Source organism: Phyllobates terribilis, unplaced genomic scaffold (assembly GCF_046119375.1).
Source record: "Phyllobates terribilis strain yellow unplaced genomic scaffold, ASM4611937v1 Scaffold_292__1_contigs__length_2399606, whole genome shotgun sequence".
Lineage (NCBI taxonomy): Eukaryota > Metazoa > Chordata > Amphibia > Anura > Dendrobatidae > Phyllobates > Phyllobates terribilis.
The window spans coordinates 1210082-1271029 of record NW_027363052.1 but is presented as its reverse complement, the minus strand read 5'-3'; the positions used below and the strand labels follow the sequence as shown (position 1 = coordinate 1271029).

General features: G+C 45.5%; 1 protein-coding gene across 1 annotated transcript; it reads left to right on the top strand.

Annotated features, from left to right (window-relative positions):
* The first annotated feature begins 5960 nt into the window (after window positions 1-5960).
* LOC141220412 (uncharacterized) lies at window positions 5961-40890 on the top strand. Its single transcript, XM_073666338.1, has 7 exons — window positions 5961-6019; window positions 30617-30766; window positions 30896-31075; window positions 31150-31273; window positions 31357-31454; window positions 31653-31743; window positions 38502-40890. The coding sequence occupies exons 2-7, from the start codon at window positions 30689-30691 to the stop codon at window positions 40037-40039; spliced, it is 2109 nt and encodes a 702-aa protein (XP_073522439.1). The 5' UTR covers window positions 5961-6019; window positions 30617-30688; the 3' UTR covers window positions 40040-40890.
* The last annotated feature ends 20058 nt before the right edge of the window (window positions 40891-60948 follow it).

The following is a 60948-nucleotide window of genomic DNA, read 5'->3' as shown; positions in this document are numbered from 1 at the left end:
TAGTTGTAGATGTAATTAATTGTTGGAATCTTGAATGGCTGCTGTGTACGGATTATATCGCCCCCTACAGCTTATTGTCCTGCTCTCCTTGTGGAACTAAGGCACATGCTAACTGACCCATTGATCATTGTTAGTTTCCTGTCTACCTATTGTATTAGTGCATTCAAGGTTGTTCTCATGCAAATATTGAAGGACTGGCTATGAACACTTGGACAATGAGAGACGACCTTCTCCCAATCCTGTTGGAAAATACCTGAATACGAGGTGTGACCTAGAAAACTAGGATCTGCCTCTTTTTCCACACACTCTACAGCAAGCCACCGACCAGCTGGAAGAACACAGATCTGCTCCACTGACCATCACTGAACCCTCAAAGACGCTGGAGAATCCAGGTTGGGACAATCAGGTCACCTGGCCACATACCTCACTGCACTCACTCAGCTTCCCAAGCTTGCAGCTACGTCCTCCCTGGTTGCCGGCCAGAAGTTGGGGTAGTCGGCCTGGATGCTCCGTAGTCACAGCTGCTCAGAGCCAGTGGAAAGGTGAGACTATGTCATGTGCACCATCTTATGTACTTGCTGGGGCTGTACTGTATGTGACCGGCTGGTGTTGGTGCAATAAATTATTGCCGCACTGTTACCCTCACCCTGTCTGGTCTGAGTAGTGTCCACGGGAAAGGAGAGCGGGCGTTCAGTGGGGTGAGCCCTGGTCCATATGGTTTTCTAAAGATGAGACCACCCACTGACCCTCGTGTCTCCACTCTATCTATTTATTATATTTCAAAATGTTTATGAATTTCTCTATAAAATGCTATATGACAATGATTATATAATGTACATTGTGGACCATTCAACCTCAGATGCAGAGTGTGAACATTGCCAAAAATCTATATTGTACATTTAACTGAAATAAATTATACAATTCATCAGAAATATTAACCATTTAGACGGTTTTCGAAAACTTCCAGATAAATATGAACAAAATGTAAATGTTGATTGATAAGCCGTGAATTCAGCGGGTCGGTCCTGAGGGAATTTACATCCCATGTAGGAATTCAGAGGATCTGGGAAGGGATTTCGCACCATATGAACAACACCGGATGGAATGGGCCCAGATAACGCGGCACCCAGGCTGGAAAAGATCCATACGCTGGTTTTCTTCGATGCCGATATGAAAGAAATAAAAACAAATATTTTCTAACACTTTTCTATTTTTTTTTTTATAATTATTTGATATTAACCCCTTTACCACTTTGGGCTTCTCCATTTTTGCGATTTCGTTTTTTGCACCCCTTTTCTCCAGAGCCATAACTGTTTTATTTTTCCGTCAATATGGCCATGTGAGGGCTTGTTTTTTGCGAGACAAGTTGTACTTTTGAACGACACCATTGGTTTTACCATATTGTGTACTGGAAAACAGGAAAAAAAATCAAAGTGCGGTGAAATTGCAAAAAAAGTGCAATTTCACAATTGTGACTCACCGGCGACTGCACACAAGTTTCCTGCTCCACCTGGCTACACAGACGGCAGGAATTAGAGCGCCGTCCATACAGGGTAAATTGCGCAGGCGTGGGATCCGGCCGGGAACTGCACGTCACAGGCCACTGTGACGTGCCGGGGAGGAGGGGGGATATGGAAAGGAAGCTAATAGGCTGGGATTTCTTCGCATCCCCCAGACGTGAAGCTTGCCAAAACTAATTTAATAAAAAGCTATTACACAGCAAGTGGACCTGTAATATGGGACATACAGGTAAGTATAGATTCATGCTTCTATCACCTGTATCCCCATATTAGAGGTCAGATAGGTCCCAGGGGGGACAGATTCCCTTTAACATATTAACTGCCATGGGAGGATCGCGACTCCACCTGTGGCTGTTAGGGGCATGTGACAGCTGTACAGATCAGCTGTCATGTCCTTGGAAAGGTGCGGTGTCATCGCCGGAGTCCACACGCCTCGCACACATGCGCGGCTCCGCTCCGTACGCCTCGTACACGCGCGGCTCCGCTCCGTACGCCTAGTACACGTGCGGCTCCGCTCCGTGCGCCTCCTACACGTGCGGCTCCGCTCCGTGCGCCTCGTACACGTGCAGCTCCGCTCCGTACGCCTCGTACACATACGGCTCCACTCCGTGCACCTCGTACATGTGCGGCTCCGCTCCGTGCGCCTCGTGCACACGCAGTTCCGCTCCGTACGCTTCGTACACAAGCGGTTCCGCTCCGTACGCCTCGTACACGTGCGGCTCCGCTCCGTGCGCCTCGTACACGTGCGGCTCTGAACACCTCGTACACGTGCGGCTCCGCTCCGTGCGCCTCGTACACGTGCGGCTCTGCACGCCTCGTACACGTGCTGCTCCGCTCCGTGCGCCTCGTACACGTGCGGCTCCGCTCCGTGCGCCTCGTACACGTGCGGCTCCGCTCCGTGCGCCTCGTACACGTGCGGCTCTGCTTCGTGCGCCTCGTACTCGTGCGGCTCCGCTCCGTGCGCCTCGTGCACACGCGGCTCCGCTCCGTACACAAGTGGCTCTGCTCCGTACGCTTCGTACACAAGAGGCTCCGCTCCGTACACCTCGTACACGTGCGACTCCCCTCCGTACACGCGAGGCTCCGCACGCCTCGTACACGTGCGGCTCCACTCCGTACGCCTTGTACACGTGCGGCTCCACTCCGTACGCCTTGTACACGTGCGGCTCCGCTTCGTGCGCCTCGTACACGTGCGGCTCCGCTCCATGCGCCTCGTACACGTGCGGCTCCGCTCCGTGCGCCTCGTGCACACGCGGCTCCGCTCCGTACACTTCGTACACAAGCACCTCTGCTCCGTACACAAGTGGCTCCGCTCCGTACGCCTCGTACACGTGCGGCTCCGCTCCGTACGCCTCGTACACGTGCGGCTTCGCTCCGTGCACCTCGTACACGTGCGGCTCCGCTCCGTGCGCCTCGTACACGTGCGGCTCCGCTCCGTGCGCCTCGTACACGTGCGGCTCCGCTCCGTGCGCCTCGTACACGTGCGGCTCCGCTCCGTACGCCTCGTACACATACGGCTCCACTCCGTGCGCCTCGTACATGTGCGGCTCCGCTCCGTGCGCCTCGTGCACACGCGGTTCCGCTCCGTACGCTTCGTACACAAGCGGTTCCGCTTCGTACGCCTCGTACACGTGCGGCTCTGCTCCGTGCGCCTCGTACACGTGCGGCTCTGCACACCTCGTACACGTGCGGCTCCGCTCCGTGCGCCTCGTACACGTGCGGCTCTGCACGCCTCGTACACGTGCTGCTCCGCTCCGTGCGCCTCGTACACGTGCGGCTCCGCTCCGTGCGCCTCGTACACGTGCGGCTCCGCTCCGTGCGCCTCGTACACGTGCGGCTCTGCTTCGTGCGCCTCGTACTCGTGCGGCTCCGCTCCGTGCGCCTCGTGCACACGCGGCTCCGCTCCGTACACAAGTGGCTCTGCTCCGTACGCTTCGTACACAAGCGGCTCCGCTCCGTACACCTCGTACACGCGCGACTCCCCTCCGTACACGCGAGGCTCCGCACGCCTTGTACACGTGCGGCTCCACTCCGTACGCCTTGTACACGTGCGGCTCCACTCCGTACGCCTTGTACACGTGCGGCTCCGCTTCGTGCGCCTCGTACACGTGCTGCTCCGCTCCGTGCGCCTCGTACACGTGCGGCTCCGCTCCGTGCGCCTCGTGCACACGCGGCTCCGCTCCGTACACAAGCACCTCTGCTCCGTACACAAGTGGCTCCGCTCCGTACGCCTCGTACACGTGCGGCTCCGCTCCGTACACCTCGTACACGTGCGGCTCCGCTCCGTACACCTCGTACACGTGCGGCTCCGCTCCGTGCACCTCGTACACGTGCGGCTCCGCTCCGTGCGCCTCGTACACGTGCGGCTCCGCTCCGTGCGCCTCGTGCACGCGCGGCTCCGCTCCGTATGCTTCGTACACAAGCGGCTCCGCTCCGTACGCCTCGTACACGTGCGGCTCCGCTCCGTACACGTGCGGCTCCGCTCCGTACGCCTCGTACACGTGCGGCTCCGCTCCATACACGTGCGGCTCCGCACGCCTCGTACACGTGTGGCTCCACACGCCTCGTACACGTGCGGATCCGCTCCGTACGCCTCGCACACGTGCGGCTCCGCTCCGTGTGCCTCGTACACGTGCGGCTCCGCGCGCCTCGTGCACACGCGGCTCCGCTCCGTACACCTCGTACACACGCGGCTCTGCTCCTTACACCTCGTACACACGCGGCTCTGCTCCGTACAACTCGTACACGCGGCTCCGCTCCGTACACCTCGTACACACGCGGCTCCGCTCCGTATACCTCGTACACACGCGGCTCTGCTCCGTACACCTTGTACACGCGCGGCTCCGCTCCGTGCGCCTCGTGCACACGCGGCTCCGCTCCGTACACTTCGTACACAAGCACCTCTGCTCCGTACGCTTCGTACACAAGTGGCTCCGCTCCGTACGCCCTCGTACACGTGCGGGTCCGCTCCGTACACCTCGTACACGTGCGGCTCCGCTCCGTGCGCCTCGTACACGTGCGGCTCCGCTCCGTGCGCCTCGTGCACACGCGGCTCCGCTCCGTATGCTTCGTACACAAGCGGCTCCGCTCCGTACGCTTCGTACACGTGCGGCTCCGCTCCGTACACGTGCGGCTCCGCTCCGTACGCCTCGTACACGTGCGGCTCCGCTCCGTACACGTGTGGCTCCACTCCGTACGCCTCGTACACGTGCGGCTCCACACGCCTCGTACACGTGCGGATCCGCTCCGTACGGCTCGCACACGTGCGGCTCCGCTCCGTACGCCTCGCACACGTGCGGCTCCGCTCCGTGCGCCTCGTACACGTGCGGCTCCGCTCCGTGCGCCTCGTGCACACGCGGCTCTGCTCCTTACGCCTCGTACACACGCGGCTCTGCTCCTTACACCTTGTACACACGCGGCTCCGCTCCGTACACGCGGCTCCGTACGCCTCGTACACGCGGCTCCGCTCCGTACGCCTCGTACACGCGCGGCTCCGCACGCCTCGTACACGCGCGGCTCCGCTCCGTACGCCTCGTACACGCGCGGCTCCGCTCCGTACACCTCGTACACACAGGGCTCCGCTCCGTACACCTCGTACACACGCGGCTCCGCTCCGTACACCTCTTACATGCGCGGCTCTGCTCCGTACACCTTGTACACACGCGGCTCTGCTCCGTACACCTCGTACACACACGGCTCCGCTCCGTACACCTCGTACACACGCGGCTCCGCTCCGTACACCTCGTACACACGCGGCTCTGCTCTGTACACCTCGTACACGGGCGGCTCTGCTCCGTACACCTCGTACACATGCGGCTCTGCTCCGTACACCTCGTACACACGCGGCTCTGCTCCGTACACCTCGTACACACGCGGCTCTGCTCCGTACGCCTCGTACACACGCGGCTCCGCTCCGTACACCTCGTACACACGCGGCTCTGCTCCGTACACCTCGTACACACGCGGCTCCGCTCCGTACACCTCGTACACACGCGGCTCCGCTCCGTACACCTCGTACACACGCGGCTCCGCTCCGTACACCTCGTACACACGCGGCTCCGCTCCGTACACCTCGTACACACGCGGCTCTGCTCCGTACACCTCGTACACACGCGGCTCCGCTCCGTACACCTCGTACACACGCGGCTCTGCTCCGTACACCTCGTACACACGGCTCTGCTCCGTACACCTCGTACACACGCGGCTCCGCTCCGTACACCTCGTACACACGCGGCTCTGCTCCGTACACCTCGTACACACGCGGCTCCGCTCCGTACACCTCGTACACACGCGGCTCTGCTACATCCACACTGTAAACCCCTCCTGACCCCACACATAAACTTCAGCTCATCCAGCACCATGACAACCAGCACAGCAGAGTCCTGCATCCACTGAGGCCCCTGATCATGTGACCCCTGACTCCTCCCCTCCTGTGACCTCATCACAGCTCCTGTGCGCACAGAGCAGCCATATATGTGGTGGCGGCTCTGCAGGTGGAGGTATGTGGAGACCCCCCCATTACTGGGCGCAGGGGCATTAACCCCTTCAGCACGGAGACTCTTTTGGGGTCTTGTGTTGCCCCTTTATAAGAATCATAAGGTTTTTGTTCTGTTTCCTGTAATAGATACATACGACCCAACTATGGAGACAGGAAGGGAGGAAACGTATTGTTCTCATAGTACAGGACCCCTTTACTGCCCCACAGTGTAATGCCCCCATTATGCCCCTTATGCAGGATGTATGATGCCCCCACAGTGTAATGTCCCCATTATGCCCCTTATGCAGGATGTATGATGCCCCCACACAGTGTAATACCCCCATTATGCCCCTTATGCAGGATGTATGATGCCCCCACACAGTGTAATACCCCCATTATGCCCCTTATGCAGGATGTATGATGCCCCCACAGTGTAATGCCCCCATTATGCCCCTTATGTAGTATGTATGATGCCCCCACACAGTGTAATGCCCCCATTATGCCCCTTATCTAGTATGTATGATGCCCCCCACAGTGTAATGCCCTCATTATGCCCCTTATGCAGGATGTATGATGCCCCCCACACAGTGTAATACCCCCATTATGCCCCTTATGCAGGATGTATGATGCCCCCACAGTGTAATGCCCCCATTATGCCCCTTATGCAGTATGTATGATGCCCCCACACAGTGTAATGCCCCCATTATGCCCCTTATCTAGTATGTATGATGCCCCCCACAGTGTAATGCCCCCATTATGCCCCTTATGCAGGATGTATGATGCCCCCCACACAGTGTAATACCCCCATTATGCCCCTTATGCAGGATGTATGATGCCCCCACAGTGTAATGCCCCCATTATACCCCTTATGCAAGATGTATGATGCCCCCACACAGTGTAATGCCCCCATTATGCCCCTTATGCAGGATGTATGATGCCCCCACACAGTGTAATGCCCCCATTATGCCCCTTATGCAGCATGTATGATGCCCCCCACACAGTGTAATGCCTCCATTATGCCCCTTATGCAGGATGTATGATGCCCCCCACACAGTGTAATGCCCCCATTATGCCCCTTATGCAGGATGTATGATGCCCCCACACAGTGTAATGCCCCCATTATGCCCCTTATGCAGCATGTATGATGCCCCCACACAGTGTAATGCCCCCATTATGCCCCTTATGCAGCATGTATGATGCCCCCCACACAGTGTAATGCCTCCATTATGCCCCTTATGCAGGATGTATGATGCCCCCCACACAGTGTAATGCCCCCATTATGCCCCTTATGCAGCATGTATGATGCCCCCCACACAGTGTAATGCCCCCATTATGCCCCTTATGCAGGATGTATGATGCCCCCACAGTGTAATGCCCCCATTATGCCCCTTATGCAGGATGTATGATGCCCCCACACAGTGTAATGCCCCAATTATGCCCCTTATGCACTATGTATGATGCCCCACAGTGTAATGCCCCCATTATGCCCCTTAAGCAGCATGTATCATGCCCCCACACAGTGTAATGCCCCTTATGCAGGATGTATGATGCCCCCACATAGTGTAATGCCCCCATTATGCCCCTTATGCAGGATGTATGATGCCCCCACATAGTGTAATGCCCCCATTATGCCCCTTATGCAGGATGTATGATGCCCCCACACAGTGTAATGCCCCCATTATGGCCATTATACAGTATGTATGATGCCCCTCACACAGTGTAATGCCCCCATTATGCCCCTTATGCAGGATGTATGATGCCCCCACACAGTGTAATGCCCCTTATGCAGGATGTATGATGCCCCCACACAGTGTAATGCCTCCATTATGCCCCTTATGCAGGATATATGATGCCCCCATTATGGCCATTATACAGTATGTATGATGCCCCTCACACAGTGTAATGCCCCCATTATGCCCCTTATTCAGGATGTATGATGCCCCCATTATGCCCCTTATGCAGGATGTATGATGTCCCCACACAGTGTAATGCCCCCATTATGCCCCTTATGCAGGATGTATGATGTTCCCACACAGTGTAATGCCCCCATTAAGCCCCTTATGCAGTATGTATGATGCCCCCCACAGTGTAATGCTCTCATTATGCCCCTTATGCAGTAGTTATGATGCCCCCCACACAGTGTAATGCCCCCATTATGCCCCTTATGCAGTATGCATGATGCCCCCCACAGTGTAATGCCTCCGTTATGCCCCTTATGCAGGATGCATGATGCCCCCACACAGTGTAATGCCCCCATTATGCCCCTTATGCAGTATGTATGATACCCTCCACAGTGTAATGCCTCCATTATGCCCCTTATGCAGGATATATGATGCCCCCACACAGTGTAATGCCCCCACTATGCCCCATATGCAGTACTTATGATGTCCCAACACAGGGTAATGCCCCTTATGTAGTATGTATGATGCCCCCACACAGTGTAATGCCCCCATTATGCCCCTTATGCAGTATTTATAATGCCCCCACACAGTTTAATGCCTCTATTATGCCCCTTATGCAGGATGTATGATGCCTCCACACATTGTAATGCCCCCATTATGCTCTTTTTGCAATATGTTTGATGCCCCCCACACAGAGTAATGTTCCTACAGTACCACCTTCCCCCCACATACAGTACAATGTTCCCATAGTATCGCCTGAGGTCCTGCAGTTGGAATAAGTCCTGAGGTTTTATAGTTGAAATAATCCCTCTGGAGTTGGTTTTCCCTCTGCCTGCCATGTATACCCTTGAGCATGTATACATGTATGTAGGGGAGCAGGCCTTACTAGATATCGAGGCTTTGTACAGTAATATACTGCATGAGGATGAGGAGGAGCATGAGATTTACCAATTATCCTTATGGTAGCATGAGACGGACTCTACAACCCACAGAAGTTGATCAGGTAGTGCAGCTCATCCAGGATGGCACATCAATGCGAGCTGTGGCAAGAAGGTTTGCTGTGTCTGTCAGCGTAGTGTCCAGAGGCTGGAGGCACTACCAGGAGATGTGGAGGGGGCCGTATGAGGACAACAACCCAGCAGCAGGCCGCTACCTCTGCCTTTGTGCAAGGAGGAGCGCTGCCAGAGCCCTGCAAAATGACCTCCAGCAGGCCACAAATGTGCATGTGTCTGCACAAACGGTTAGAAACAGACTCCATGAGGGCCCGACGTCCACAGATGGGGGTTGTGCTCACAGCCCAACACCGTGCAGGACACTTGACATTTGCCACAGAAAACCAGGATTGGCAAAGTCGCCACTGGCACCCTGTGCTCTTCACAGATGAAAGCAGGTTCACACTGAGCACATGTGACAGACTAATCTGGAGATGCCGTGGACACACACACACACACACACACACACACACACACACACACACACACACACACACACCCCCCCCCCTCTAAAAATAAAGGGATTCAGGTCTGGGGAACGGGTGGGCCAGTCCATAGCTTCAATGCCTTCATCTTGCAGGAATTGCTGACGCACTCCAGCCACATTAGGTCTGGCATTGTCCTGCATTAGGAGGAACCCAGAGCCAACCGCACCAGCATATGGTCTCACAAGGGGTCTGAGGATCTCATCTCTGTACCTAATGGCAGTCAGGCTACCTCTGGCGAGCACATGGAGGGCTGTGTGGCCCTCCAAAGAAATGCCACCCCACACCATTACTGACCCACTGCCAAACCTGTCATGCTGAGGGATGTTGCAGGCAGCAGATCGCTCTCCACGGCATCTCCAGACTCTGTCATGTCTGTCACATGTGCTCAGTGTGAACCTGCTTTCATCTGTGAAGAGCACAGGGCGCCAGTGGCGACTTTGCCAATCCTGGTGTTCTGTGGCAAATGTCAAGCGTCCTGCACGGTGTTGGGCTGTGAGCACAACCCCCAGCTGTGGACGTCGGGCCCTCATGGAGTCGGTTTCTAACTGTTTGTGCAGACACATGCACATTTGTGGCCTGCTTGAGGTCATTTTGTAGGGCTCTGGCAGTGTTCCTCCTTGCACAAAGGAGAAGGTAACGGTCCTGCTGCTGGGTTGTTGCCCTCCTATGGCTCCCTCCACATCTCCTGGTATCTGCTCCATGCTCTGGAGACTGTGCTGACAGACACAGCTACCCTTCTTGCCACAGCTCGCGCTGATGTGCCATCCTGGATGAACTGCACTACCTGAGCAACTTCTGTGGGTTGTACTGTAGACACCGCCTCATGCTACTGTACCTCTAGGGGTGAGAGCAATGGCAAAATGATAAAGTGACCAAAACAACAGCCAAAAAGGATGAGAACAGAGAGATGGTCTGTGGTCACCACCTGCAGAACCACTCCTTTATAGGGGGTATCTGGCTAGTTGCCTATCATTTCTACCAGTTGTCTGTTCCATTTGCACAACAGCAGGAGAAATTGATTCACAATCAGTGTTGCTTCATAACTGGACAGGTAGATTTCACTGAAGTGTTATTGACTTGGAGTTACATTGTGTTGTTTAAGTGTTCCCTTTATTTTTTAAGCAGTGTGTGTGTGTATATATATATAATATATTTACATATTTTTATTGATCATATTAAAATTGTATATATATATATCGTTCAAGACAAATTTGTTTTGCATCAGGTTGGAGATGACTACGGAATTGCACCCAATTCCACAAATTATATGCTATTATCCAAATGATCAAAGGTTCATTATTATGCCATCAAGTTTAGTTGATTTGATAATCAGAATTATACTATATCAAATAATAAAGGAGATTATTTATGAAAAATTCTAAAGTGACTAGTGCATCAAATAGATAACAATTGATCATATCATATACTGTGTATAAAAATAATAAATAAACGATACAACAAAGATACCACCTATAAAGTACTCTTGTTCAATATTTCGATATGAAATTGATATGACAAGATTGATAGATTATTAATTACTAGAGATGAGCGAATGTTTTGATGTTCCGGTTCGGCGAATAAACCTGTAACATCAAACTTTGGTTTCCCGCGCTGTCATCTGCGTGACATTGTGGGAATCAGGGCCTGTGATTGGCGGTAATATAGCTACCACCGGACACAGCGCTGCAGGGACCATACTGACAGCTGTCAGCGTGATCCCCGCAGCTTTGACAGTGACCCGCGGTAATATAGCTACCGCCGGTCACAGCGCTGCAGGGACCATACTGACTGCTGTCTGCGTGATCCCCGCAACTGTGACCCGGGGTAAAAAAGCTTATTGAGGGTGACAGGCGCCGGCTGATGGGGCTACTACCCCCATCATCCGGCGCCTCCTGTCATTGTAGACGAGCGCCGCTGATAGGAGAATTAACATCTCATCAGCGCGCTTGCGCGGTGATAGTGAAAGTAAAATTAAAAAAAGTTAAAATATTTAAATAAAAATTCTAAACACATATACTCACCTATGACTTACCTGCACCTTGACCCCGATGTTCTCGTCCCCTGTAAAAAATAAAAAAACACCATATACTCTCTTTACAGATAATTCTCGAAGCCCATCATCACCTGCAATAAAGGTAAAATAATAAACCAACCTCAATCTCACCTGTCTGCCACAGTCCATATAGCGAGGGTCCCACGACGATCTCAGTGATAGACCAGCCACATCCCGAGATATTTATACTCCAATCTGCGTTCTTTTTTAAAGCTACATACAAATGTGCTCACCATCTTTTTATACAGATAATCACCAATAACATTTCATAAAAATATCACATGACCCAGAACAAGTTTAGCAGCAAAAGTTGAGCTAGTATGCCAAATTTCAGCATCATAGCCAGTATAGAACTCTAATGGCTATGTGCCAAAGTTTGTAAAATCCTCTTAGCTGAAGCCGCAGGCTTGGTGGAACCTCCAGTGAAAGGTCAACAGTGCCCAATGTATTTGAGATTTGGCCCTAAAAATTTACAGAACCTCTTTTCAAACATACATGTACATCCTTATAAATTTTCAACAAAATCGGAGAAGGTCGAGTGGGGACGATTTTTAAAACTGGTCCACTAGATGTGGAATGACCCCTCTCCTAATTAGTTTATCCCACAAGTAGTGATTTCACTTTCTAGTTTGTCAGCTTTACTGCAGTTACGCTTTATCCTGGTATACTCTCCCACTGGGATTGCTTTTATGGTGTGACACGGATGACTGCTTGCAGCATGCAGTATCGTATTTCCTGAGCGGGGTTTAGAAAATGTTGAAGTAGCTATACTTCCATTTCCCCCCTCCAGTCTGAGGTCCAAGAATGGAATTACAGTGGGGTGAGTATTGTATGTGAATGACAAATTAAAATCATTAAGATACTGTACAAATTCCGGTATGGCAGATATATTGCCCCTCCATATGAAGAGCAAATCATCGATGTATCTGCCATACCAGAACAGACAATTCACATACGGATTCGCAGAAGTATACAAACATTTATGCTCCCAGAAGGACATTATTAAGTTTGCGAGCGACGGGGAGTATTTAGCTCCCATGGAGACCCCCTTGCACTGAAGGAAAAAAACCTGCTTGTACATAAAAAAAATATTAGTTATTAAAAATTGCACCAATAAGACAATATATTCACATAGATCAGAAGAATAAGCGCTGAATTTAAATATATGATACTTTAGTGTTTGGATAACAATATTATAGGGAATGCAAGTATACAATGACACTACATCGCAGCTAAGCCACGTGTAGTTAGGCTGCCATTCCATTTTAGATACCTGATTTAAGACATCCCTGGAGTCCTTTAAAAATCCTGCAGTTCTTTGAACTAATGGCTGCAATAAATTATCCTTCCAATCCCCTATTAATTCAGTAACTGAGTTTATACCCGATACTATGAGTCTCATCGGGGGAGGAATTATATTTTTTTTGTATTTTTGGCAGACCATATAAACCTGGCAACATTGGTTGCTCCACAATTAAATAATCCCTTTCTTTTTCAGTTATAACCTCTAGGGCAAAACCCTCTTGAATAATAGAATGGGTATCTATAACTAGCTTTTGTAATGCACACGCCCGGACTGACTGGCGTGTGTGTGTATATGTAGTGATTCCACTGGACCATACCGGAGAGTGCCAGGAGGGGCGTAACTAAGTATCTGCCTGATCCGACCAAGGTCGCACGACGGCATACGACGCCAGTGCACCAGGGAGGAACCGAGCAGAGGGACCAGGGTCTACTCCAGGTCAGACTCCGGACACGGCGGTTGGCCCACACCGGGGAATACAGGAACTGGAATGTTAGGCTGGCACACAGACTGGGGGTATAGGCGGACACGGCTGGTAAGCACGACTGGTATGCAGGCAGGGAGGTACTGGCAGGTACAACAGGTTGGAGCACAGAGTGGATAGGAGCCAGTACAGACTGGGACTTCCGGAACAGAACCGCAGATGCGGTAGACAAACACAGCAGGGTGAGACCTCCCGGAGCGGAGCGAGACTGCCGGAGCGGCGAGCAAAGGGTCGGAGCGGAGCGAGACTGCCGGAGCGGCGAGCAAAGGGTCGGAGCGGAGCGAGACTGCCGGAGCGGCGAGCAAAGGGTCGGAGCGGAGCGAGACTGCCGGAGCGGCGAGCAAAGGGTCGGAGCGGAGCGAGACTGCCGGAGCGGCGAGCAAAGGGTCGGAGCGGAGCGAGACTGCCGGAGCGGCGAGCAAAGGGTCGGAGCGGAGCGAGACTGCCGGAGCGGCGAGCAAAGGGTCGGAGCGGAGCGAGACTGCCGGAGCGGCGAGCAAAGGGTCGGAGCGGAGCGAGACTGCCGGAGCGGCGAGCAAAGGGTCGGAGCGGAGCGAGACTGCCGGAGCGGCGAGCAAAGGGTCGGAGCGGAGCGAGACTGCCGGAGCGGCGAGCAAAGGGTCGGAGCGGAGCGAGACTGCCGGAGCGGCGAGCAAAGGGTCGGAGCGGAGCGAGACTGCCGGAGCGGCGAGCAAAGGGTCGGAGCGGAGCGAGACTGCCGGAGCGGCGAGCAAAGGGTCGGAGCGGAGCGAGACTGCCGGAGCGGCGAGCAAAGGGTCGGAGCGGAGCGAGACTGCCGGAGCGGCGAGCAAAGGGTCGGAGCGGAGCGAGACTGCCGGAGCGGCGAGCAAGACGGAGCACAGCGGAAACCGCAGGAGCGGTGAGCGAGACGGAGTAGGGCAGAGGAGAAGAGACAGGGCTCTGTTCACACGGAACAGACAGGAAAGGAAAGGCGAACCAGATACACACTAGATACTTACAAAGAAGTAGCGAGTGAGCACTAAACTCACAACGGAAGTACAGCGACAACGAGTGGGAGTTAGGTACAGGTTCAGACAATGCAGGAAAAGGGAAGGGACAGACATAGAGGCAAAACAGGTAAAAGGTAGAGGAGTGTTCAGACAGGAACTGAGTGTTCGGGCAGAGACCGGCACTGCAGCAAGGAACAGGAACGAGTCTGGGAATGCGGCCCCGAGAGAGGCGGGACGAACAGGCAAGGAGCGTGTTCAGACTGGCCTGGAAATGCAGCCTCCAGGAAAGGCGGACAGACGGGCAAGAAAACACAGAAACAGGTCTAGGTATGCAGCCCCTAGAAGGCAGGACGAACAGGCTAGGAGCGTTTTCAGACTGGTCTGGAAATGCAGCCTAAGGAAGGCGACCGACAACAGGCTAGGAGAAAGTTCAGACAGGACCTGGCATATCAGCGGCAAGAAGCCCACTGAAGGAACAAGATGCTCAGGCAGGGTTTCCTGGGAGGAGCTGGGTTAAATACCAGGTGACAGACAGCAATAGGCTGAGGACGCACAAGGGCTGTGCCTGCAGCACCTACAAGAAACAGGAAGTGATCGGGCGCCGCCGTTAGGCAGCAGAAACAGAGGCAAGCAGACGGCATGGAGGGAAGCCAGAGAGACAGTCTGGACTGGAAATCAAATGCGCGCTCTTGCACAGTGGGAGATGGACCACTATGCAAGGACGCCGCCAGGTATGTTACAGCTTTGATGTGGGATTATCTAGGACTTTTTTATATGTTTTATTATCTGACAGCATTTGTAAATCCTACATCTCTGCTTCCATTAACCGCTTCCGACCTCCCACTTGTAAGGCGGCGGTGTTCACACCGTGCAGTAACTGAGGCAGTGACCCAAGCAAGTCCAACATAAGCAGCTTTTATTCAGCACTCACGGGTAAAACAGAAAGTCCTCTTGTTCTCAGCTGGGTTAACATAAGTCCATAACAACGGTTGCTGTGGGCAACAGCTGCGCCGGGCTGCTCAGAGCCTGACTGGTGCAGAGCCTACCCAGGCGTAGGTTCAGCTACACACAGGCCCGCTAAGCGTTCCTGCTATGTCCCTAGCGGGTCCCAACACTGAACAACACTAATCCTTAATTTATGGTTTTTAAAGGACCTGAGGCAAGAGCCACTGGAAAACCCGGGTTGGAGGGAGGAATCCGCCCCACTGCCTTCCTGTAGTCTCCTCCAAGAAATGGAGGCTCTGCCGGGTTTTACTAATCTGCCTTAGCCAGATAGCCTGACCAGGTCAATGCTCACCTTCATTCCTGCATTGCAGCCGCAGCTGTGTCGGTGGCTGCAATGCACTTCAGTGGGTTTAATAGGTCTCTGTACACATTCTGTGGGATATATACCGTCCCTTGTATACGATCCCCTTCACTGCCTCACACACTGTACATAAACGTCGGCGCTGGCTGGGCTCTGTGCAGCGCCCACGTTTATGAACAATCAGCGGCCTCGCAGCGCTCAGGAACCCCAGGGTCCTGCAAGTGCTGCGGTTGCGGTGCAGAGCAACAGCTCTGATAGGTAACATCATCGGGACCTGATTGGATCAGGTCCCAATGATGCTAACCCTTTGCTATCTTCTATGCCGCGATCCATAGCGATTGCGGCATTTAGGAGATGGTGAGAGGAGAGGGGGTCGTCCACTCACCTTTCCGATGGCCTCCGTGATAGGACCTGGCGTTGTCATGGCAGCAGGAGGTAATATGATGACTTCCTGGTCTGCCATGCACGGTGTCCTGCTAGAATCAGCCAGCAGCTGAGTCTAGCAGGAGATCTGACAGTGTAAAACTGTCTGCTCTCATGCAATGCAATACATGTCTATTGCATTGCGTAAGACTAGTGATCAGAAAAATAAAAATTGGAGTTCCATACAGGGACTAAGTAAAAATGTAAAAAAAAAAAAAAAGTATAAAAAAAATGTTTTCAAACTGTTAAAAAAAAAAAATATATATATATATATATCTCACAAAATAAAATTAAATAAATACGGTAAATAAACCAATAAATCAATATATTTATGCAAAAACAAAAAAAGTACATATATTTGGTATCGCCGCATCTGGAACAACCCTATAAAACTGTTACACTAATTAACCCCTTCTGTAAACACCATAAAAAATAAAAAACGGAGCAAAAAGCTATGCTTTTACATGATACTGCCAAACAAAAAGTGGAATAAAATACAATCAAAAAGCTAAATGGAAATAAAAATGTTACCGCTAAAAACGTCATCTTGTCCTGCAAAAAAAAAGCCGCCATGCAGCTCCATCAGCTGAAAGATAAAAAAGTTGTAGCTCTTTTGTAATTCTTTTGTCTATAAAATAGTTTTTATTGTGTAAAAGCGCCAAAACATAAAAAAACTATGTGTGGTATTACTGTAAACATGCTGACCCGAAGAATAACGCTGCCTTATCAATTTTACACTTGTGGAACGGTATTAAAAAAAACCTCAAAAAAACAAATCCTGAATTGCTGTTTTTTGTTCATTCTACCTCCCAAAAAACAGAATAGGAAACGATCAAAAAATGTCACATGCCCAAAAATGGTACCAATAATAACGTCAACTCGACCCGCAAAAAACAAGCCCTCACATGACTTTGTCGGCCAAAATATGGAAAAATTATAGCTCTCAAAATACGGCGATGCAAAAACTAGATTTTGCGAAAGAAAGCGTCTTTTAGTGTATGACAGCTGTCAATCATAAATACCCTATATAAATCTGGTATCACTGTAATCGCAACGACCCGAAGAATATAGTTGTCTAATCACTTATACCGCATGAGGAACGGCGTAAAAAATAAATAAAAACAATTTTTCACCTGCTGCTAATTTGTTCATTCTGCTTCCCAAAACAATGCAGTATGGCGCGTCTCACGTTTATTCTGCGCTAAGCGCTTACACCGGGGTTTCCGTGTAAATCTCTGAAATACATGATTCAGACGGAACACCCGACGGAAGATTCCCTGTAATGAGGCAGATGGAGGCACCATGGACACCGTCTAGCCTATCATCCCACAGTGTCAGGTTTTTTTAGACATGCGTAAAAGTGTGATTGGCCACAATTTTGTGCACCTCTGGAAAAAAAGGACACCGCTAAACAGAGCCAAGACTGAGTCCTGAGTAACTCTGCTGCCTCACTATAGTGAATGGATCCCTCGGGGGTTTCATCTGAATTACATCACTTGGAGATTTAGATGGAAACTCCGATGTAAGTGCTCAGCGTAGAGAGCCGGATAAACGTTATGTAAAATGTTCCCAATAAAAGCTTCAACTCAATCCACAAAAAAAGCAAGTCCCCACTCAGGTCTGTCATCTAACGAAAATATAAGGGACTTTCAAGTTACTGGTAGCACAAAGGCTCTGGAAAAGCGAAATGGCCCTTGCCCCCCAAAAGAAATTCAGCAAATCCTGTGCTCCCAAGTCCAAATGCTCCCCTCCCTTCTGAGCCCCACAATGTGCCTAAACTATATTTAGGGTCCACATGTCTGGCATTCCTGTAGCGATGAGAGCCCGCCTAATTTACAGGTGCATGTCTACAGAAGCATGAGCTGGCCACAACGTACTGGTCACTACAACGGCAGTTTGAAATTTTCACTCAGCAACATCCACTGCAGGATGTTTCTGGAAAACACGCATGAAGTGAAAATTGTCACTACACCTGTATGTAAATTTCCAAAGGGGTATAATTTCCAAAATGGGGTCCCTTGAGGGGGGATTCTGCTCTTCTAGCACTTAGGGGCTCTGTATGGAGTCCTCAAACTACCGTATATTCCGGCGTATAAGACGACTTTTGAAGACTGAAAAATCTGTCTAGTCTGGGGTCGTCTTATACGCCGGTAATGTTTTTGAACTTTCAGAAATTGACATGCGGGGATACTCTGGGGGTGTTAATAAGCTGCCGTGGCCGTATCCCTGCCATGTGGGAGTTAATATAAGGTGGAGGGAGTTAAAATACGGCGGCGGTAGGTCCAGACAGTCAGCGCTTCTGTGCTGAAACTGACACATCGCTGCGCTGTGTCTTCTCAGGCCTGGGACACAGCGCAGCGTATTCCCAGCAGCGGAGACAGACAGAACCTAGCGAACTTTTCTGACACATCGCAGTGTCTTCCCAGGTCCGGACACAGCGCAGGGCTTCTGTGCCGACAGCTTTCACTTGTCACAGAAGCGCTGCGCTGTGTCCGGAGCTGGGAAGTTCGCATCGCTTCTGTGACAAGTAGTGTTGAGCATTCCGATACTGTAATATCGGGTATCGGCCGATATTCGCGGTATCGGAATTCCGATACTTGATTCCGATACTTTTACAATATCGAATACCGGAATCGGAAGTTCCCATAATGCCTGTGCTCTGCAGTGTCTCTGAAGGATGACAAGCTGGATGGCAGAGCTCAGCTGAGATCCAGCCTGTCATCAGAATGCCATCCCAGCGTGGGAGAATTCTCCTGATTGTTTAAAAGCCGGCGGGCGGTAAAAAGCCGCCTGCTTTTAAACAATCACACAGCCCCATACTGCTTCCCCGCAGCCTTCCACCCCGATCCTCCGCTCCCCTCGCCACCTCCCATCCCGATCGTAAGTTAGGACCGGGCGGGGAGTGCAGCACAAAGGAGCGGGGAGCGAAGGACCCGGGCGGGGAAGCCGGCAGTGAAAAGACTTCACCGCCGGCTTTCCCGTTCTGTGCTGCTCTTTCCCGCCGGTTATTTCAAATGAACAGCTGAGGTATCAGGTGATGCCGATCAGCTGTTCATTTGAAGTCGCCGCGGTGCCCTCAGAGGGTTCATGTGAGTTCATGCTTGACTGCATTGCATGAACTCACATGAACTTTCCCACGGTCTCACAGGTCAGCCTCACCTCCCAGACCCGTCATGATTGGTGTGTGCGGGTGTCTGCGAGTGTGTGTGGGGTGTCTGTGCGATGTCTGCGGGTGTGTGCGGTGTCTGTGAGATGTCTGCGAGTGTGTGCGGGTGTGCGCGGTGTCTGTGCGATGTGTCTGTGCGATGTCTGCGAGTGTGTGCGGGTGTGCGCGGTGTCTGTGCGATGTCTGTGCGATGTGTGCGGTGTCTGTGCGGTGTCTGTGCGATGTCTGCGGGTGTGTGCGGTGTCTGTGCGATGTGTGCGGGTGTGTGCGTGCAGGCAGACATAGGCCGATGTGACACTACTACTCCCATCGGACTATGTCTGTCCCCCGTCCACTCCTGCCAGCAGGATCAGCTCGATGGGAGCAGTAGTTCCCATCAGCCTGATCCTGCTATATAAATTGCCCTACTGTGTCCCCAATAAATGTTAAATACATGTCATTGGTGGCCAGTGGTTACCTACAATAAATTAGTTCATACATTACCAGTCCCCGCCGATCGCCACCTAAAATAAAGTAAAAAATAAAAAACTACACCTATACTCACCTAGACACCTAATTCCCCGAAGCCATCGATCTCCTGTAATAAAATATAAAATAATAAACCACAACCTTATCCTTACCCCTCCGTAGTAGTCCACGAGTGTCCCACGAAGATCTCCAGTTCAGAGCAGCCACATAGAATGTGACCGCTCTCAACCGCTGCCGCCGCTAGAATGACGGGGCCGTAAAGCAGCCCGTCATTGCATAAGCGGGTTCGCCGGAGTTCAGGCAGCGCTGCTCCGGTTAGCTGCTTTACGGCCCTGCTGTATCGTGAGAAATTCCCACGGTACAGCAGTGCCGTAAAGGAGGTCTCCGGAGCTGCGCTGACTGAATGCACTCCGGTGACCTCAGTCAGGGGCTCCCGCTGCCGGGAGCGGACGTGTTCCCGGCAGCGTGAGCTTACAGCAGCCATGCACAGCTGTCACCATCTCCAGATGTGACAGCTGTGCATGGGAGATCAGCGCAGGAACGTGGACAGGTAACTATTTTTTTTTTTTTAGTAAACTAAGAATTAAATAAAATGGTGTGGTTTATTTCAAATAAATTATTTTTTTCTTGGTGTAGTGTGTGTTTTTTCTTTTTAACACTTTGTAGGTTAGTAATGGGGGTGTCTTATAGACGCCCATCATTACTAACCTGGGCTTCATGGCAGCTGGCGCTGACATGAACCCCAGCCCTATTACCCCCTGCCACCGCACCAGGGCAGCGTGGAAGAGCGAGGCTAAGTGCCAGAATTGGTGCATCCTATGGATGCGCCATTTCTGGGGCGGCTGACGGCTGGTGTTTCTAGCCTGGGAGCGGACCAATATTCATGGCACCCTTCCTGGGCTATTAATATCAGCCCCCAGCTGTCTGCCTAAGCCTTTGCTAGCTATTAAAATAGGGGGGACCCCACGTCATTTTTTTGGCGGGGTCCCCCATTTTAATAGCTAGTAAAGGCTAGGTATTCAGCTGGGGGCTGATATTAGTAGTCTGGAAAGCTCCGTGGGTATTACCCCCTTCCCAGGCTTCAAACATCTGCCCCAGCTGTCTGCTTAACCTCCGCTAGAGACTAAAATTAAGGGGAACCCCACACCAATTTTTTTTAAAATAAATCCTTTATTTTAACACTAAATGACAAGTACAGTAATCAACACTGTCACTGTACTTCATATATATGTGACTGACATGTTTCTATCTATCTAATCTATGTATGATTCTCTATTCCTTCTATTCTAAATTGTCGGGTACAGATGCTGAATTGCCGGCCGGCTTTTTTAAAGAGACGGTGCATGAAAACACTATTATTTTTTTAAATAAATCCTTTACACTAAATGACAAGTACAGTAAGCAACACTGTCACTGTACTTCATATATATGTGACTGACTTGTTTCTATCTATCTAATCTATGTATGATTCTCTATTCCTTCTATTCTAAATTGTCGGGTACAGATGCTGAATTGCCGGCCGGCTTTTTTAAAGAGACGGTGCACGAAAACACTATTATATTTTTTAATAAATCCTTTACACTAAATGACAAGTACAGTAAGCAACAATGTCACTGTACTTCATATATATGTGACTGACATATTTCTATCAATCTAATCTATGTGTGAAGCTCTATTCTTTCTGTTGTAAATTGTCGGGTACCGGTGTATGCCGCTGATGAAAATGGATGATAGTAATGTTGTTGTTGTATGCCTTATGTTTATGAGTGACAGTTTTCCTGCTATATACCTGCATGTCATAAGAATTTAAATTAAAAAAGGACCATGTTAAATTCAAATCTGTTTTTTTTAAAATTTTTACCGGTGTTTGGTATGCGTTGGAAAAGGGGTAGTCTTATACGGTGAATATATCTTAAACTCTATATTTTAACAGGAAAGTAGGTGGGTCGTCTTATACACCAGGTCGTCTTATACGCCGGAATATACGGTATTCTACAATAATTTGTTCTCCAGGAGTCAAATAGCGCTCCCTCCCTCCTGAGTCTTGCCGTATGGCTAGGCGGTACTGTACAGCCACATATGGGGTATTGCCACGTTTAGAAGAAATTGTGTGACACATTTCGGCACCATTTTTACCCATTCCCCTGTGTGAAAATGTAAAATCTGAGGCTAAAACAATTTTTGTGGTAAAAATTTAATTATTTTTTCCTCACTGCCAAATGGTATAAATTTCTGTCACATGTGATGTAAATATGATCACTGCACCCCTAGATGAATTCATTGAGAGGTGTCGTTTGTAAAATGGAGTCATTTATGGGGGGGTTTCTTCTGTTCTGGGACCTCAGGGGCTCTCCCAGTGGGTCATGTCACCTGCAAACCACAACAGTAAAATCTGCGCTGTAACATGGCGCTCCTTACCTTATGAGCTTTGCATTGTGCCTGCAAAGTAGTTTTCGACCACTTATGGGGTATTGATGTACTTAAGAGAAGCTGTGTAACATTTTCTCTTATTACCCCTTTTGAAAACTGCAAACTTGGGGTCAAAGCAACACTTGAATGGAAAAAAATAGTAATATTTCATTTACTCAGCCCAATGTTATACAAGTTTGTGTATCGCCTGAGGGTTAAAAAATACTCACTACTCCCCTAGATGAATTCCTTGAGAGGTGTAGTTTACAAAATGGTGTCACTTGTGGGGGTTTCTGCTGTTTTGGTATGTCAGCGACTCTTCAAATGTGACATGGTGTCTGCAACCTCTTCCAAGCCCTGCCGTGCGCTAAAGCAGTAGTTTTCCTCCCCATATGGGGTATCGGCTTAATCAGGAGGAATTGCACAACAAACTGCATGGTGCAATTTCTCCTGTTACCCTTATGAAAATGTAAAATTGGGGGCTGAAAAACATTTTTGTGGGAAAAATGTGAAAGTTTTATTTTTACGGCTTAATGTTATAAACTTCTGTGAAGCACCTGGGGGTTTAAGGTGCTCACCACACATCTAGATAAGTTCCCTGAGTGGTCTGGTTTCCAAAATGGTGTCACTTGTGGGGGGTTTCCACTGTTTAAGCACATCAGAGGCTCCCCAAACACGAGTTGGCGTCCACTATTTATTTAAGCAAATTTTACATTTAAAAAGTCAAATGGTGCTCCTTCCCTTCCGAGCCCTGCCGTGCGCCCCCACAGTAGTTTTCCCTCACATATGGGGTATCAGTGTGCTCAGGAGAAACTGCACAACACATTTTGTAGTTCATTTTTTCCTGTTACCCTTACGAAAAAAATTTAAAAAAAATTTGGTCTAAAGTAACATTTTTGTGAAAAAAAGTTAAATGTTCATTGTTTACTTCCATATTCCAAAAATTCCTGTGAATCACCTGAAGGGTTAATAAACTTATGGAATGTGGTTTTGAGCCCCTTGAGGGGTGCAGTTTTTAGAATGGTGTCACTTTGGATTATTTTCTGTCATAAAGGCCCCTCAAAGTCACTTCAAATAAAATGTGGTCCCTAAAAAATGGTTTTGTAAATTTTGTTGGATAAATGAGAAATCAATGGTCAACTTTTAACCCCTATAACTTCCTAAGAAAAAAAATTTGGTTCCAAAATTGTGCTCATGTAAAGTAGACATGTTAGAAATGTTATTAACTATTTTGTGTGACATATCTCTCTGATTTAAGGGCATAAAAATTCAAAGTTTGAAAATTGCAACATGCCAAATTTCCGATTTTTTTCACAAAGTAACGCAAGTCATATCGAATAAATTTTACCACAATCATGACATACAATATGTCACGAAAAACAGTCTCAGAATCGGTGGGATCCGCTGAAGCGTTCCAGAGTAATTACCTCATAAAGTGACAGTGGTCAGATTGACCAAAAATTGGCCTGATCACGAAGGCGAAAACAGGCTCTGGCGTTAAAGGGTTAATACTACTACTCCTCCCTTGTCTGACATTCTTATGACAAGATCTTTCATACATTTTAATTCTTGAAGGGCAATCCGTTCTTTCTTGGTCACATTTCACTTGGCAGTCCCCATATTTGAGATGAATACAACACCTTTAACTCTTGCTGCACAACATCCTGAAAAATATCCATTGAATCAGATCTGCACTGAATAGGATAAAATCCTAAAAATTTGACTTTGGTTTCTTTGGATATGGGTCACACTATGACTAAGAACATCTGAGTTCGAAACATGTTATTGTGATTCCTAAGTCCCATTGTCTTGTTTTAACTTTTTCACAATAAATGGAGTTTTAGCTTTTTTCACATTACCTGGATTTCGTGCTGGATTTTTCGCCCTTCTGTGGAGTGGGTACGGAAAGTATTCAGACCCCTTTAAATTTTTCACTCTTTGTTTCATTGCAGCCATTTGGTAAATTCTAAAAAGTTCATTTTTTTCTCATTAAAGTACACTCTGCACCCCATCTTGACTGAAAAAAAACAGAAATGTAGACATTTTTGAAAATGTAAAACTGAAATATCACATGGTCATGAGTATTCAGACCCTTTGCTCAGTATTGAGTAGAAGCACCCTTTTGAGCTAGTACAGCCATGAGTCTTCTTGGGAATAATGCAACAAGTTTTTCACAGCTGGATTTGGGGATCCACTGCCATTCTTCCTTGCAGATCCTCTCCAGTTCTGTCAGGTTGGATGGTGAATGTTGGTGGACAGCCATTTTCAGTTCTCTCCAGAGATGCTCAATTGGGTTTAGGTCAGGGCTCTGGCTGGGCCAGTCAAGAATGGTCACAGAGTTGTCCTGAAGCCACTCCTTTTGTTATTTTAGCTGTGTGATTAGGGTCATTGTCTTGTTGGAAGGTGAACTTTCCACCAAGTCTGAGGTCCAGAGTACTGTGGAAGAGGTTTTCTTCCAGGATATCTCTGTACTTGGCCGCATTCATGTTTCCTTCAATTGCAACCAGTCGTCCTGTCCCTGCAGCTCAAAAACACCCCCATAGCATGATGCTGCCACCACCATGTTTCACTGTTGGTATTGTATTGGGCAGGTGATGAGCAGTGCCTGGTTTTCTCCACACATACCGCTTAGAATTATTACCAAAAAGTTCTATCTTCATCTCATCAGACCAGAGAATCTTATTTCTCATAGTCTGGAAGTCCTTCATGTGTTTTTGAGCAAACTGTATGCAGGCTTTCATATGTCTTGCCCCGAGGAGAGGCTTCCATCGGGCAACTCTGCCATAATGGCCCGACTGGTGGAGGGCTGCAGTGATAGTTAACTTTGTGGACTTTTCTTCCATATCCCTATTGCATCTCTGGAGCTCAGCCACAGTGATCTTGGGCTTCTTCTTTACCTCTCTCACCAAGGCTCTTCTCCCACAGTTTGGCTGGATGGCCAGGTCTAGGAAGACTTCTGGTGGTCCCAAACTTCTTCCATTTAAGGATTATGGAGGCCACTGTGCTCTTGGGAACCTTGAGTAAAGCAGAAATTCATTTGTAACCTTGGCCAGATCTGTGCCTTGCCACAATTCTGTCTCTGAGCTGCTTGGGCAGTTCCTTTGAGCTCATGATTCTCATTTAGTCTGACATGCACTGTGAGCTGTGAGGTCTTATATTGACAGGTGTGTGCTTTTCTGAATCAAGTCCTATCAGTTTAATTAATCACAGCTGGACTCCAATGAAGGAGTAGAACCATCTCAAGGAGGATCACAAGGAAATTGACAGCATGTGACTTAAATATGAGTGTCTGAGCAAAGGGTCTGAATACTTATGACCATGTGATATTTCAGTTTTTCTTTTTTAATAAATTTACAAAAAATGTCTACATTTCTGTTTTTTTTCAGTCAAGATGGGGAGCAGAGTGTACTTTAATGAGAAAAAAATGAACTTTTTAGAATTTACCAAATGGCTGCAATGAAACAAAGAGTGAAAAAAATAAAGGGGTCTGAATACTTACCTTGCCACACAAAAGGTTGGTATATAAAATGAGAATGCTTGGTCTGGGGGATAATGTGTGCAAGTGGGTAAATAGCTGGCTGAGTGATAGAAAGCAGAGGGTGGTTATCAATGGAGTAAGCTCAGGGTGTGTCAGGGTTACTAGCGGGGTGCCTCAAGGGTCTGTCTTGGGCCCTATATTATGTAATATATTTATTAATGATCTAGTGGAAGGGTTGCATAGTAAAATAGCAATATTTGCAGATGATACTAAACTTTGTAAAGTAGTTAATACAGATGAGGATAGGGCACAGCTACAGGAGGATTTAGATAAATTGGGGAGTTGGGCCAAAAAATGGCAAATGGGGTTCAATGCCGATAAATGTAAGGTCATGCACATGGGAAAGAAAAACAGCAGTCACCCATACATATTAAATGGGAAACCGTTGGGGAAATCTGACATGGAGAAGGACCTGGGCTTCTTGGTTAACAGCAAATTAAATTGGAGTGCCCAGTGTCAGGCTGCAGCTGTGAAGGCAAATAGAGTCATGGCATGCATCAGAAGAGGAATAGGGGCATATGATGAGAACATTGTTCTTCCTCTGTATAAAGCGCTGGTAAGGCCGCACTTAGAATATTGTGCACAGTTCTGCGCTCCGGTGCTCAGGAAAGACATATTGGAGCTAGAGAGGGTACAAAGGAGGGCGACTAAGGTAATAAAGGGAATGGAGGGACTAGAATACCCAGAGAGGTTGTCAAAATTAGGCCTATTTACGTTGGAAAAGAGAAGGCTTAGGGGAGACCTCATAAACATGTATAAATACATCAGGGGGCAGTACAGAGATATCTCCCATGACCTGTTTATACCAAGGATGGTGACAAAGACGAGGGGGCACAATATGCATCTGGAGGAAAGGCGGTTCCTGCACCAGCATAGAAGGGGATTCTTTACAGTCAGAGCTGTGAGACTCTGGAACTCTCTGGGAGAGGAAGTGGTGATGTCCAACTCACTTAATGAGTTCAAGAGAGGCCTGGACGCCTTTCTTGAGAACAATAAAATTACATCTTATGCTTAGTGATAGTTAATTAATCCAGGGATTTAATCTGACTGCCAGATTGGAGTCGGGAAGTGAATTTTTCCTCAATGATGTAAATTGGCCTATACTGCATGGGTTTTTTTTTTGCCTTCCCCTGGATCAACGCTGTGGAATAGCTGCCGTGCACAAGAAATAGGCTGAACTGGATGGACGCTTGTCTTTTTTCGGCCTTATAAACTATGTTACTATGTTCCATACCCACTGTGTGTGTGTGTATGTGTATATATATATATATATACAGTACAGACCAAAAGTTTGGACACACCTTCTCATTTAAAGATTTTTCTGTATTTTCATGACTATGAAAATTGTACATTCACACTGAAGGCATCAAAACTATGTATTAACAGATGTGGAATTATATACTTAACAAAAAAGTGTGAAAGAACTGAAAATATGTCTTATATTCTAGGTTCTTCAAAGTAGCCACCTTTTGCTTTGATGACTGCTTTGCACACTCTTGGCATTCTCTTGATGAGCTTCAAGAATCTTTCCAAATCAGACAATGTGATTTTCAGGATTTGTTTTCTCATTTTGTCGCTCATAGTTGAGGTCGACCTATGATGTCAATTACAGGCCTCTCTCATCTTTTAAAGTGGGAGAACTTGCACAATTGGTGGCTGACTAAATACTTTTTTTCCCCACTGTATAATATAGTGTGTGTATGCTAATTATACGTTCTATAGGGCTTCTGAGGGACACAATTGTCGTTCCTTAGGGTGCCAACCTCCTCTTCTAGGCAGCATCAGCTTAGTTTAGGTACGGGATTGGGTAAGGTAGTGACTGTATCAATCCTTCATTGTTTACATCTGTTTATATACAGTACATCCACAACAAGCCATTGAGCTTGTAATTTTGCTTGTGTTAACCCCTTCATGACTGGGCCATTTTCCATTTTTGCATTTTCTTTTTCTGCTCCCTTTCTTCCCACAGCCATAACTTTTTTATTTTTTGGTAAAAAAACAAAGCCACAATAAGAAGAATTAAAATTCCCCCAAAATTGAAGAAAAAAAGAAAAAAAATTTCTTCTTATTGTGGCTTTGCGTTTTATGTTTAGAGTAGGGACTCATAAGCATGAGGACCCTTGACGCGGGTTACGAGCTTGAGTATTTTGCCCAAAATATCGGCCAATACGTCATATATTATATATGCATTTTTATTATTAATGCAGAAGAAACATTCATAAAGTGTTGTGCCTGCTATCTGATGTATATACTGTACTTCTCATCAAGTTCTTGTTAAGTGTGGAAAAGTTTGCCTTTGGACTTTTCCCTCATTAATCTCCATACCATCTGGTCCGTGCCTGCCAAGTACAGCAGCGGCATGCGGTCTGCGGAGTCGGGAGATATGACTCCACCAGATATACAGTATATATTTATAGATACAGTACAGACCAAAAGTTTGGAAACACCTTCTCATTTAAAGATTTTTCTGTATTTTCATGACTTTGAAAATCGTACATTCACACTGAAGGCATCAAAACTATGAATTAACACACGTGGAATTATATACTTAACAAAAAAGTGTGAAACAACTGAAAATATGTCTTATATTCTAGGTTCTTCAAAGTAGCCACCTTTTGCTTTGATGACTGCTTTGCACACTCTTGGCATTCTCTTGATGTACAGTTGAAACCAGAAGTTTACATACACTATATAAAGACACACATGCATGTTTCTCTCAATATCTGACATGAAATCAGAATAAACCTTTCCAGTTTTAGGTCAAATAGGATTACCATAATTTACCATAATTTTTAATATTTGCCAGATGAGAGAGAATGTTTTAAGGCATTTTTATTACTTACTGCAAAGTTAAAACATTACATACATTTCATTAGTATTTGGTACCATTGCCCTTAAACTTGTCTTGTGCTTTTTGCATGTTTTTACTATTTCTGCTCTTTTCTGGTGTCTTTCTTGTAACATAGGAAAGACTAAGGCCAGAAATAAACACCATAAAACAATGTACATGAAGACTTTGGTATCAATTAATTTCTGTCCGAGGTGTTTGTGTGAACAAAAAAGCTTTTAGAAAAGCCTCAAACTTCTGTGTGTGAATCAGACATGAGATCTAATATGATACAAGATTACAGTCCGGGGAAGAAGGGAAACATTCATATAGACGACCGGTGGAGATGTAGTCGGTGACGGATTCTGGCCCAATATGTTTCTAGAGCCGTAGTAGAAAATGAAGATGCCGTCCTCCTCATGAAGTAGTTATTTCTCATGTCACGTGCAATGAATATCTCCTGCAGTATTGCTAATACTGATTCCAGTGTCTGTAAATGAGACGAGAATTAGCTTTATGAAAGATGAGTCTATGAGAAACGTGTTCAGCTGCAGACTCTGAGGAAGAAACTGCTTGTTGTCTGTGGCCTAAAATACACTGCTCAAAAAAATAAAGGGAACACTTAAACAACAGAATATAACTCCAAGTAAATCAAACTTCTGTGAAATCAAACTGTCCACTTAGGAAGCAACACTGATTGACAATCAATTTCACATGCTGTTGTGCAAATGGAATAGACAATAGATGAAAATTATTGGCAATTATCAAGACACCCTCAATAAAGGAGTGGTTCTGCAGGTGGGGACCACAGACCACATCTCAGCACCAATGCTTTCTGGCTGATGTTTTGGTCACTTTTGAAAGTTGGTTGTGCTTTCACACTCATGGTAGCATGAGACGGACTCTACAACCCACAGAAGTTGCTCAGGTAGTGCAGCTCATCCAGGATGGCACATCAATGCGAGCTGTGGCAAGAAGGTTTGCTGTGTCTGTCAGCGTAGTGTCCAGAGGCTGGAGACGCTACCAGGAGACAGGCCAGTACACCAGGAGATGTGGAGGGGGCCGTAGGAGGGCAACAACCCAGGAGCAGGACCGCTACCTCCACCTTTGTGCAAGGAGGAACAGGAGAAGCACTGCCAGAGCCCTGCAAAATGACCTCCAGCTGGCCACAAATGTGCATGTGTCTGCACAATCAATAAGAAACAGACTCCATGAGGGTGGTATGAGGGCCCGACGTCCCAACACCGTGCAGAACGCTTGGCATTTGCCACAGAACACCAGGATTGGCAAAGTCGCCACTGGTGCCCTGTGCGCTTCACAGATGCAAGCAGGTTCACACTGAGCACATGTGAGAGACGTAACAGAGTCTGGAGACGCCGTGGAGAGCGATCTGCTGCCTGCAACATCCTTCAGCATGACCTGTTTGGCAGTGGGTCAGTAATGGTGTGGTGTGGCATTTCTTTGGAGGCCCACACAGCTCTCCATGTGCTTGCCAGATGTAGCCAGACTGCCATTAGGTACCAAGGTGAGATCCTCAGACCCCTTGCGAGACCATATGCTGGTGCGGTTGGCCCTGGGTTCCTCCTAATGCAGGACAATGCCAGACCTCATGTGGCTGGAGTGTGTCAGCAGTTCCTGCAAGATGAAGGCATTGAAGCTATGGACTGGCCCGCCTGTTCCCCAGACCTGAATCCGATTGAGCACATCTGGGACATCATGTCTCGCTCCATCCACCAACGTCACGTTGCACCACAGACTGTCCAGTAGTTGGCGGTAGTCCAGGTCTGGGAGGAGATCCCACAGGAGACCATCCGCAACCTCATCAGGAGCATGCCCAGGCATTGTAGGGAGATCATACAGGCACGTGGCTACACACAATACTGAACCTAATTTTGACTTGTTTTAAGGACATTACATCAAAGTTGGATTAGCCTGTAATGTGTTTTTCCACTTTCATTTTGGTGGTGACTCCAAATCCAGGCCTCCATTGGTTAATAAATGTGATTTCCATTGATGATTTTTGTGTGATTTTGTTGTCAGCACATTCAACTTTGTACAGAACAAAGTATTCAATGAGAATATTTCATTAATTCAGATCTAGGATGTGTTATTTGAGTGTTCCCTTTATTTTTTTGAGCAGTGTATATAGGTTTTATTTCTAGATGTAAAGAAGAAAACTAAATACTGTAAAATTATAAATCTCCTCATGTTTTCCCAGATTATCTCCAGTAATTGTATTATTACACAGGATTTTTATGATGCTACATCAGCTCATCGTGTTCTCGTTCAGGTCTCTACAATATCGGATCCTCTCAGTAAAGATCGTCTATACAAGTGAATTTTCCTGATTTATCCATCAAAGATGGAAATGGACAGAGACAAGATGGCGGAGAGGATATTACACCTCACGCTAGAGATCCTCTTCCGGCTTACTGGAGAGGTGAGAGATTCTGATGACGTCTCATTACATCATTCTTATCTATGGGAATAACAGATGGACAGAACTGGGGAGGTGAGGACTCTGGAAATGTCTGGAGTGAGATTTATGAATGTGTCTCTCCATAACCAGGATTACACAGTAGTGAAGAAGACCTCTAGTGGGCGCTGTCAGCACCCTGTGTCTGAGGGATGGGGAAGACCCCTGAGCCCAATCACAGGGCCTCCATCTCACCCCTTCATACATGAGGACATCAATGACCAGAAGATCCTAGAACTCACCTACATGATGATTGAGCTGCTGACTGGAGAGGTGACACTGCTGGGACATTATACAGTAACGCTATGAAGGGATCGGTGGGTTGACTGTATCATTGTATATGTCAGGTTCCTATAAGGTGTCAGGATGTTGCAGTCTATTTCTCCATGGAGGAGTGGGAGTATTTAGAAGGACACAAAGATCTGTACAAGGACATCATGATGGAGGTTCCTCAGCCCCTCACATCACCAGGTAATAGACAGGACTAAATACACACGGCCTATAATTATCTGTATGTAAAGAATGAATTCAGTCCCTATATGTGTTTCCTCCAGTTTTATCCAGTAAGAGGACAACACCAGAGAGATGTCCTCGTCCTCTTCTTCCACAGGACTGCAAACAAGAAGATCCCAATGCTCCTCAGGATCATCAGGTAGATGGAGAGAAAGTGTCATGAGATCTCCCCTATGATGTGTAGACAGCTGTGAAGATCTTGTGCTCAGTCTTGTTTTATCCACCAGTATTATATGTTTTATACTTGTGTAATGAGAACGGTGGAGATGGCAGGATTAGAGCTGATCATAGATGAGACTTCTCCATCTGTCTGTGACTTTTACAATATTTGTTTCAGGTTGAAGATCTGACCCATATGAATACTACAGAGACATATGTGAGGGGTGATGAGCGGTGTAAAGAGATGATTCCTACAGATAACCTCCCAGGTGAGTAGTAACCACTAAATGCAGAGAAGTTTCAGATTCTTATAAGTCACCGGCTGTGGCTGCTTTATCGGTTGTGTAGTCCGGCCGTATCACAATCGTGTGATCACCATTTTGCCTCTAGACCACAACATTCTCCTCCACCCGAAACTGTTCAAATGATTTTGGCTATTGAAAGCCCTTTTCTATAGAACTTATAACTTGGAGGATCCACCTACTCCCTGTGATTAGAAGACGCTGACTATTACCTCCTCAGATCTGTAAACTACAAAACCAGATGACAATGTACGTAGAATGTACAGGCAGTTTAGAAAATCACTTGAAGAAAATATTATGATGGGCCTGTAAGAGAAAGCGGAGGGTAATGATGCTGTTGGCTTCCTAGAACCCTGGTATCTTATTGGATGAATCTACCTTCTCTCCCTTCTGTGCTGCTGAATGTTCTCATATGGTCCCTACAAGACCAGGTCCAGTTTTAATGACCAAACTTCACTTTTATGATCGACAACATTAAACGTGCAGTGAGGCCAAGTGTGAATTTCTGTACAATAACAACAGAGTTTCCCTTTTGTCCTGATTTTTCAATTTCTTTTAAAACCGACTGACTTCATACAGGATCGCGATTAACTATGCAAAAAACATTACACCTGTGCCATGATATACAGGTGCTTCTCAATAAATTAGAATATCATCAAAAAGTTAATTTATTTCAGTAATTCAAAAAAGTGAAACTCATATATTATATAGAGTCATTACACACAGAGTGATCTATTTCACGTGTTATTTCTGTTAATGTTGATGATTATGGCTTATAGCCAATGAAAACATGAAAGTCATTATCTCAGTAAATTAGAATACTTTATAACAACAGCTTGAAAAATGTTTTTAAAATCCGAAATGATGTCCTACCGAAATGTATGTTTAGTAAATGCCCTCAATACTTGGTCGGGGATCCTTTTGCATCAATTACTGCATCAATGTGGTGTGGCATGGAGGCGATCAGCCTGTGGCACTGCTGAGGTGTTATAGCTGCCCAGGTTGCTTTGATAACAGCCTTCACCTCGTCTGCATTGTTGGGTCGAGTGTCTCTCATCCTCCTCTTGACAGTACCCCATAGATTCTCTATAATAGATTCTCTATGGGGTTAAGGTCAGGCGAGTTGCTGGCCAATCAAGCACAGTGATACTGTTGTTTTTAAACCAGGTATTGGTATTGGTACTTTTGGCAGTGTGGACAGGTGCCAAGTCCTGCTGGAGAATGAAATTTCCATCTCCAAAAAAGCTTGTCGGCAGAGGGAAGCATAAAGTGCTGTAAAATGTCCTGCTACGCTGACCTACACCAGCAGATGACATGGCTCCCCAAACCATCACGGATTGTGGAAACTTCACACTAGACCTCAAGCAGCTTGGATTGTGGCCTCTCCACTCTTCCTCAAGACTCTGGGACCTTGATTTCCAAATGAAATGCAAAATTTACTTTCATCTGAAAACAACACCTTGGACCACTGAGCAACAGACCAGGTCTTTTTCTCCTTGGCCCAGGTAAGACGCTTCTGGCGTTGTCTGTTGGTCATGACTGGCTTGACACAAGGAATGCGACACTTGTAACACATGTCCTGGATAAGTCTATGTGTGTTGACGCTCTTGAAGCAATGACTCCAGCAGAAGTCCACTTCTTGTGAATCTCCCCCCAAATTTTTGAATGGCCTTTTCTTAACAATCCTTTCAAGGCCGCAGTTATCCCGGTTGCTTGTGCACCTTTTTCTACCACACTTTTTCCTTCCACTCAACTTTCCATTAATATGCTTGGATACAGCACTCTGTGAACAGCCAGCTTCTTTAGCAATGACCTTTTGTGGCTTACCCTCCTTGTGGAGTGTGTCAATGACTGCCTTCTAGACATCTGTCAAGTCAGCAGTCTTCCTCATGATTGTAGAGCCTACTGAAACAGACTAAGGGACCTTTTTAAACGCATAGGAAGCCTTTGCAGGTGTTTTTTGTTAATTATTCTAATTTACTGAAATAATGACTTTTGTGTTTTCATCGGCTGTAAGCCATAATCATCAACATTAACAGAAATAAACACTTGAAATAGATCACTCTGTTTGTAATGACTATATAATATGAGTTTCACTTTTTTTAAGAACTGAAATAAATTAACTTTTTGATGATATTCTAATTTATTGAGAAGCACCTGTATCTCTAAGCTGTGCGAGGCTGATAGCTGTAATATACTGTAATATTTACACCTGCATGAATGTGTTGGCATGGCTCGAGCCCTGGTATGTTGGATTCACTTGCATAAAATACTGATTGAAATAATGGACAGAATTCACACTAGTGGTCACCACTGATACAGATGGCTAGTATAAATTGGGAAGGGTAAGTAGAAAGGGAAAGATGTGTGAATAAAATTTAACTTTTATTAATATAATTAAAAAACTCTTATTATTTAAACTTTTTGTGAATAAATATTCATACATCAAATGATGTATATAGGGCTACTGCTGTGTAGTTATAAGCAGTTCTAGCCCACAAGTTACTTATTTCAAATGTGAGGACACAAGAATAAATTATCCACAGCCGATGTCCCTATAATTATTGGCTGGGTGTTATAAATTGTGTGTCCCAAGTATCCCAACACTCTTCGTCATAAGGTTTAATAATTGTAAATTCCATATGTGGGATGCCGTAAAAATGTGAGGGATAATGGTTGATTCTCCACCAGTGAGCCTTAATGGCTTCTTTTATTCTCTGCACTGTTAGTGAATTATTAACAGTATACAAAAATAAGATATTATACTTGTGCGATCTCACTGCTATAGATGACATTAAAGAGACAGCTATATAGCTGAACTTGCATCTATGGGCCAAGCACTAATCTAATGTGGGTAATATATGCGGTTAATACCGCTGATCTGTCCAATCATACCCATAAAGATAAAGGTGCTCATTTACTCCCACCGCATATACATCCTAGCTGTGTGCGAGTGGTCTGCTTGCAGTCACTGTTATTTGTTGCAGAGATTAAACGTACAGATAACTGCCAGTGTGTATCATTAGTTTCACGTGGAGATCAAAGCACACTATCTCCCCCACAGCGTTCTCACTCAAGTTACGTGCAGGTAATCTGCACGCTGTCAATGCCGCTTCATATATTGAGCCGGCAGGATAAAAGTAATTTATTGTAGAGATCGTGCAGTTAGCTGCCAGTTTGTATCACTGGCTAGAGCACGTGGAGAGCAAAACACCTTATCTCCCCGACAGCGTTCTCATTCAGATTGCGTGCAGATAACCTGCACGCGGTCACTGCCGCTTTGTATATTAAGCCGGCAGAGTAGAGATCAGAGATTAGAGTGAGATAACAACGGCACCTAACATGACAAAGAGTGGTGTGTGGATCCTGGAGTGTGTCACCACATTTAGAATATAAGAGTAAACATCCCTGACGCGCGTTTCGCCGTGATTACCGGCTTTTTCTAAGGGGAGATAAGGTGTTTTGCTCTCCACGTGCTCTAGCCAGTGATACAAACTGGCAGCTAACTGCACGATCTCTACAGTAAATTACTTTTATCCTGCCGGCTCAATATATGAAGCGGCATTGACAGCGTGCAGATTACCTGCACGTAACTTGAGTGAGAACGCTGTGGGGGAGATAGTGTGTTTTGATCTCCACGTGAAGCTAATGATACACACTGGCAGTTATCTGTACATTTAATCTCTGCAACAAATAACAGTGACTGCAAGCAGACCACTCGCACACAGCTAGGATGTATATGCGGTGGGAGTAAATGAGCACCTTTATCTTTATGGGTATGATTGGACAGATCAGCGGTATTAACCGCATATATTACCCACATTAGATTAGTGCTTGGCCCATAGATGCAAGTTCAGCTATATAGCTGTCTCTTTAATGTCATCTATAGCAGTGAGATCGCACAAGTATAATATCTTATTTTTGTATACTGTTAATAATTCACTAACAGTGCAGAGAATAAAAGAAGCCATTAAGGCTCACTGGTGGAGAATCAACCATTATCCCTCACATTTTTACGGCATCCCACATATGGAATTTACAATTATTAAACCTTATGACGAAGAGTGTTGGGATACTTGGGACACACAATTTATAACACCCAGCCAATAATTATAGGGACATCGGCTGTGGATAATTTATTCTTGTGTCCTCACATTTGAAATAAGTAACTTGTGGGCTAGAACTGCTTATAACTACACAGCAGTAGCCCTATATACATCATTTGATGTATGAATATTTATTCACAAAAAGTTTAAATAATAAGAGTTTTTTAATTATATTAATAAAAGTTAAATTTTATTCACACATCTTTCCCTTTCTACTTACCCTTCCCAATTTATACTAGCTATATTGGATTCACTTCACGTCATAAATTACATTATGTTTTCAATCCTAAGGAATTCAGATTACTGCACAATCTCTCCTGAAATGGGGGCACTAATACTTTCTCTACTCTTCTGATCAGGTTATTGTAGCTCCAGTGGTCCACCATAAATAAGTGTAAGTCCGCTTTAATGTTGGAGTTCTCCCCTCATACATATGTTCTTGTTGGCGATGTAACATATTTTTTATGTCTTTTTTTCCAGGTTCATTTTGTATGATAGTTTGATTGTGGTGGGATCGGCCTGCCTCACTTATGTGAATCTGTAACTCCCTGGTAGTCTTTCAAAAAAGGTCTCCATTACCTCTTCCCAATGCCCGAGGTCTAAATATAAGACACCTCAGCTCTGCACTATTATAAAAAGTTCATTTAAAATGTCTAATATTTCTTCTTGAAACTCATCTGACAGAAAATATTGGCACTTAGCGATAATTTCGATTGCCAAGAGCCACATGCTCTAATTACCCGCGAGAGGTTTCACCACTATTTACTCATTTTTTTACTAAAGAAGCCTGTTCAGCTTGATTTCTTCAGTAGATGTGTTATGGTCTATAGTCACAGTTTTGCCCATCACCCCTTTAACTTCTTTAAAGGAAATCTCTCGTCCCCTGGGAGATGTGAGACCTCTAATATGGTCATACAGGTTATAGAAAAGTAAATCTATACATACCTGTAGGGCACATAGTAGAGGTCTGCTTGCAGTGAAATTGAGTTTTATAAAATCTGTCTTCATATGCTTGGCGTCCCCCGGACACCAAGAAATCCCCGCCTATCTCTTTAGTTAGCCCAGAAATCCCCGCCTATCTCTTTAGTTAGCCCCGAAATTCCTGCCTATCTGCTTATTTAGCATGTCCCCCCCCCTCCCCTGCACGTCACAGGGCCCTGTGATGTGCGCTCTTGTCACTCACTTCCCACTCATGCGCAATACGACGCTCACATCAGGAGTGCTTTGTTTCCTCCCGGCCCGTTTGTCTCTGCACTGTTCCGCAGTGTTCTGGCGCACCGGGGAGGCTGCATCGGGGAGCCTGCGCACCAGAACACTACGGAGCAGTGCAGAGACAAACGGGCCGGGAGGAAACAAAGCGCTCCTGATGTGAGCATCGCATTGCGCATACGCGGGAAATGAGTTAAACCAGTGCACGTCACAGGTCCCTGTGACGTGCAGGGGAGGTGGGGAACATGCTAAATAAGCAGATAGGCGGGGACTTCTTGGCGTCCGGGGGACGCCAAGCATGTGATAACGGATTTTATAAAACTCCATTTCACTGCAAGCAGACCTCTACTATGGGCCATACAGGCATGTATAGATCTACTTTTCTATAACCTGTATGCCCATACTATAGGTCTCAAATCTCCCAGGGGGTAGCAGATTCTCTTTAACCCCTCTACATGGATCTGGACTTACACAGAGACCCCTAGCTTGGGCCACTGTGTTACCTGCTGTTCTGTTGTGTCAGATGGGAAGAATAGTCAGGTATTCGGGTCAGAACCAGGAGGGCAGAGAAAATACAAAATCAGAAGAAACGAGTAGTCCGTAAACGGGCCGAGGTCACAACAGGAAACAAATAGACAAACCGGGAGCTGAGCACAGAGGACTGAACCAGAGGAGAACAAGGCTGTATCTGGCAGCTTCCAGCAATACGCTTCCAGCTTTAGTAGGGTGCGGTGCTTTCCAATTCTCTGAAGGAGGGAGCAGATTACTCCAGCTGGACAGCACACACCCATACTGCCAGACTGGATGGTACTACTGGTCCCAGCAACCCTAATCTTAATGGCTGGACAGAGCCTGCGCCTCCAGAGCTTCTGGTTCCGACGTCTCCTCCATCACCAGCGCCGCCTGCAGGATTAATAAGGCTCCTGGTGAGAGAAGCAGACGTTGCAGGAGCAGATCCCAGAGAAAATGGGACACACCATTTGCAGAAACCTTGATATGACAAAATGAAAGAAAACCAGAGCAGTAGAAATCCCCATAAGGTGACTCCATCTTGGGAATTAATCTATAGGAGTAGTGACTATTTTGACTCCACAGGCACTTTCCCTAAATTAGCACACAGTGGATGTTGGAGAGTAAAAATTGCAAAAATGCCATTTTATTACCCAACACACAGTGCCCAGATAAATTAAGTGGGTTCTTCTCACTATAGTAATGCCAAATACATGAATGCTAAATGTGGTTTGGGCACAGTCTTTTAGACTGTGAACTGTAATTGACTTGGTGAATAATTCTTTTTTTTTTTTTTTTTTTTTACGTAGCTTGCCATTTTTACAGACACTTTAAGTAAAAATGTTAAAAAAATGTAAGAATATTTTATTCAAAAATAATACTTAATTTTATTCTTGTCAGATGACTGTACCTGGAGATCAGAAGGACAACTGACATCTTCAATTTTTAAATCACATGAGATTGAGATCCAACAAGATGCAATTGAAATGAATGCCATTACTCCAGATATACCATCATCCCTTCACAGCAAAGATCAATCATCTAATCCTTTGAAACAGGTCCTGTCTTCTGATTCATTAGCGACTACTAAGGAAAATCAAAGTTGCAAAATAAGCATTAAAAAACGAACTGCTCCTAAAGCAAAGAAGCCATTTTCACGTTCAGAATATAGAAATACTCTTCTTAAACAAGAAAAAATTCGCAGATCAGATCTTGCGAGGCAGAGAACTCACACAGGGGAGAAGACATTTTCATGTTTGGAATGTGGGAAATGTTTTAACCATAAATCAGTTTTGATTAATCACCAGAGAACTCACACAGGGGAGAAGCCTTTTTCCTGTTTAGAATGTGGGAAATGTTTTAACCATAAATCAGTTTTGATTAATCACCAGAGAACCCACACAGGGGAGAAGCCTTTTTCCTGTTCAGAATGTGGGAATGGTTTTAACTACAAATCAGAGCTTGTTATACATCAGAGAATCCACACAGGGGAGACGCCTTATTCATGTTCAGAATGTGGGAAATGTTTTAACCATAAATCAGTTTTGATTAATCACCAGAGAACTCACACAGGGGAGAAGCCTTTTTCCTGTTCAGAATGTGGGAAATGTTTTAACCTAAAATCAGATTTAGCTATACACCAGAGAACTCACACAGGGGAGAAGCCTTTTTCCTGTTCAGAATGTGGAAAATGTTTTAACCATAAATTGGTTTTGGTTAATCACCAGAGAACTCACACAGGGGAGAAACCTTTTTCCTGTTCAGAATGTGGAAAATGTTTTAAACAGGAATCAGGGCTTTATAGACATCGGAGAACTCACACAGGGGAGAAGCCTTTTTCTTGTTCAGAATGTGGGAAATGTTTTAACCTAAAATCAGATTTAGTTATACACCAGAGAACTCACACAGGGGAGAAGCCATTTTCATGTCCAGAATGTGGGAAATGTTTTAACCATAAATCGATTATGGTTAATCACCAGAGAATCCACACGGGAGAGAAGCCTTTTTCATGTCCAGAATGTGGGAAATGTTTTAACCATAAATCGGTTATGGTTAATCACCAGAGAATCCACACGGGAGAGAAGCCTTTTTCCTGTTCAGAATGTGGAAAATGTTTTAACCAGAAATCGGGGCTTTATAATCATCAGAGAACCCACACAGGGGAGAAACCTTTTTCCTGTTCAGAATGTGGGAAATGTTTTAACTATAAATCGGTTATGGTTAATCATCAGAGAATCCACACAGGGGAGAAGCCTTTCTCATGCTCAGAATGTGGAAAATGTTTTACACACATGGCTAGTTTTATCAGACATCAGAGAACCCACACAGGGGAGAAGCCTTTTTCCTGTTCAGAATGTGGGAAATGTTTTGTGAAGAAATCATCACTTCTTAGTCACCAAAGAATTCACACAGAGGAGAAGCCTTTTTCATGTTCTTAATGTGGGAGATGTTTTACATGGAAATCAATTCTTAATAAACATCAGAGAAGCCACAGAGGAGAAAAGCCCCTTTTCATGTTCAGAATTTTGGAAATGTTTTAATCGAAAATTGTATCTTCTTAAAGGGGTTACTAAGAAAAAAAAAAAAATAAGTCAGCTCACCCATTGAGGAATACAAAGCTCAGGAAACCAGCCGTGCCGCAGGAATACGAATCAAGAGCAGAAAAAAATCCAGCTTCAATGACTAAAGACCTTACTGTCTGAAACGTGTCTGCTAGAAAATATTTCCCCCTCTAGGGTAGTAACATCCATGCTGTTATCTCAGATTTTTATATTTACTCAATAAAGCAATGTTTTAAGAGGATCATTGAAGCTGTATTTTCTTCTGCTCTCGATTCTTAAAGGGGTTGTCCACTACTTGGACAATGCTTTGTCATTCCTCCTGTTTGGCCTCGTTAAATGTGACGCCAGCGCTGATTGGGCTCACATGGTGCAACAACCTGACCTGAGCCCCGGGAACACAAGTGCTGACACCGATGGAACGGCACCAGTATGGGAGGTTTGTATAATTCTTATAATAATTTTTGTAATAAGTATATCGTTTATCCATTATGTATATATTCAGTGTGTTCATTAATAGAGATTTGAATCCTTAGTTATAGAAATATAGGTTTATCAAAAGATCATAACAGGTCTACTTTTCAGTCATGCTCTTTGCGGTCAGAAGCATCTAACATTCTGAGATACAGTGGTGTAAAACAAAGTGTTTGCCCCGTCCTGATTTCTTATTCTTTTGCATATTTGTCACACCTAAATGTTTCAGATCATAAGATGTAAATATTAGACAAAGATAACACAAGTAAACACAAAATGCAGTTTTTAAATGAAGGTATTTTATTATTAAGGGAAAAAGAAATCCAAAGCCCCAGGGCCCTGTGTGAAAAAGTGACACCACACACACACACACACACACACACACCCCCCCCACTTAAAACCTAAATTAACTGTGGTTTATAACATCTTTGGGAACCTGAGTTAAATTTCCCTAGCCACAATCAGGCCTGATTCCTGCCACACCTGTTCTCAATCAAGAAAATACTTTAATAGGAATTGCTTGACAAAGTGAGGTAGACCAAAAGATCCTCAAAAGCTAGACATCATGCCGCGACCCAAATAAATTCAAGAACAAATGAGAAAAAAAAGTAATTGAGATCGATCAATTTGGAAAAGGTTATAAAGCCATTTCTAAAGCTTTAGGACTCCAGCGAACCACTGTGAGAACCATTATCCACAAAAGGCAAAAGCATGGAACAGTGGTCAACCTGCCCACCAAAATTACTCTAAGAGCGCAGCGGCCACTCATCCAAGAGGTCACAAAAGACCCTGCAACAACATCCAAAGAACTGCAGAGCTCACTTGCCTCAGTTAAGGTCAGTGTTCATGACTCCACCATAAGAAAGACAGTGGGCAAAAATGGCCTGCATTGCATAGTTCCAAGACTAAAACCATTGCTAAGCAATAAGAACATGCTTTTCTCAGTTTTGTCAGAAAAAATCTTGATGATCCCCCAAGACTTTTGGGAGAATACACTGTGGACTGACAGGACAAAAGTTGTACTTTTTGAAAGGTGAATGTGCCATTACATCTGGCGTAGAAGTAACACAGCATTTCAGAAAAGGAACATCATACCCACAGTAAAATATGGTGGTGGTGGTAGTGTGATGGTCTGGGGCTGTTTTGCTGCTTCAGGACCTGGAAGACTTGCTGTGGTAAATGGAACCATGAATTCTGCTGTCTACCAAAAAAATCCTGATGGAGAATGTCCAGCCATCTGTTCGTGACCTCAAGCTGAAGTGCATTTGGGTTATGCATCAGGACAATGATCCAAAACACACCAGCAAATCCACCTACCTCTGAATGACTTAAGAAAAACAAAATTAAGATTTTGGAGTGGCCTAGTCAAAGTCCTGACTTTAATCTGATTTAGATGCTGTGGCATGACCTTAAAAGGGTGGTTCATGCTCGGAAACCCTCCAATGTGGCTGAATTACAAAAATTTAGCAAAGATGAGTGGCCAAAATTCCTCCAGAGCGTTGTAAAAGACTTATTGCCAAACTGCAAACGCTTGATTCCAGTTGTTGCTGCGAAGGGTGGCTCAACCAGTTATTAGGTTTAGGGGGCTATCACTTTTGCACACAGGGTCCTGTAGGTTTGGCTTTCTTTTTCCCTAAATAATAAAGACCTTCATTTAAAAACTGCATTTTGTGGTTACTTGTGTTATCTTTGTCTAACATTTAAATTTGTTTGGTGATCTGAAACATTTAAGTGACAAACATGCAAAAGAATAAGAAATCAGGAAGGGGCAAACATTTTCACACCACTGTATGTGTAGAAGCAGTAACCGTATCTTTTGAAGCACAGTATGCTTAGAATATTATCTATAGTCGGCAGCGAGTATTAGTGTTAGCTGCCTGTCATATCTGATTGTGTATATTTTGCATTGCCTGTATAAGCTTGATCGGAATGAATTAGCGTCAGACAGCCTGCTGAGCATCTCACTTGTCTCCTTGTTAAACAAAATAAACAGATTTTTACTCCGGAATTCAGATGATCTCGTATCTCACTTGGTAGAAAGTGAAATATTTCTGTCAATAATTGTTTTTATTTTAACAGGATCAAACATGTGGAATGTTTGTCCACTACTTGGACAATCCCTTTAAACATCAAAAATCCCACAGCGGGAGAAGTCATTCTCATACCAAGAGTGTGAAAAATGAAAAATTAATTACTGGAAAATCTATTTTGTTGACCATCAAAAATAACTCCGATGGGGAGAAACTATATATGTTATTAACAAATTATACAAAAACATATAACATAATTAACCCCTTAATGACCACCAATACTTCTTTACTGACCTGAGATATAAGAGACTAGCGTCCTCCAACCGGTGACAATCCAGCTGTACACTATAGCTGACAACTTGCTGCATTGGCCACAATCAGTGTTGGAACAGACCATGACTGTTTAACTCCTTAGATGCTGCTGTCAATAGTAACTACAGCAATTAGATGATTAAAGGGAAGGTGGCATAAAAAATGTAAACAATTAAAAAAATGTAAAGTATTAATGTTTTGATTTTTTTTAAATATCATTTGTTTTTAATGAAGTAAAATATGAAAAATTTAACAAGGTTTGGTATTTCCACTTTTAAACACTAGGGGGAAGAGCTGCTGAAATTTGCCATGAAAACCTAGTGTACAACTAGCTCACATTACGACTGCAGTAAATGTGGGCTGGATCTGCTCTCATGTGTGTGATGTCGCTCCTCTCCTCCCCTTCTGGGTGTTTGTAACAGGATAAGAGAGGATGAAGTTTAGGATCACAGTGTGGAGCCATTTTGTTGGTGACTGCCAGTGATACTGACAAGTACAGTGTCACCGAGGACTGCCGGCAGCACCACTTCTGTTAGTGCTGCTCTCTGTATCATAAGCTGGGGTTAGATACTGTCGTGGTAGCCCTTCCAAGAATTTGGATTGAGATAATTATCTCCCAAATCTTCAATTTTTTGTTCAAATTAAATAAATAAATACGATGCATCGGAGAAATAAAATAACAGACAGCCAGTGTCTGAGTGTACAATTCTTGTCTGCCCTCAGAACCCAAGCAACAAGTACTTTATTACACCCCCAGAAGACAGGGGTGGCTAACATTACCTAAGAAAGGAAAGTATTTTAATTGGAAATAACAGTCGTCCTTGAAAGCAGCTCCGTCTAATTTACTATACTTTTAAAAACTAAGGAAAGCTTAACACGAAGACAGCTCTATATTTCATACAATGCCGTGTTATCGCTTTTATGAGTAACACTTATAAGGCTAATATTAAATTAGCAAAAATATATAGGTAGATTTAATTGTCTAAAATAATAAAGCAAAGTATAAATATTTACCATAACAATACGCGGAGTGTTACACACACTGGGATTATTCACAGCACATGATACACTACACTGAGCCCTATATCTAGATATGTGTAGTGTATCACATGATGGGATTAGATACACCAGTCCGGGGTGTATCGCACACGACTGGATTAGATACATCGGTCCAGGGAATATAGCACACTATGACGGGATTAGATACACCGGTCTGGGGAGTATCGCACATTTTGTTGGTGACCGCAAGAGATACTGACAAGCACAGTGTCACTGAGGATGACCGGCAGACCTGATCCTGATAGATGGTGCTGCTCGCTGCATCATAAACTGGGGTTAGATATGTGGACTGTATCACATGCACGATTAGATACGCTTAGAGTAACACATGCTGCTATTAGATACAGGACTAAGTGTAGTGTATCACATTATGGGATTAGATATTGAGCTCAGCAGAGTGTATCACACAGGATGGGATTACATACACAGTTTCTAATGTATGTATGTTACACCACTGCTCCCATAGAAGTGAACAGAGCGGGGTCAGACATTACACCACTGCTTCCATAGAAGTGAACAGAGCGGGGTCAGACATTACACCACTGCTTCCATAGAAGTGAACAGAGCGGGGTCAGGCATTACACCACTGCTTCCATAGAAGTGGACGGAGCGGGGTCACACATTACACCACTGCTCCCATAGAAGTGGATGGAGCGAGGTCAGACATTACACCACTGCTTCCATAGAATTGAACAGAGCGGGGTCAGGCATTACACCACTGCTTCCATAGAATTGAACAGAGCGGGGTCAGGCATTACACCACTGCTTCCATAGAAGTGTACAGAGCGGGGTCAGACATTACACCACTGCTTCCATAGAAGTGGACAGAGCAGGGTCAGGCAAAAAAAACAAACTTGTTGTCCAAGTCTCAGGAATGCCACATATTCACAAGGATCAGACGGAATCTACAGGACGGTGAGGAGTGTGTCTCCCAGCATACAACCACTTGGAGATCTGCGGAACACAGAAAAGCCACAAAGGACCATCCATTGACGATTGGATCAATCCAGGAGAGGAAAAGCCATTCCATAGGTGAGAAATGGATGTTATTCATGACTATTGTAAGAAAAGTAACATACAGTTTAAGTTTGTTCATAGTCATACAGATGCACAATTATGGTCTATTTGTATAGCCAGTGTGAAGCAGAGAATCTTAGTATTGATAAAAGGTGCATATGGTCTGTGTGTACAATAAGGCTGTGTGCCCACGATGCGTTTTTTAAACGTTTCCGCAGCGACAAAAACGCTGCAGAAACGCTTAAAAAAAACGCATGGTAGAAGGTCTGCCATGTTCCCCAATGATAATCTGCATGTGCTGTGCACATGCCGCGGAAATTTCCGCTGCGGATTATCATTGCGGAAAAAAATGCAGCACTACCAATTATTTTGCGGAAGTACTGCGTTTTCGCCGCCATTGACTTGCATTGAAACGCATGGAATCCGCATCACTGGATCTGTACATGCACATTCCACGCGTTCCAATATGCGGATGGTACCCGGGTGTGGAGGACAGGAGACTCTCCTCCGGACCCAGGTACCATAGTACCTGTAAAAAAAGAATAAAATAAATGTTATATTTACCTTCTGATGGCCCCCGCTGCGCTCGTCCTCCCATGCAGCTCGCAGTGAACTGTAGGACCTGGGCTGTTGTCATAATCATGTGACAGCAGGTCCTTCAGTGCAGTGTACTGCGATCTGCCGGCAGCCAGGACCGAGCGAAGCAAGACTCCGGGGGCCATCGGAAGGTACTGTAAGTATAGATTTTATTTTTTTATTTTTAACCATTCTTTAAGGTCACACTATATAAAGAATAAAGGTTTCCATGGATTTATATAGTGTGACCAAGTTGACAAGCACTTTCCAAGTGATGCTAAAAACGCTTGGAAAGCACTTGTCAACCCGCATGCGGAAATGCATGTGAAGAACGCTTCACATCCGCATGTCCCTGGCAGGAAAATGCATGTATAATCCACATGTAAAATCCGCATGTACAATCAACATGTACAATCCGCATGCGTTTTTTCTGCCAGGGAGATGCAGAAACACTCAGGAAAAATCCGGAGCATTTCTGCATCGTGGGCACATAGCCTAATTTAGTCTTTGAAAAAACTGACACACAGAAAGCATGGATTATCACACAGGACATCAGTCATACTGACAAACAGGTGGACACACAAGAGACCAGTCATACTGAGACACAGGACACTGACGGGGATTACTTTGATTGTCCAAATTGCTTGATTTTGGCAGAACATATTGAACAATTGGATCAAATTTATACTCGGACAGAGTTATTGTCCAAAATACACCAAGACATAAAAAAGGTTTCTGTAAATACAAGATTAAATAGTAAAAGTGAAGAAAGTGCCTCCACATCATTTTTACCAGACACACAAGATCCAGATATTTCAGTAGAAAGTTTACAGGGAAATGAATTAGAAAGAAAAAAATTACATGACAGAGCAGCACGGATCAATTAATGAAAATTGTAAAAGACATTCCAAATTACAATGAGAAGATGGATGCTTTTGATAATGCCGACATTTTTGAATCCAATACAGATAAATTCAATCTTAGGCTGCGTTCACACATTGCGTATTTTCGCGCGCTTTTTTGCGCGCTCTTTTTGAAAATACGCAATGTGCCTTGTGTCTGCCAGCAAAGTGAATGGGAAATTCACTTTGCCGTTCAGACACTGTGTGATTTTACGCAGCGAGAAAGCGCAGCTGCGTAAAGAATTGGCATGTCAATTCTTTACGCAGCTGCGTCCCGCGCTTTCTCTCTATTGTGCCCATTATAAGCGATGGAATTACACAGCGGTGTTCACACACTGCGTAATTCCATCGCTTTTTTACGGAGGCGCAGGATGGATACTCACCTACCTGATGTCAGGGGAGAGGCGTCCGGTCCGCTCCAATCCCGCGCTTCCAGCATCTGCCGGTGAGCCGATCAGCTGTTAGCTAACCGGCTTGTAACCGGACGGTCAGCTGATTACAAGCCGGTCACGTGACCGTCTGCTGATCGCTTCACGGCAGATGCTGCAAGCGCGGGACGGAGCAGACGCGTCTCTCATCCATCGGGTAGGTGAGTATCTATAGTCTGTACATACACTGCTAGGGACACACACGACACATAGACACACAGGACACACAGACACAGACAGTACACACACGACACACAGACACAGACAGTACACATGTCACCCTTCATTTTCACACTGCGTTTTTTGCTGCGCTTTTTTATGCAGTGTGTGAATGGAGGTGCTTTTTTTACCTGCTTAAAAAAACGCAGGTAAAAAAAGCAGGAAAATACGCAATGTGTGAACGCAGCCTTAATAACGAACAAAAAAACAAGACATTCAGAGTATGGTTACCCTCACATATGGCAAAAAGATTACAGACCACACCCAGACTAAATGATGATAATGAACTGACACATACTACAAAAGAAGACAGACTTAGACAATTGCTATTATTTACCACAGGAGATTCTCCCTCAGTTGACATTTTGCGTCATTTGAGTGCGAGTATCCATGATGACCTCTTTGCATTTTTGGTCAAATTTGAGCAGGCCCATAGAATGGTGATGCCTGATGTGGGGCCTAATGAGGAACCAACATCCATGATCAAATTGTATGTAACAAAATTCAAGTACCTAGATCCTGTTTCAGTGCCATTGACTAGTGTTCAGACATCATTGCAGGAGGCAACGACTTTTATCGACAAAATTAGGAGATCCATGAAGCAGAACGAGGTCAAGGCAAAAATAGCTGTAGTTCATAAGGAAAAAGATAGACAACTGACATCAGAGAAAACTCAACCAAAACCTAAACCCACATTAACATCTAGGAACTGAGATTACACTGAACATATAGGTAAAAATATCACACAGAGGAGCAATATTAATTGTTATTTTTGTTGTATACCTGGACAATTTGGCTGTGTGCCCACGTTGCGGATTACAAGCGTTTTTGATGCGGAATTTCCGCAGCGGAAGCGCTTGTAAAACGCTTGGTAATCCGCACTCCATGGTCCCCAATGGGATTCTACAAGTTCTATGCACATGCTGCGGATTTTTCCGCAGCGTTTATGCTGCGTTCAAAAATCCGCAGCATGTCAATTAATTTTGCGTTTCCGCAAGCGGAATTGCCTTTGTCCAATGCATAAAAAACGCAAGGCAATTCCGCATGTGGAAAACGCGCGATAAACGCGTGCGGAATTCCGCATGCATTTTTCCGGGAGAGGACTTGCAGAAATGAAGCAGAAATTTTCTGCTTCATTTCTGCAACATGGGCACATAGCCTTAAAGTGGCAATGCAGAAAATTTTTTAAAGCAGAATCAGAGGCAGGTACACTGGGAACAGGTAAGCTTGGAAGGGAAAACTGACTTATTCTAAAATCATCCATCAAACCTTCCACCCCTCCATTCATTTCTCTCACATACGCTGACAACACACAGACACAGTCACCATAAGCTCCATTAATCAGACAGATCAGAGAAATGACAGTGAAAGAGTCAGATTCCAGGGACACTGGTCTGCACCCCTTTCATTGGAATTTGTGACTCGAGTTACATTGGATGACTGTGGAAGTCCATTTCTCAATGTGATTTTGGCAGAACAAAGTGCTGTGTTTCTTATTGATACAGGGGCACAATTAAGTGTTACTAACCTTGATTTGATGGTAAGACCAGAATCTTCATGTTGTAATATTATCGGATTCAGCGGAAAAGGAAAAACTAAAGCAAAGCTCGTTCCCAATGTTATGTGGGAAATACCAGGTTCTTTCAAAACAGGAATTGACATTTGGCATTGTCGTGATTCTGAGAATATACTTGGCACAGATTTTATGCAGAAATTTGGATGGGTAATTGATCTAGGGAATCAAGTGATCTGGAAAGATTCTAATGGACGTAAACCTGTAGTCATTGACCCTAGTGAATATAGCCATGTTGGAAGTATTTGCTTGAATGATGTTGTGTCATCAGATCATTTGTGGCCTGAAACTGGTGGTGATGAAGTACTGACTGAAATTGTACAATGTTTCCCTTCTCTTTGGGCTCAGTTCAGAAATGAGGCGGGTACAATGAAGGATGTAATTGTGAATGTAGAAGGACATGATCCTCCTCCACAGCGTCAGTATAAATTGCCTCCAGATTCAATTGGTTCTATGTCTAAGATCATACAGGAATTGTTAGCTCAAGGTGTCATACCTAAGGCTAACTCTGTAAGTAACAATCCTTTATGGTGTGTATTGAAATCTGATGGTAGATATCGAATCATATTGGATTTGCGGATGCTTAATAAACATACTCCCAATGTTACATCCATTGTTGCCGATACTCATGACATGATGGCAAAGCTAAATGCAAAGGCAAAATATTTCTCTGTACTAGACATCAGTAATGTTTTTTTCAGTATACCTCTTGAAAGGATCTGTCAGTACAGATTTGCATTTACTTTCTTGGATGAGCAATATCTGTTTTGCAGGTTACCTCTAGGAGCACATTTGTCACCTAGTGTTTTTCATCAGGCGTTGGTGAAGGTATTATCCAGATTTTCTAGGCCTGATTCCATACTGCAATATGTGGATGATATTCTGTTGTCTACTGAGGATAAGGAGTCACATGTTTCTCTTTTGACAGAATTATTTGAACTGTTGTATGATGCAGGGTTGAAATTGAACACTAAAAAGGTTAAATTGATGCAGACTGAGGTCAGGTTTCTGGGAATGTTGTTGAGCCCAGGAAAAAGACCGCCATTGCAGGAAAGAATAGAGGCAATCGCTTCTCTCCCAATCCCAACCACACACAAGGCATTGTGACATTTTTTGGGTCTTGTAAACTATTCTAGGGATTTCATTGAGAATTTTGCTGAAAAGGCCAGGCCTTTGTACGATCTTTTGAAAGGTGAAAATAATGATTATTTTGGTCCTTGGGATGTTGAACAACAAACCTCATTTGAACAATTGAAAATACATTTACAGAATGCACCTGCTTTGTCCACGGTAGATTCTTCGGCTCCATTTGTTTTGCAAGTTCACCCATCAGAGACATCGGTGTCTGCTGTTCTGTTACAATTGCAGGGAGAAGAGTGGAGAATTTTGGGCTATTTTTCTAAGCTTCTCTCATCTGTAGAAAGAGGTTTTGAAACTTGTGCCAGACACTTGGTAGGCGTCTACTTTGCAGTCAAAGCAACTGAGCACATTGTTGGTTTCAACAAAATCATTCTGCAAACTCCTCATTCTACACTAAAGCTTCTCTTTGAGAAAAATATCCCAGATGTGTCACATCAGAGATTTGCCCATTGGTTACTGTCATTGTCTCCCAATCAAATTGAGGTAGATTATAAAGCCAAAGTTCTTCCTCAGTTAATGCAATATGAAGTGCAAACTCATAATTGTCTCCAGTCTTTTCAGGATCCGATTCCATCACTTTTCAGACGGAAGGCAGAGGTAACAGATGAAGCAGTCTTTGTAGATGGTTCCAGATTCTATTCAGATGGGCACTATTATACAGGATATGACATTTTTTATCCCACAAGAGGAAAGGTGGTAAAACACAAGTTACCGAATCATTTTTCAGCCCAGAGGGCAGAACTAGAAGCAGTAAAAATGGTGCTACAGCTGAATGAGGCTGACTATCAGTGTCCCATTGTAATCTGCAGTGTTAGCTCCTATGTTGTGAGATCACTGACCGATTATCTGCCAGTTTGGGAAAAAAGAGGCTATGTAGATTCTTCTAACAAGACTCTTGTACCTAGTGACACACTGAAAACAATTTTTGAGATAGCTTCAAAAACCCCTAATGGTTTTGCTATTGTCAAAGTTCCTGCCCATAAAAAGTCTGATGAAGTCTGATCTGTTGGAAATGCAACCGCAGATATGTTAGCCAAAGAGGCTGCCCTGACAGGAGAAGAAGTGTTTGAACCTGAACCTCTCGAGGTTTCAGCAGTTCAAAGAACAGACACGCATATCCCTTCTTTTGCGGAAGAACAAGAAAAAGATACAACTCTTGTTGCTTCCCGGGTTGATCCAAAACCTCCCTTTGTTTGTGAAAACGGGCTTTTGTGTCATGACTTAAATGGGGACTTGCATCCTGTTGTACCAAAACATCTACAGGATGAGTTCACGAGATATAATCATGAAAGCTTGGGTCATTTGGGCCAACAGGAATTGTTAGGCATTCTCAAAGAGAGATTTTACTGGGAACAGATGGAAAAGACTGTACAAAGTATTGTTCAATTATGCCTCATTTGTGCCCAAATTAATCCAAGACCAAAAGGACAGAAACCACCACTACTGTGAACCGCACCTTCAGAGGGTCCATGGTTACAAATCGAGTACATTGGTCCATTACCATCGGGTAAAAATGGTCTCAGGTATGCATTGGTTGTAGTAGATGTTTTTTCTAAATGGGTTGAAATTTTACCTGTCAAGAAAGATGATGCTTTGTCTATAGCTAGAGCATTAGTTAATCGTGTCTTTTGTACTTGGGGGATCCCAAGAATGATTACCTCTGATCGAGGAAGTCACTTCACAGGAAAAATCATGCGAGCAGTTTGTACTATTCTAGGGGTACAACAACAGTTTCATGTACCTTCCCATCCACAGTCTGCTGGTATTGTGGAAAGGATGAATAGAACAATAAAATCCAGATTTGCCAAAATGTTATTGGACAAAGGTAATACTTGGGTGGATGCAGCACCTTTTGTACTGTTGAGTGTTAGAGGAACAACTTCCTCCACAACTCAGTTTACTCCTTTTGAACTAATGACAGGAAGGAAAATGCCATTGATTTTCCCACATGAACCATTTTTGTCCACATCTCAAAAAGATGCTGTTGCAAGGTCCAAATGGTTGCAATTGTTGCAGGAAAACTTGAAAACCATTCTTCCACATGCTGCATCAAGAATGCAGAGGATGGAGCCACCATATGAATCGAAATTCAAAAAAGGGGCTCTATTCATGATTAAAACTTTCAGGAAGAGTGGACCTTGGGAAAGTAACTGGCAAGGTCCCTTTGAAATAATCGACACCATGGGACAAGTTATGATCCCAGTGCAACAAGCATCCAATGTGGTTAAAAATACCAGCAGACAGCAAAATTTGTGGGTACATGTCAATCAATGCAAATTGTATATTGCAAAATAATGATACTGCATTTCTTTTAGGAAGAAATGGATTCCAATAAGAGCTGGAATACGGAATACCATGTCCTTGATGGAAGGGATTCAACACCAATCCTTCAAGAAAAGAAAAAGTTTCCCAGGAAAAGCTACTATCTGATGGAAACCACATTTCTGCTACTTTGTACTATTTCAATTGTGATCTACGCAGAAGACATTTTATATCATGGAACAAATCCTAGTGAAGTGGATGGACATATCAAAGGAACTTTACATTCACGGAAACCAAGAGGATCAAGTATACAAAATCTAATAGATAATAAAACAGCAAAACAAGGGTGAACGAAAGATTAGATTCCTGAGAACGGTTATTATAAGAAAGTTCATACCCTGGTGGTATATAATATTCTCTAATCAGAAATCCAGACTAATGTAAACCAGAGAACAGTCGGAAAAATGAAGGAAGGAAAAAGGAGAGCAGTCCGACCATAAAGTCCCAAAGCGTCATGTGCAGTGGAAATCAAAATAAGTTTATTTATTACAGGTGACAACAATGGATAACAAAACAATCGCAAAAAAATATAAAATAAATACACTAAAAACAGGGGCGCATGTCCAGGAAGTATATAGAAATCATGATGGGAACAGCCAATCTCACAAACAATAAATAGCAAGATATAAACGTCACATATGCAAAAAATAATAAATAATAAAATACTGTATACATATGTATTGTATGCCAAAACCATGCAAGTGGAGCAAGAAAACTAAATAAATACTAAAATTGTGTAATAGATGATATATAATAAATGATAAAAATTGAATATATACAAATAAATAGATATAAATCTAAATTACATATATATTGATGGACTCATATCTATATAATATCTATAGGCATATCAATATTAATAATACAGACACAATAGAGTCTCAAGCAGGGTAAATGCAATAGAGAAGTATGTAAAGTGCTAGTGCATATACACTTCCCAAGATATGCAAAAAATACAGCATGTGTAGAAAAGGCTTTGTAGAGGCCAAATGCAGCAGCAAATTTAGTCAAATAATTATTATGGTAAAGCAATCATTAGGAACTAGACCACATCATTGGCATGTAACATAGATAATGGTAAAGACTTACAATCTAAAGGCTCTCAATCCCGGGCTACGTCCACCCCGACGCGCGTTTCGGCAAGCGCCTTTGTCAGGTGGTTTGTCCATAAGTCTTTACCATTATTGATGTTACATTACAAAGAATGAAAAGAACTTCAACACAGGTTAGAAGTAAGAGGGGATATTAGAAGATATTTTGGGGGGATTAGGAACAGTGGGAAGTTTAATACTATGGACATTCATACACTTAAATCAGATTTGGAAAATATTGGGTATGGAGGCAAAGGAGTAAAAATTCAGAAAAGTTTGAATCAACTTCTTGAAAAGATTGTTTTCAACACTGCTGCTATACTGGGATCTTCAGTGTCACATCTACAAGATGCTACTTTAGCTCTAATAGAAAGTGAGCAGGAATCCCAAGTGGCCAGAGCATGTCTAGAAATTTAGATTGAATATTCCACCAATCTGAAAATGATTGCACAAATGCACAGGCATTACAAAGTGGAATTACACCTTTAGGAATAATGAGAAATTTGCCTACAGAATATAATTTTGAGCTAAATCATACAGATTTGTGGGTAAATAAGTGGTTAGGATTAGTGATGAGTGAGCATGTTTGCTACTGCTCGGTGCTCGCCCGAGCATCTCATTGCTCGACATGATCGGGGTTGCTCGGCGGGAGCTCGGGTCTCCTCCCTGCATGTTTGGCGCTCTTTAGAGAGCCAATGAGCATGCAGGGATTGCCTGCCACTCACTGTAATGCCGTAGCCATGTTGGTTGTGGCATTACAGTGATTGGCTGGCCGCACAGTGCCATCTGGCCGCCATGCTCGTCACAGTCAATCCGGAATCAGACAGTGTAGGGAGAGCTGCTGCTGAGCTAGGGAGAGATTCGCTTGTGTCTAGTTAGTGTAGGTGTACAGACTATATTAGAGACACATATCCACCTCAACAAACAGTCCTTCTGAAGACTAATCCATCTGCAGAGATATCAGGCAGACAGTGTATATAGCAGACTGCAGTGCATATAGCACAAGAGGCTCCATTCCAGTTCTGCCTTCAGCTGCTGTTAGATATTTCTAGACAAAGGCCCAGGTCTCAGGGGCCAGGAATATATTTTTTTGGATCTTAATCCTTATTATTTGCTTAAAAAGCAATACAGAGAACACCGTTTTTCTGCACCATTTGCTTGTAGGCAATGCAGAATACAGCCAGGTCCTTTCCATATTACAACGCTAAAAATCCAGCTATTTAAAACTGTGTTTTCTCCGTCACACGGATCACATATACGTTTTCAGAAAATACTGCCATTTAGGATCTTCATTAAAAATTTGTTTCAGTGTGTCAGTGAAGTAATTGACACCAGATTGATGTTCAAAATAGTTACCTACAGGCCAGGTATTTAAAACTGGTTTGTCCGTCACACGGATCACATAGAAGTTCGCTCCAAATTCAGTCATTTGTTTTGAGCGTGGAAGATATTGTCCTCCATTTAAAATGGGCAAGGCACATGGCAAGGGACGAGGAACTGGACCTGATGGTGATGATGGTGCATGCCGAGGCTGTGGGCAAGCTGAAATTCTGCCAAAACAAACACCCACATCTTCTCGCTCGACCTTCCTGTCCCAATTAATAGGGGACCGCAGAACAACACTATTGAACACAGAGCAGTGTCAAAAGGTTGTTGGTTGAATAGCAGATAATGCTTCCAGTCACTTAGCCACCACCACCACCTTGTCTTCCACACGGTCAAGTCTCAGTAGCTGTGAGTCTGGACTGCATATTTCTCACCCTGAACCTCCTTCCTCCCACTACGCCGAGTGCTCAGAGACAACTGATCCCATACTTGGACACTCCAAAGAGCTGTTTACTTTCCCATTTATAGATGCGGGCCTCTCGCCCGGTCCACTAGAAGCGGGGCAAGTGGAGATCGCATGTAGCGATGCCCAAATATTTGAGCAGCCACGGTCACACCAAGGCGACTGTGGGAAAGTGTCCCAAGAGGTGGACGATGATGAGACACAATTGCCAGAAAGTCAGGAGGAGGACCAGAGTGCAGAAGTGGAAGACGAGGTGGTGGATGATATAGTAACTGACCCAACCTGGCAGGAGGACATGCAGAGCGAGGACAGCAGCACACAGGGGGAAGGAGGCAGAGCACCCCAACAGGCAGGAAGCAGAGTGGTGGCCTCAGAAAGAAGGCAGGCAACCGTTCCCTGTAACACCAACACGAAGGAAGTTGCCAGTACAACTGTTAGGTCTTCCCGAGTCTGGTTGTTTTTTAAAGACTCTGCCGATAACCCCAAAAAGGCCATTTGCACCACCTGCCAGGCCAGCATCAGCGGGGGTTGCAAAATGATCAGCCTGACCACCACCCACCAGCATGATCAGGCACATGGCAGCAAAGAACCTGACTTTGTGGGCCGAACCCCAGGGCCCAGGAACAGTGTCTGCGGCTGGCACCATTGCTTCTTCTGCTGTTGTGCATGCAAGCCAATCCCCTGTCCATGGTGCATGCGAAGATGCCTCCTGCCCTGCACCTGTCGTTGCATACTCTCAAGTAGTAGCTTGAGCATGTCCACATCCCTGTGTCCCAGTGCAGCGTTCAGTTGTCCATACCCCAGTCCTTGGAACGCAAGCGCAAATACTCAGCCAACGCCCCACAGGCCACAGTACTAAATTCCCACATTTCACGACTGCTTGCACTCGAAATGTTGCCTTTAAGGCTCTTGGAGATGGAAGCATTTCGCAACCTGATGGCTGCGGCTGTCCCTCGGTACTCGGTCCCCAGCCGCCACTATTTCTCCCAGTGTGCCGTCCCTGCATTACACAAACACGTTGTCATGGGTGTGTCGCCACGAAGATCGTCACGATTACACAGCCTGACTTCTCGCAGCTGACTTTTTGGTGCTTTGTGTTTTTCGGCAGTGAGGGAGTTAATTCTCTCTCTCTCTGTGCTAGACGAGGTCCAGCCTCGCCCAGCTGCAATCAATGCTGCTGTAGTGAGACTCCTTCAAATGCCTGCTGGTCTGTTAGGGAAGTGTCGGTGAAAGCATTTCATGCAGACTAACAGAGCGGATCGTGGTATTTGGAGTTTCAGAGATAAGTGTATTTGGAGTGTTTTTTCCCTTCCTCGCTTTATCATTTATCTCCTTTCCCGTTGGTGTTCCCTCTGTTGTAGTTGTGTAGTTTTTGTATGCAAGGTGGTTTTGGTTTTTCCCTTGTACTGTGTCGTTCGTCTAAGTACTGTGTGTGGGCATATTATTACTTGTCCCCTTTTGTTGTGATCGGGGTCCTTCTCAGGACTAGATTACTTAGGTGCAGGGATCCTCAGGAGGTAGTGGTTACGCTGGCGGCCTGGACCTCTGTACCTTTAACAATACCTCCAGGTTGAGGGATTAGTCAGGGCCCCAGCTTAGGGTCAGCTTAGGCCCCCTACCTCCAGTATACAGAGACAGCGTGACATTTTCACCGACCCACTTAGTTTTTCTCCAGCTACCATGGATCCAGTGGCCGGTCTAGCTCGGCAGTTGCAGAGTTTGTCCATGGAGCTGGCGGACGTTAGGTCCAAGGTTTTGTATCCTCGGGAGCAAGCCGGACCAGAACCTAAAGTAGCTCTCCCTGACAGGTTCACTGGGGGGCGGGACAAGTTTTTTGTTTTCCGGGAGGCATGCAAGTTGTACTTTCGGCTGCAGCCTCGGTCATCGGGGAGTGAAGAACAAAGGGTGGGAATTGTCATCTCGCTCCTACAAGGGGACCCACAATCTTGGGCGTTCTCTCTTCCCCCGGGCTCCCCGGCTCTCCAGTCAGTGGATAGGTTTTTCGCTGCTCTGGGACTCGTATATGATGACCCAGATCGGATCTCCCTTGCTGAGTCTAAGTTACGTAGGATCCAGCAAGGAGATCGTCCGGCGGAGGAATTCTGTTCGGAGTTCCGTAGGTGGGCCACGGACACCCAGTGGAATGACCCGGCTCTTAGGAGCCAGTTTTGTCAAGGTTTATCCGACAAATTACAGGATGTGTTGGCACAGTATGACTCTCCCGCGTCACTGGAAGCCGCTATGGCCCTTGCTATTCGCGTTGACAGACGGCTTCGGGAGAGGTGCGGGATAACTCTACCCCCTGTGATGACTCCACCTCCTACAAGGTCCCCTCATATGGTGGTTCCCCTGGTCAGTCCAGAGGAGCCTATGCAATTAGGAGGGACTTCATTTCGGGGGAGGGGACCGGTGGTGCACCATAAGACAGGAAGGTGTTTCTTCTGCGGGAGAAAGGGACATTTTATTGGGGGGTGTCCATCCCGTCCCTTGCAGAGTGAAGAGTCGTCAGAAAACTGTTGATCCCAGGTTGTGTGGTGGACGGCAATCTGGGAGTAGGTATTTCGTCCCTAGGTTCGTCTCAGTTTCTCGTACCGGCGGAGGTGGTGGTTGGTACGAGAACTGAGAGGATATCTGTTCTTCTGGATAGTGGGGCCGGGGCTAATCTGGTTGATGCTCGGTTTGCCCGGGTTCAAGGTATGCGATTGAGTGAGTTGGCTAAACCCATCCCCATATTCTCGATCGATGCCAGGCCTCTCGGTCAGGGAAGTTTTTTGCAAGCTGTGCATGACGTAAAACTTCAAGTGGGGGCGATACATAAAGAACTGTTGTCTTGCTACGTGTTGGAGGGTCTTCCCACTCCTATAGTGTTGGGCCTTCCTTGGTTAACTAAGCATAACCCGGTTATTAATTGGCAAACCAGAGAGATAAGCCAATGGAGTAAATTCTGTAATAAAAACTGCATGAACACGGTCATCGGTGCGGTTACTCCTTGGGTCTTACCTCCATTTCTGGCGGACTTTGAGGATGTATTCTCGGAGAAAGGGTGTCAGGAACTACCTCCTCATCGCGAGTATGACTGTTCTGTAAAACTGCTCCCTGAGGCCAAGTTACCTAAAGCTAGGTTGTATAACCTTTCTGGTCCTGAGAGGCAGGCCATGAAGGATTATATTTCAGAAAGTCTGGCTAAGGGGCATATTAGACCTTCATCTTCACCGGTGGCTGCGGGGTTCTTCTTTGTTAAGAAGAAAGATGGAGGCCTACGCCCTTGCCTGGATTTCCATGAACTTAATCGGATTACGGTCCGAGATCCGTATCCGCTCCCACTTATTCCCGATCTCTTTAATCAGATCGTGGGCGCCAAATGGTTCTCTAAGTTGGATCTCAGGGGGGCGTACAATCTGATTAGGATGAAGGAGGGGGATGAGTGGAAGACGGCGTTTAACACTCCGGAGGGGCATTATGAGAACCTTGTCATGCCATTCGGTCTGACTAATGCCTCGGCGGTGTTCCAACACTTTGTTAATGACATTTTCCGCCGCCTGGTGGGACAGTTTGTTGTCATATATCTGGATGATATCTTAATTTACTCGCCGGATCTGGTGTCTCATCAGGAGCACGTTAGGCAGGTGTTACAGATCTTGCGGGATAATAAACTGTATGCCAAATGGGAAAAGTGTGTGTTCGCCGTACAGGAACTCCAGTTTTTAGGCTTCCTGGTTTCAGCGTCCGGTTTTCGTATGGACCCTGGGAAAGTGCGGGCAGTTCTTGAGTGGGATCGGCCAGAGAATCTTAAGGCACTACAACGTTTCCTGGGGTTTGCTAATTATTACCGGAAGTTCATTCGTAATTTCTCGTCCATGGTTAAGCCTCTCACAGACATGACTAAAAAGGGGACGGATTTTTCTAGGTGGTCTGACAAGGCTTGTCAAGCATTCTCCTCCTTGAAAAAATGTTTTGCCTCGGCACCCATACTCATTCAACCTGATGCGTCACAGCCATTCATTGTAGAGGTAGACGCTTCCGAGGTAGGGGTGGGAGCAGTATTGTCACAAGGTTCGTCCCCTGGTAAGTGGCATCCGTGCGCCTTTTTCTCTAAAAAATTGTCGTCCGCTGAGAGGAATTACGATGTCGGCAATAGGGAACTCTTGGCCATTAAGTTAGCTTTTGAGGAGTGGCGCCATTTTTTGGAGGGGGCAGTCCATCCGGTCACCGTCATCACCGATCACAAGAACCTGCTATATCTGGAGTCCGCGAAACGTCTGAATCCCAGACAAGCTACGTGGTCATTGTTTTTTACCAGGTTTAATTTTGTCGTTACATATCGTCCTGGGTCAAAAAATGTAAAGGCGGATGCCTTATCTCGTAGTTTCCCTGGGGCCGGGAATACGGACGACCCGATTCCTATCCTTCAGGAGGGGGTGGTGGTTTCGGCAGTATGCTCTGAGCTGGAGGAGGAGGTATTGGAGGCTTAGGGGGACGCCCCTGTTGGACCTCCGGGGAGACTGTTTGTTCCAGATCAGTTGCGACAAAAGGTGATCGAGGCACACCATAACTCAGTTTTTGCAGGACACCCGGGGAGTAGAGCAACTGTGGATCTCCTCTCGCGTCGGTTTTGGTGGCCTAACTTACATAAGGAGGTGGTAACTTTTGTCGCGTCCTGTGGGGTTTGTGCGCGCTCTAAGACCTCACATACCCGTCCGTCTGGGGCCCTCTTACCTTTGAAGATCCCGGAGCGTCCTTGGACTCATCTGTCTATGGACTTTATTACGGACCTCCCTCCGTCTTCGGGTAAAACGGTCATACTCGTTGTAGTGGACAGGTTCAGCAAGATGGCACATTTTATCGCTCTTCCGGCTCTCCCTAATGCTAAAACTCTTGCGCAGGTGTTCATTGGGGAGATTGTGAGGCTTCACGGGGTACCCTCCGAGGTGGTGTCTGATCGGGGGTCTCAGTTTGTGTCCAAGTTCTGGAAGGCGTTTTGTGCACGGCGGGGGATGCATTTGTCATTCTCATCGGCTTTTCATCCTCAGACCAATGGTCAGACGGAACGTATGAACCAGAGCTTGGAGACATATCTCCGGTGTTTTGTGTCAGAGAACCAGGAGGACTGGGCTTCTTTCTTACCTCTGGCAGAGTTTGCTCTTAATAATTGGCGGAGCGAGTCCACTGGTAAGTCCCCTTTTTTGGGGCATATGGTTTTCACCCCCAGTTTTGTACTTTCAGTAGGGGGGGCTCTTCGGGGGTTCCTGAGGAGGAACGATTTTCCTCATCACTCGCTTCAGTATGGAGAGGGGTGCTGAAGAATCTGAATACTATGGGGAACCGATACAAACGTATGGCTGATAGGAGAGTGTCTGGTCCGGACCTAAGTGTGAACGATCGGGTATGGTTGTCTACCAGGAATATAAAACTTAAGGTTCCCTCCTGGAAACTGGGTCCCAGGTTCATCGGGCCGTACAGAATCAGTTCTATTATTAATCCGGTGGCATTCCGTCTTGACCTCCCCCCTACGTTTAAAATTCACAACGTGTTCCACAGATCGTTGCTTAAGAGGTATGTGGCGCCGGTGGTACCGTCACCTTTACCTCCCCCTCCAGTGGTGGTCAAGGGTAACTTGGAGTTCCAGGTATCGAGGGTCATCGATTCACGCTTTAATCGCCGGTCCCTTCAGTACCTGGTTCATTGGAAAGGGTATGGTCCTGAGGAGAGGATGTGGGTTCCTGCGTCGGATATTAATGCAGACCGATTAGTTCGGGCCTTCCACATGACTCACCCGGATAAACCTGGCCCTGAGGGTCCGGAGGCCCCTCGTAGAAGGGGGGGTACTGTCACGGGTGTGTCGCCACGAAGATCGTCA

What these genes read in the sequence shown, in the direction of transcription:
- LOC141220412 (XM_073666338.1), top strand. Translation starts at nt 30,689, where the DNA reads ATGGAAATGGACAGAGACAAGATGGCGGAGAGGATATTACACCTCACG. An exon ending in TTGAGCTGCTGACTGGAGAG is followed by an intron (nt 31,076 to 31,149) that starts GTGACACTGCTG and finishes TGTATATGTCAG; the next exon opens with GTTCCTATAAGGTGTCAGGA. An exon ending in TCCTACAGATAACCTCCCAG is followed by an intron (nt 31,744 to 38,501) that starts GTGAGTAGTAAC and finishes TATTCTTGTCAG; the next exon opens with ATGACTGTACCTGGAGATCA.